Genomic DNA, 64,986 nt, shown 5'->3' on the forward strand with positions numbered 1-64,986 from the left:
GAACCTGCTGGCGAAGGAGCTCTCTCTCCGCTGCCACCCTCGACGACTCCTCCCTGTAGCGCGTGCTCTCCACAGAAAGCCTGGCGATCTGTGCCTCCTAGCCACAGGTGAGCAGCTCCTGGGCCTCACTCCCCTTGCGAGTCTAAAGGAGCTCACCTCGGGCCTGGTCGAGCTCGCCCTGGAGCTTCTGAACGAGGGCCCTCTGATTACGAGTGTCGCTGGAGCGAATGTTTGTCTGGAGGGCCATGGCGAGAATGGCGGTGTTCATCTCCCCCCACCTTGCAACCTCCTCGTGGCAGATTGCCCTTCGGCTCTTCCACCCAGCCACGATGTAGTCATTGACACCCTCCCAATTCCCTACTGGGAACTGCGGGTAGGAAAATGGGCGGGAAGGACCAAAAGGAATAACCCTTGCCTCGGGAGCTCGCCCTCCTCGAGGCCACCCTCTCTAGCACCTCCTTCAGACGGGGCCGATAGAACTTCAGGCGGTGGAGAAACAAAGTCTGGCTCAGCAGACTCGAACTCAGTGCCCCTAGAAGCGGGAGTTCAGTCAGGACACGACCTCTTCGCCTTACGCTTCTGGTTGTTGGAGAGAAGGCGACGCGCGTCAACACTAGACATGATGGATGCCAAAAAACCACAAGGTATTAGTCCAGTAAAAGAGAAAATATGTGTATACACACATGATATATTTTTACAAGGCACTACGTGACCTAAAAGGCAACCAACCCGAGCTTAGGCCAGCCTGCGTGAGCTTCTCCTCGGTCAAGTAATCTGAACAGAGAAGGCCTACGGCAGCCCAGGATAGCAATGTTTTCCGAGTTTCAGAGTCCAACTCAACCCCGGGGTCCTGGATGGTGCCACTCCAAGAATCTGGGAAGGGCCACCCCTCGGGGTTACAGACCACAAAATAGTCCTGCTTCCAGGCGGGAACCCTGTTCGGCTGGTCGTGTAGAAGCTTAAAGCCGCGGCGGGGAGAAAAGTAATAAGAATGCCTTTCCGGAGGTGCTCCGGGAGTAGCATTCTTAATACAGAGAATGGAAGAAAAGATATCGAGATCAAGGGGGAGGCAATACTCATAGCACAGGGAAATGGTCCCAACCATATTCCGAATGGCGTTCGGATGGAACTGGTCAATGGTGTTGTTAAAATGATTCAACACCTTCACTATTAGGGGGTGCAGGGGAAGACGCAGGCCAGTTTCGAGCTGTTCCTAGAAAATTACTATATCATTGGGACCATGTTCCCAAGGAAAGTTACTAGAGGGGAGACCGTAGATAAGGTCCCCAGGAAGGTGAAAATGGCGAACTAGAGATCTGAGTCTCCCCATCGTCATAGAGGAGGGACCGAAGGTGTTGGGCTCTCTGCCCCGAGAAGTAGAAGCCACATCGCTAGAGGCCTCTCGAGCCTTCGGAGCCTACTCCCAAGCTCCCCCCGAGCTCGAGGGGGTGTCGTCGTCCTGGTCACCGTCCCGGGGATAAACGTGGTACGGATACCCATACATGATTGACAGAATGATTGACGCACCAGAAAGATGAAACAGTGTGAACAGAAGAGCTCAAGCTGACTAGATGGATGCGCGACCTCAGAATCCGAAGACAGCAAGTTAGCGTGAAAGAAAATGAGGCCTAGGGGCCCTCCTATTTATAGCCACTGTGCCCCTAGACCAACAACCAAGATTGAGGCAGATCTGGCGATTCACAGTCAAGCTGACCGCACGTCTTCTGAAACCAAAATGTGACTGGCTACACGTCTCCCATGATTGAGGTAATGATGGATGCACGACATCTAGAGTTAAGAGCCGCTTCGGCGTGTTTCTCGGCATTTGAAACGTCAGAAATCTCCTGACTTCTACACACGCATTTAATGCGAGCAGTCAATAAAGTTTGGACTTCGGTCAAATTCACCTGTCTCACTTCATGAACTCCTCACGCTAAGGTAGCACTCTTAGCTCGAGGAGTGGGGTGCAATTAATGGAGGATGATTTGACCCGACACTTGAGACAATGACACGTGGACCTGACTCAGCACGAGCAAACAGATCAGCACAGCAGCCTGACTGTGACTAAGTAACGAGCCTGCAGGATAGCTCGCTACGTCATAGCTCGCTGTAGGGGGAGCTCGAGCTCCCCCGAGCTACCGAAAGGGAATACTCCAAGACTATCCCAACCCGCGAGCTAGGGTAACCAGCTCGCTCCAACACTTAGGTAGAAAGACTACCCCAAAGGCAATCCCAATGAGGGTCATGTCGAAGTACCCTTGGGAGCTCGCTACGAAGTAACTCGTGACAAGATAGCTCGCTACAAGGAAGCTCGCGACTAAGCAACGCGATGCTCTCAAGGAAGCTTCTATCTGACAAGACCGTACCCGTCAGACTGCGCCACTTCTCTCGACTGACGGCGCAGTCCCTGTCCATTCAGCAGACTGTACCCACGTCTCTCGACAGATGGTGGCATGCCTGTCCTCCCAAGATGTGTCACTCATACAATTAGGTAGTACCCTGCAGCGGTCACCTGCGCAGCCTTGGCAGGTAACGGCGGCGACAGAAGCCCAGTGGCGGTTACGCCCAATTTGACAAGAATGCCTATATAAGAGCTCCCTAATTGAAGGGAATCTCTCTCTAGAACATCAGATATCCTATCTGAAACTTACTTGCTCCCGAGCTAATCTTGAGAACTCAGTGATCTAGCGCGACCTACACTCTTAGCCTCTTTACACTCTTTGCTTTCTCCCCCAACGTTCTAACTTAAGCTTCGGAGTATTCCCGCTGGGCAAATCCCCCGGGAATCCTTCATCTTCTTCCTCTTAGGTGCCGCCCGTTGCCAGTTAGGAGCCAGTCAGCAGCCAGCTAGGAGTGCCCGGCTCGTGCCGCATCATCTATGAATCATCCACACTTCCTTGAAGTAAATGTTTGAAGTAGGGTATTTAGTGGCAGAAAACATGCAAGTAACATCATAAAATACCTTTAAGAACTTGTGAATCTTATCCACCTTTCCCCATTCTTCTTCTGAAAGCATAAACATTTTAAAAATATTATCCCTTTGCCCCCAATGTTGTAAAACTTGCTTATAATAAATGGCATGTTCAAGCATCAAATAAGTTGAATTCCATCTCACACACATATCTAACCTCAATCTTCTAGTTGTGTTTAAGTGAAAACTTTTTTCAGCAAGTTCATAAAATCCATGCTTCCGGGCAGCTGATTTCTTTATAATTTTCACACCATCCCGAATCTTAGAAACATCATCAACAATATTCAAACCATCTTGCACAATAAGATTCAAAATATGGCTACAACAACGAACTTTGAAAAAATCACCACTACACACCAAAGATTTATGTATTGAAGATCTCAATTTTAAAGAGTTAGCCATCACATCATTGTAACTAGCATTATCTAATGTGATGCTAAAAATTTTTTGATCAATATTCCATTCGCTTAAGCACATGGCCACCTCATCTACTAAAGATAGTCCATCAAAAGGAGGTGCCAAAGCTTTAAAGTGAATAATTCTTTTCTGTAACTTTCAATTGTTGTTAATCCAATGAGCAATTATACACATGAATTCATCATCACTTTTCACACCCTCTCTCTCTTTCACATAACTAGGCATGATATCTCTTTTAGCAGTATGCCTACTCACATTTTTAAATTCAGGATTTATAGATTGAATAAAGAATCTAAAACCAGGTTCTTCAATAGTAGTAAAAGGGTGTTTTCCACATATAAGAAAATTTGATAATGCCCTACGAGACTCTTGTTGATCAAACTTGTAGTTTTTCAAAGAATTACTCCCATTAGTGTTTGATTGAGTAGTTACTTTGTATTGTCTAATATCCTAAATTCTACGTCTAGGGCAACGCTCTAAATGACGCTTCAAGTGAGTAGTTCCCTTACTTGACTTACCTTGTAATATTTTCAAGCAGTGCTTACATCGTGACTTCTCCGAATTAATCTTTTTCATTTCTTCCCACACCTTAGATGTCAATCTTTTCTTAGTGGAAGTCTGGTCAAACTCTTGATAGTCATCATCAACTATATCTACTCCAGCAGCCGCATTTTCACTTGCCATTAACATGATAATAATTATTAAATATGAAATAACCTACATAATGAATTCTAGTTTTATCAATAAGACAAGCATATATTAAATAAAAAACTAAAAGAAAAATAATCATTTGTTTACATTAAAAAAGAATATAATTTCTGAATCTGCAAAAAAAAAAAAACCAATTGCATATTATCCAATATAAATTCTGAATTCAATAATCAATATAAATCAGAATTTATTTACATTAAAAAAGAATATAAATTCAATATAAATTCTGAATTCAATAATCAATATAAATCAGAATTTATTTACATTAAAAAAGAATATAAATTCAGTATAAACTCTAAATTCAATAATCAACATAAATCAGAATTTATTTACATTAAAAAGAATATAAATTCAGTATAAATTCTAAATTCAATAATCAATATAAATCAAAATTTATTTACATTAAAAAAGAATATAAATTCTAAATTCAATAGTCAATATAAATCAGAATTTATTTACATTAAAAAAGAATATAAATTCTAATTTCAATAAACAATATAAATCAGAATTTATTTACATAAAAAAAATAATATAAATTCTGAATTCAATAATCAATATAAATCAGAATTTATTTACATTAAAAAATAATATAAATTCAGTATAAATTCTAAATTCAATAATCAATATAAATCAGAATTTATTTACATTAAAAAAGAATATAAATTCAGTATAAATTCTAAATTCAATAATCAATATAAATCAAAATTTATTTACATTAAAAAAAAATAATATAAATTCTGAATTCAATAATCAATATAAATCAGAATTTATTTACATTAAAAAAGAATATAAATTCTGAATTCAATAATCAATATAAATCAGAATTTATTTACATTAAAAAAGAATATAAATTCAGTATAAACTCTAAATTCAATAATCAACATAAATCAGAATTTATTTACATTAAAAAAGAATATAAATTCAGTATAAATTCTAAATTCAATAATCAATATAAATCAAAATTTATTTACATTAAAAAAGAATATAAATTCTGAATTCAATAGTCAATATAAATCAGAATTTATTTACATTAAAAAAGAATATAAATTCAATATAAATTCTGATTTCAATAAACAATATAAATCAGAATTTATTTACATTAAAAAAAATAATATAAATTCTGAATTCAATAATCAATATAAATCAGAATTTATTTACATTAAAAAAGAATATAAATTCTAAATTCAATAATCAATATAAATCAGAATTTATTTACATTAAAAAAGAATATAAATTCAGTATAAATTCTAAATTCAATAATCAATATAAATCAAAATTTATTTACATTAAAAAAAGAATATAAATTCTGAATTCAATGATCAATATAAATCAGAATTTATTTACATTAAAAAATGAATATAAATTCTGAATTCAATAATCAATATAAATCAGAATTTATTTAAAACATGTAGTGCATTAATTGTAGTTATTCCAATAAATGACAGTTGATGGATTTCTCATCTGTAGATGTTTACTTGTTAAATTTGTCATCAATTTCATAGTTGCAAAATTCAGTCATTTTTATACTTACCAATACTTGTTTCTTACTAGCTCAAGAAGCCTTGCCATTGTGTGCTTAAATGAATTCGAGACAAAGCCAATCATCAATAAGGAGGCTTATACTTATATTAGATTTTTTTTCCTATTTTTCCCATTATTCTAAAGGAGAGAAGACCAACATTAACTAGTAAACTTTTATTTCAAGACAAACAATAGCATTCAAGCAAGATGATAGCATTTGGCTATTATTTGTAATACTAAACATTGTAAACAGTAATAGAGCAATAACATTGTAAACAGTAAGACAAACAATAGCATAAAATGGTAAAGAGTAAACACTAAACATTGTAATAGAATAAAATGGTAAAGAGGACTCACCGCCGCCGTCGGTGATTGTATTCGTCGGAGAGTTCGCGGTGAGTCGGTGACTGTGGTCTGTGAGCTGTGAGCCTGACCTGCGATTTTGACAATGATCAGTTCACATCTGAGAGAGAGAGAGAGAGCTCACCGCCGCCGCCGCCGGAGTTGTTGCAATGGTGAATGTTCGTCGCCTCGCCGATTGTGGCTGCTTGAGAGTGTGAGGATGAGAACTGTGAAGTGTGGAGGATGTGGAGATTGGAGAAGAAGGGTTTGGCGGGAAAAAAGAAGGGAAAAAGGCAAAGAGGTGAAAAAAAGAGGGGTACTCGACTAGGGTTTTTAATTAGGTTTAATTATAGGTCGGGCTTGGGCCGGGCTATTTTGGCAAATCCCGAGCCCGGCTCAAATTTATTGCGGGCCGGGCTTTCTGGCACGAGGTTAAGCCCACGGGCCCATATGTTCAAGCCCGTCCAGGGGCCGGGCCAGCCCATCGGGCCACCCGGCCCATGAACAGGTCTAGATCCCACGTGCAAGCACCTATTTCTAGTAATTAAATATAGTAATCCATTACTAATTAATTATTAATTAATAACTAATTACTAATTAACTAACTAATAATAATTATTATTAATTAATTACAATAATTAATAGTGTAATAACATGCACCCATTTCTAGTAATTAATTAATAATTTATAATTATTTATTAATTAATAATTACTGATTATTATAGTAATTTAATAAATATATAATTAGTGATTATAATTAATAATTACTGTTATTATAAATATTGTTAATAAATAGATATTTACTTAAATTTTACTTTAATTACTAATTACTGTAATAATAATTACTGATTATTATAGTAATTTAATAAATATATAATTAGTGATTATAATTAATAATTATTGTTATTATAAATATTATTAATAAATAGATATTTACTTAAATCTTACTTTAAATTAAAATTATAAATACTGTTAATAAATATAGTAATTACTGTTATATTCGAAATAATTAAAAATGTTATTAAAAGTATATTTATTGATTATTTAATAAAATATTATAATTGCTGACTATTACTAATAAATACTATTAATTTAATTTAATTTTGGTAATTATTAATTTAATGAACATTGTTAATAAATCCTATTCATAAATTTAATAATTATTGTTATATTAAAAATAACTGAATAATATTATTAAAACTATCATTAATGATTATTTAATTAAATAGTATAATTACTTACTATTATTGATAAATGTTGTTAATAACGTTCTAACAACCGACGGTTCGACCATTACTGTTATTATAAATATTGTTAATAAATAGATATTTACTTAAATTTTACTTTAATTACTAATTACTGTAATAATAATTACTGATTATTATAGTAATTTAATAAATATATAATTAGTGATTATAATTAATAATTATTGTTATTATAAATATTATTAATAAATAGATATTTACTTAAATCTTACTTTAAATTAAAATTATAAATACTGTTAATAAATATAGTAATTACTGTTATATTCGAAATAATTAAAAATGTTATTAAAAGTATATTTATTGATTATTTAATAAAATATTATAATTGCTGACTATTACTAATAAATACTATTAATTTAATTTAATTTTGGTAATTATTAATTTAATGAACATTGTTAATAAATCCTATTCATAAATTTAATAATTATTGTTATATTAAAAATAACTGAATAATATTATTAAAACTATCATTAATGATTATTTAATTAAATAGTATAATTACTTACTATTATTGATAAATGTTGTTAATAACGTTCTAACAACCGACGGTTCGACCATTACTGTTATTATAAATATTGTTAATAAATAGATATTTACTTAAATTTTACTTTAATTACTAATTACTGTAATAATAATTACTGATTATTATAGTAATTTAATAAATATATAATTAGTGATTATAATTAATAATTATTGTTATTATAAATATTATTAATAAATAGATATTTACTTAAATCTTACTTTAAATTAAAATTATAAATACTGTTAATAAATATAGTAATTACTGTTATATTCGAAATAATTAAAAATGTTATTAAAAGTATATTTATTGATTATTTAATAAAATATTATAATTGCTGACTATTACTAATAAATACTATTAATTTAATTTAATTTTGGTAATTATTAATTTAATGAACATTGTTAATAAATCCTATTCATAAATTTAATAATTATTGTTATATTAAAAATAACTGAATAATATTATTAAAACTATCATTAATGATTATTTAATTAAATAGTATAATTACTTACTATTATTGATAAATGTTGTTAATAACGTTCTAACAACCGACGGTTCGACCGTTCAGTTCGAACAAATGGCCCGTTCTGACAACAAAAATTACAAGTAAAAAATTACGGAACCATTCTAGCCACTGGTTTTTGGGTCAACGGTTCGATCATCCGGTTTGAACAGACAGTCTATTCTGACAACAAAAATTATAGGCAAAAAATTGTGTGTGATGTCCATTGAGCAGTATCGTACATGTTATGCCATTCGAAAGTGTGACTCATACGACCCAAAAATGAAATCATTCTAGCCACCGATTTTTGGGTCGACGATTCAACCGTTCGGTTAGAACAGACAACCCGTTCTAACAATAAAAATTAAAAAAATAAAAAATAACCAAAAACCATTGAACGAGTCAATTGGTTGATGGCTCAACCATTTAGGTCAATGGGTCATTGACCGGTTCAATGGTTTTTGGCCAGGGACCAGGATTGGGGTTAAAAGGGAATTGGTTGTTTGGATGGTTTCCAATTAAAAAATAAAATAAAATAAACGACCCATTTTGACAACAAAAATTACATGCAAAATATTGAGTGTGTGAGGTCCATTAAGCATTACCATACGTGTTATGTCATTGGAGCGTGTGACATACAACCTGAAAACGGAACCATTATGGCCACCAGTTTTCGAGTCAATGGTTCGACTACTTAGTTTAATGAGTCATTGACCGATTCAACGATTTTTGGCTGCTAAAGACTGGATCAATAGGTCAATAGATCGACGGTTTCATTCTAACCCCTGCAAAGCAGGGCCCCTCCACTAGTTCATCTTATTAAAATATATATTTTAATTATATATGGGTTGCGGCTGGGTTAAAGGTAATTTTATCACAAAAAATAATTAATAAACATAAATGGTCATGCAAAGAGTTCAGCTTTTTATTGGGAACATCTCTGCCCCACAGCACATTCTTTCCATCTATTGGGAACATCTCCGAATGATAGTATCAGTCTTGATAATGTCATCATCGGGAGATATTCCTAATACATGGCAGAGATGTGTTGTGAGGCGTTGCGGGGCGGAGATGTGATCTCGTGGAACGTTGTAAGCACGAACTTGCCTTGACCGAAACCAAGTCACGATGAATTAAAGAAAAATTCAAAAAGTCATGATCAGTTCCGATGAAGCCGGATCTGCCGTAGACTTAACGCAAGAAACCCAATGAATGAACGCCACCTATTCTTTGCATAAGTGGTGGTGTTCCCATGTATAAGTTAACACAACCCACAGTTACTCTAATACCAATATAGCCCATTATTTATTATATAGTCCATAATTTATTTTTCAATTTATATACCCCGGGTCCTCTGATTCAGTTCTCGCAGGTCCCTCAACTCCCACCACCTGCAAAGGAGAGGAGATCATCTCATGCAGAGGGCAGTCGGGTTGCGCTACACCAGGCAGCTCGTCACCAAGTAGCTCTCTACCAGGGAGCTCGTCACCAGGTAGCTCTCCACCAAGGAGCTCATCACCAGGTAGCTCTCCACCAGGGAGCTCGTCACCAGGTAGCTCACCACCAGGGAGCTCGTCACCAATTAGCTCACCACCAGGGAGCTCGTCACCAAGTAGCTCACCACCAGGGAGCTCGTCACCAGGTAACTCACCACCAGGGAGTTCGCCACCAAGTAGCTCATCACCAGGTAGTTCGCCACTAGGGAGCTCCATCATCCTCTGAGCCACAGGCCACCTGGGAGCAGGTCAAATGACGAGGTACTTAGCCAAAAAATTGGTACATCACAAAAAAAAAAAAAATTGGTACGTAACCAGAAACAGTTACATCATATTTGATTAAACCGGTGAGGGTAGGTCTCAAGTAGATCGATATTTGTACCATAAACTCTTCCAAAGTGATTGGTATCCTTTAATTTCTTGTAATTTGAGAAATCAATGTCCTATTGATTTATGTTCTCTTTTAGTTCAGTAACTTTCCTTTGCATGCAGACTTGCCTCGATCATATTGCTGCCCCTAGAGTCTATAAGTGCAAGGTACCGTCAAAGCTTCCTTCGTTGATGGATTCAATCGAACCCATTAGGTGATTAAGAAACTTGGACCCATTTATTTGTCGCTGGATTTGATTCTTTTACTTTGTAATCTTTCCATGTGAGACGAAATTTCATGGTCGATACTTGTTTAAGCAAAACTACATACACTCGATGCAGGTGTCATCTATTGTAAAGGTATCATGAGTTCCATTTATTTCAACTAAACACATCCAGTTAGGGCTTCACCACTTGACACATTTGTATGATTTCATTAGTATCAGACCCCCATAGACTTTTAATGGCCCCGGTGTCACGGGGTAGTCGTTGGAATCCCGTGCGGCACTCGAATGCGATGAATAAGCCTAAACAACAAGCAACAACACAAGAAAAAGCGACAAAAATGGCACACGAATTAACAAAAGGCTACTTGTATTGCATTAATAGATGGCAAGCATAAGTACACAGTTCAGTGTCGAGGGGATCTCATACTTAACATTTACATGCTTATGACTCACTCGACTATCTACCTCCCCTCAAAGAGTATGTTAAACTTTTGGGGGAGTGACAATAAGAAACATTAAAAAGATGAAAAATCATACTACAGTATTACAATAATGCCATTGGCAATCCCCCATACAAAAGTACATGCATAGCCCACCCAGGACACACACTTGGACACTGGAGTGGCTGCTGTAGGCACGATGGATGGCACTTGATGGCACGGCAAAAAGAACACTTGTTACACCGGGGTCCCTAGTTCCAGGGTTTCGTAGATTTTCGGGTCTAAAGTCTCTTAGGTTTAGGGATTAACTTGTATAGAACTTTTTCACCAGCAAGTCTGATACACAAAGCTTTCTTCTTCACCAAAGAGCCCAACATGCAGAGCTTCATCAACAGCAGGCCCTCACAGACCTTTAATGCTCTGAGGTCCCTAGGTCTAGAGCTTCGTAGACTTTTGAGTCCAAAGTCTCTTGAATTTAGTGATTAATTTGCATAGAACTTTTTTACCAAAGAGTCACAACATACGAAGCTTCATTAACAGCAGGCCTTCACAGACCTTCGATAGTTTGAGGTCCATAGGAGCAAAGCTTTGTTGTCATCTTTTATACCTCCTCTAACAAAGAACTTGCCTCAAAAAGGAAGGTTAGCAAAGCATGAGTACCCGACCTTAAAGGGGTGATCTCTCCACTTTCATTGCAGAACTGCCAACACAATTTATGCTTGTGGCTGATGGAGTTTTGATAAATCCTTATTGTCAACACAGAGTTGAGTAGGAGGAGCTCGTTGGACCTCTCCAACCAAAAGGAGTTGTCATAGATCATGCAATGCTAGTCTTCTATTTCTTTTAAGAGACGTCTGGTCTTCTAGAAGATCATATAGAATGATCACTCATTTAAAATGAAAGGGATAAGATTGTTCTTGACTTCTTTAAGGGAGCTTGTTGCAAAGATTTCTACACACATAAGTGGATGTCTATGACCAAACTACCCATGGTAACAAGGTTCTTGAAAAGGTCTACTATCTTAACATGTTGTCGTTTGTCCAAGAGGTTGGTTCCTCGTCATCATGTGGAGAAGAGTACCTTGCTTATAAAAATAGAGTTAAATATGCTACAACTAAGAAACAGAAAGAGGTAGAAATTGGCAGATCTAGTTATTGAAGTGATGCATATGAATTGAACAAGTCATTTTTCAGCAACCAAAGGATTCAAATCACAATTGACATGACTTTCACTGACAACAAGAAACCCCACATTGATGTAATGTCTTATACCTTTAAGAAAGAGCGACATGAAATATAGGAGCAATAAAGAAGGTGGAGCAATGCTTTTCCTTAACCTCCAAAGACAATACTTTAGTAAAAAGTAGTAGGAAGATAATGAAGCACCTATAGTGGAAAAGCTCAACATGGCAAGGTGAAACAATTGAAAATAACCAACAAGCAAGAAATGCAAGTCAATGTTAAGTGACAACACAACTTGTAGAAGCATTCATTGCTCTTTATAATAATATATTTAATTATGTAAAACTCAAAGAAGTGGTCTTTCTCTTATAAATGAAATAACTTCTACATTGTAGTCAAATAATGTTGGAAATGGACTTGATATTTCCTTCTGTCTTCTAAGAGAGAAATTCCGATGTTTGACATTTATTTTGTCGTTCACAGTTTAAGCTCATGTGGGCCATGAGTGTTACAATGCAAAAGACTTTCTTTTTTTTTATGTTTCGCCATTCACAGTTTATGTTCATGTCGGCCAAGAGCATTACAATGCAAAAGACTAAGAGTAGTACCTCTTAAAATACTTTCCATTAATTGGCCTAAGATGTAGATCATCTGGTGTGACAAGGAGATAAGCACCATTAGTGTAGACTTCTTCCACCACATGAGGCCCATCCAATTTAGGATCAAATTTCCTTCCTGAATGGTGTAAGAGAACAATAAGACAAAATCTCCTTTCTGAAAGGAGTGAAGATGAACCTTCTTGTTGAATGCACGAGCCAAACGAGCTTGGTAACACTATTCTTTGTTGAACTTCTAACATCTTCTCGTCTAGCGCTTCGATCTCAGTTAGTCGTAGCTTTACATTCTCATCTTCTGTAATCCCCTCTTGGATAGCCATCCTTAGGGAGTTCATTTGTCTCTCTAGGGGGAATACAACTTCTACACCATATATTAAAGCAAAAGGAGTTGCATTTGTAGAGTTGTGGTAAGATGTTCGATACGCCCATAAGGCCTCCTCCAAGTTGGCAAATAGTGTGGGTGAGTGTAAAGTTCATGAGGGGTTTTTTGTTGAAAATAAAAAATTCACGGGGATAATTGGCAAGGCCAAGGGTAGAGGTGTAAATCGGGCTGAGCTGGTCCATGGACCGAGCCTTAGGCCAGGTTAGGCCGTATATTGGGCCATGCCATGGGAGGTACGTCTTAAAAAATTGAAAAAGAAATAAAAATTTTAAAATAAATTAACAAAATAGACAAAAAAAATTGTAAAATTTTATTTTATATGAATATTGATGTATACAATTGTTTATATATGTAATAATAAAATGAAATAGTATAATAAAATTGAAAATAAAATTATATATTATAATATTTATAAATATATATGGGTCATGTCGTCGCGTATTGGCAATGCTTGCTCGATTGTTTCGTACCGTTCTGACCCATGGGCTTGAAAACCCAAGCCTAGCATGGCCCGTGTGCCATTGTGCTGGGCCATGAATGGCACGGCCCAATTTACAGCTTTACCCAAGGGTAATAAGTTGTAATTTACCCTAAAAATAATAAAGGAGAGGTCAGACCAACCTTTTCTATGACCAGACCTGCTCCTCGTATAGCGCTCTCACACCCATCCTCATAGTGTGTCCTAGCCACACACGGTGGGATGTAGCTATGAGGTCGATGTGAGGAGCAGATCCCACTTCACCTTTTCTATTTACGATGTGGCAACTAGTTTAGCCATGTCATGGTACGTGCAATTCGCCTATGGATGACCTCAAACCTCGTCCGGATTTGATAGAAAAGCTTACATCTAGGCCCCACATGCACATCTCAGCGTGCATTGGGAACATATCTCCCGCATTTGGAGTGATCTTTTTGAAACGCAGATGTGAATCTGTACTTCATATAGTTTGCCCCAAAAACGCCCCACATGCACATCTCAGCATGCATCGAAAACATTTATCATTGGAAGATGTTCCAAATATATGGTTGGAATGTGTTGGGGTGTTTTTGGGTTACACCCTATATGGGGCGCAGATGTGAATTCTTGATGAGTTCACGTCTATGCCCCACAGAGCCCGCCCCAAAAAGCCCCTCATGCACGTCTCAGCGGCATTGGGAACATCTACCATACGGGTGTTAGAAGTTCAATCAGATTCCGGCCAATCCGCGCTAACCAATTTGATTGACCTCAGAGCGCGTCCCCAACTGTGTATTGGAAACATCTCCCAATGACAAATACGGGAGATGTTCCCAATGCACGCTGAGATGTGCATGTGGGGCGTTCTCCGTGGGGCGCAGATGTGAACGCTAAGACCGTAAAGAATTAGCAACGCCGAATTTACTCCTGTCTTCTGTTTTGTCTGTGGCAAGAAGAATTGAACATTCAAACGATAAGCTTGGTATCCAAGCATAATAAGCCAGATTTTGTTTTACCCAAAACAGCACCCTGATCGACTTTGATCAGTATAAATGAACATAACAGGGTAGAAGACCTTCCATATTGATCTGATCCGAGAAATGGAACAAGTTAAGCTATTTGGAGCTTTTCCAAGCCCATTCGTTTACAGAGTAATCTGGGCTCTGAAGCTCAAGGGTGTACAATTTGAGTACATGGAAGAGGATCTCTCCAACAAGAGTGCTTTGCTCTTGGAGTACAACCCAGTTCACAAGAAGGTTCCTGTTCTTGTTCATGGTGGAGTTCCAATTGCAGAGTCCATCGTTATCCTCGAATACATCGAGGAGACATGGCCGAATGATCATCCGCTGCTGCCACAAGATCCTTATGGGAGAGCCCAAGCTCGGTTCTGGATTAAATATCTGGAAGACAAGGTAAATTATCTCTTAGTTTCTTCTTCTACGACACACATAGACCACCAGATGTTTGATTTTAAATATACGTTGAAATGATCCTCTGTTTGCCATCTAATACTCTGATGTTTTGGTCATGTAGCAAGCAACCTTCTTTGCAGTGTTTTGGTCTGTTGGGGAAGAACAGGAGAAGGCACTCAAAGAGGCCCCAGAAGTGTTGAAAACCATTGAGGAGCGTGCTCTTGGAGAGAAGAAGTTCTTCGGTGGAGAGACAGTTGGAATGGTGGATATAGCATTCGGGTGGCTTGCTCACTGGATCGGACCGATGGAAGAGCTCACAGGCGTGAAGTTGGTGGAAGCCCATGCGTTCCCTCGCCTGCATGCATGGATGGAGAATTTCAAGGAGGTCCCAGAAATCAGAGACAACCTTCCTGATCGCCATAGAATGTTGGCCTATTTGAAGCGTAGAATGGAGATGATTGCCACGATGGCTAAATCGCTGTAATGAGAAAAAAGTCAGAAACTAAACGTAGATTGTTGTTTGGTCTTTTGTGGTTGGAGTACTCATGGCTCCCCTCTCTTGGGATTCTCTGTTCTCGCTTGGGCTTGAGATAGTTTCTTTGTTTAATGTTCAAGAACGACAATAAAGAGGAGTTTCTTTCTCTATATTTTCTTGCAATATTTTAGCTTCTATATATTTTCCTTTCCTTCATTCAATTTTTTTTCCAAAGTTACAGTTTAAAGAACTGATAAAGGAGAGTTTCAAGGGGACTCTTATTTATTCTTTACATAGAAGTTCCAAAATTTTTTCCAAAGTTGCAGACTTGTTCTTTGCAGTTGTTGCATTAGATATGTATACAGTATAGTCGAAGGTTGATTCTAGGGGTGTCAATGGACCGGTTTTGGGTTGGACTCCGTCTAAATCAAAATCCATTTGGACTAATTGGACGGACCAATAAGATATATTGAATTTGGACAGACTGAACGGACCAATATAACATATTAGATTGGACCTGGTCCGTTTATAATGAATTTATATTGGATTGAGCCAATATCTGGTCCATTGATAGAAGATAAGAACACAGGTGTCAATGGACCAAGTTTGAGTTGAAACCAATCTAAATTAACAGGAATTTGAACAAATTGGACAGCCTTTGGACCGGTCCAAAATGGTCCAAAATATTCATTGGACTGGATTGGACCAGGTCCATTTGTAATGGACTCACATTGGACTGGACCGGATTAGACCAAATCCAGTCCAATTGACACCCCTAGTTGATTCATCGTTGGTCAAGTTTTCTTCCTCTCAACTGCTCATTTGTGTGTTTTTATTAATTTTCATGCTAATAACAATAATTCTCATTTTTCAATTATATCAAGTATTTGAAATCATTGATACTCTTTTTTTTTTTTTTTTTATACGCTCCCCCTAAATATTTCGGCAAAGGTGTATCAGTACTTAAAACTGTGCGTTTATAACTTTTTTAGTTTTTTTTTAAAGATTGATTTTTATATGTATTTTTATTAAAAAAGAGACTTCCAAAAACACTTGTAAATAAATGTTTTTAAATCAAAAAGATATAATACATTATACCTGATACATAATACAGGGTGTATCATATCAATACTTCGAAGCTTTTATATATATATATATATATATATGATACCTTGAGGCATGTTTATCATAAATTTTGTTTAATAAGACAAATATATTTTAATTTTTTCTGTAAATTCATCTTTTTTATATTATTACTTAATGTATGACAGAATCACATATTAAACTAGAAACGTAAACCAAGGAGTATTGGGAGAAATGTCAAGTTGTTGTTTTTTTATCAACTCCGGTTTAAAGAAACAGTCCAGTAACTAAGATAGATATGCACCACCAAATAACCATATACCCTACCTCCAAAAGAAAATTCCTTTTTGGTTTCATTCTTGTAGGGCCATTAGATCTGCATCTTGAAGTTGATTTATGTATAATAATGAATCAATCATCAAAAATCGTTTGTATTTAAATTTTGACCATTGGATGAGAGCGTTGTGTCACATTCAAATGTTTTAGGTAGCAATGCCAATACCAAACATAATACTGCTCAAAACACTTAATCCACATAATACTAATCAAATAAGTTTCATGTCAAAGGTTAAGGATAGTGGGACGAGGCGATTTCAGTAATGTAGCCCTATGAATCACCCATAAAAGAAAAAAAAGTGCACGCTATGTTCTGAATTTATTTCCATTTCTAGTATTTTTGTGTTTCATTGTATGTTCTAAGTAGACCTGTTTATGGGCCGGGTCAAGTTTGGGCTGATTGTTCTCTCTTTATAGACAGAAAATGAATAGACCTGAACTTGTGCCCGGCCCTATATAAAACCCAATGCCCAATCTGGAAAGATATTTTATATTTATTATTTATATATTACATATTATATAATATATATAATTTTTCGCTAGTAATATTATTATTACATAATATCATATAATATATATTATATTTTTTATTATTTATATACTATTATCAAGTCATTCTCGGGTTCGGGACAGGCTTATTTTGGAAAGTCCGAACCTGACTCAAGAAATAATCAAACCCAATGTTTAGAGCCTGAGCCCACTGGCGTAAAAGTTTGTCCACCTGGCTAGGCCAACCCGTCAGGCTTCTTAGTAATTGTAAGGAGGTTGTAATTTCGGATGAGATAGCAAAACACTTTAATGTGTAATGTCCAGCTCGTCCTTGATGATTACTACACTTCATCAATTTGCCATATTGCCACCCTCAAGTAATCCATTCTTCATCTTAGTAAATATATAAAAGCGTCAACTTGTTCAACCACTAAAATATTTGATTCCATTGGCTTGCACATACATGTAATTGAATCCTATAACGTACCTATCCCCAACTTGAGATGCGGATTCGAGTCTTGCTAACGGTTTCCACCTATTTTGAAAGAGTGAGTTATGTGTTGCTGAAAAGATATAAAGAATAACGAGAACAAGAACAAGAAAGACAAAATGAATCAATGAAAACAATAATATAAGTTCTGATGCATAAAATTTTCTCTCTAAAGGGTGTCACAAATGTTGTTGCACATGGCAACTGGCAACTTCTCACCACTAGTAGAATGTTGGAAGCTTGGCAGCATTTGGTTTGAATTTATCATTATTATCATCATTCAAGCTTTGCCTCAACTACATGTGGTTGGTTATGATGTTGTCCAATTTGAGGTCACCGAACACATAGCAAATGTCCTACAAACTGGATGAGGCGAGGTGGAAGGACAAGGCTATGCATCGAGGCCTGCAAACAAATAAGAATCAAAGGCCCAAGGATGTGATCCCCAAGAAAGCACTCCGATGCTCAAGTCAATGAAAAGGGTAAAGAGGTTAGTTAGGCTGAGTTGCAGAGAGACGAGCTAGTCCGAGCCAAGAGCAAAGAGAATTTAAGGCTAGAGATTTGAAGATCCTTTACCATCAGGGATAGATGCCTTTAGATAGACAAGCATTTGTGTTGTAGTCAGACAAGCTCTTCACGAGGTTATCAGGATGAGGCTGCCCACCAAGGTTCTCAAGAGGCTCCACCCTCCTCGCAGGAGCGTTTATCTCTAGAAGCGGAGCCTATCCTTGTCCATGCGGGACTCCACTTCCCTACGAAGCGGAAGTGCTCTGGTTGAAGCTTGGGCAAATCGGATCAACAGACCACCGAGACGGTTCGGAAACATTTTACCATTGATCATATAACCCAACGATCGCATCATCTTGTCTTCCCGAGCTTACACGCATGCAAAGTGCAGCAACAAATCTAAGCCATTAATCAAATATGATCTCAGCCATTGATTGCCTCTATATAAGGAGAAGGGGATAAGCCATTTACTTTGCCACTTTGAGAGTGAGCAAGCTTGGGAGTTCAGCTAGTACTCGGTAGTGCTCAGTCTTGATCTGGTGCTTCAGGTGTTCTGCACCCTTCACTTTGGTAAGATGTCTTCTTCTTCTTCCCCTTCTTTTTCTTCTTGCTCTAGCAATTCTTTTAGTAGTGAGACCAAGTCAAGGCCTCAGCTAGAGGTTGTCATGCTTACAATCTCAAAGACTAACGCCAACATGCCTGAAGGAGTGGAAGGGACCGAGTCATGGAAGCCAAGGTCCCTCAAGGGACCGACGTGGAAGATATTGACGAGGCCGAAGTGGAGATTATGTCCAAGGAGTTAAGCGCTCCTCCAAGGTTCGGTGATTATTTCGCCAATGCCCCATGTAGCCTGACGCCCAGAGATATGGTTCAAATCAGGGAGGCGTATTGCATTCCCAAAGGGTACGAATTTAGGTGTCCTCATATAAGTGAGTGGTTGACCTTGGCTCGGCCTGGCGAGCTCTATGTATATGAGCATAGTCTAATAGCTAGGCTAGGTTTCCACTTGATCCGGGCATTGTGACCATGCTAAAGTGGCACCATGTCCGTCCTGTTCAGTTGATGTCGAACTCCTTTCAATACCTTATCAGATTCCTCTACTATTATACTACTCGGGACATACACATCACTCTGCCCACGTTCAAGTATTTTTTTCACCTGAATAGCACCAAAAGGGCTACTACTATTTCTCGGCTCGGCCAAACACCAAAGTGCTCGTTGGAGCCCCCTCCTCAGTCAAACACTAGAATGAGGGTTTCTTTTTTGTACGTCTTCAAGGAGGTTGGACATTTCCTACTGATCAGTCCCAAAGACTAAAGAGAAAGCCTCGACTGAGGTCGAGCTATCTAGGGAAGAGTGGGCGGCCATAAGGTAGATAGAAAGGGTGCACATCCAAGAGTACACCTCATCCACGATGTTGGTCAGAGTTGCCTAATGGAGCCCCCGACTGGTTTGTTCTAACTTAGTGTAAGTTCTTTCTTTCTTTTGGGCTTCAAGTGGTTGATGTTCTTTTTGCTCTTGCAAATATAGTCAATTAGTCATGGTCAATGCTGAAGAGGAGAGGGTGAGGCGTATGCAGGTCACGGCCTAGAGGAGAGCAGCGGCTCAGTCATCAGGTATGGGTTCACAACAATGGTGCTTTAGTGAGATCGACTCGAAGGAGGTGCCTCCTTAATGCTTATGTCTGCAATTGACTCCTCGGGGGAGTCTCGAAGGTCAAGCCTTGCTTACCAACGTAGAGAAAGAGGTTGGAATCTACCAACCGAACTGGAGTGTCTGTTTATGGGGTACTTTGGAGACAGAGGGCATGCCCGAGCAATTGGCATAAGGAATTCTGCTATCGGAGATCCAAAGGGAGGCTTGTGGCCACACAAGTGGCATCTTGTAGAGCTCAACCATTCGTGAGACAATGGCGGTACAACTTCCTTCCCATCCTTTCTCTTTCCCCCTTTTTTTTTTGCTAAACTCTTTACCACTGTGCAGGCTATTTGAAGGGTTGAGAGATCCATCCCATGGACGCCCAAAGATTGCGGAATAAGGGGAGATTTTAAAAAATTTTTCTCTCTCTTCAACTGGGAATCGCATTCCTAATTTCGAAAATCATATTTTCAAAGATCATTCTTGAACCATAAACTGAACCAGATCTGAACCAAAAGGAGTAGGAGAGGATTATACCTGATACGGAGAGGATTATACTTGATACGGAGGATTATACCAGATCTGAACCATAAGGAACGTCTTTCATGCCATCAATCTCCTCAGAAGTCTTGGGAGACATCTTCTTGGAGAGAGTGACTCCGTGCCTGAAAGGAACATTTCCTTTCTTGGAGTTTTCCATGCTGTATCTCTTGACTATTTTGTCAATGTAAGCAGATTGAGATAATCCTATTATCCGCTTTGATCTATCTCTATAGAGTCGAAGACCCAGTATATAGGAGGCTTCTCCAAGATCTTTCATGGAGAATTGCTATGATAGCCATACTTTCACCGTAGTTAACATTCCTGCATCATTCCCAATGAGTAAAATGTCATCTACATACAGAACCAAGAAGGTAACCTTATCTCCACTGTACTTCCTGTAGACACAGGGTTCATCCGAATTCTGCTCGAAGTCAAACGATTTGACAGCAGAGTTAAAACGAATGTTCCAACTTCTAGAAGCTTGCTTAAGTTCATAAATGGATCTGTTAAGTTTACATACCATGTTTTCCTGTCCTGCAACAATGAAGCCTTGCTGCTGCTGCATATAGATATCTTCAGTAAGATCTCCATTCAGGAATCCAGTTTTGACATCCATTTGCCAAATCTCATAATCATGATATGCTGCTACAGCTAGCAGGATCCTAATGGATTTAAGCATGGCCACAGGCGAAAAAGATTCCTCATAATCGATGCCCTCTTTCTGAGTGTACCCTTTCACCACCAAACGAGCTTTGAAGGTCTCAACCTTACCATCGGGGCCCTTCTTCCTCTTGTAAATCCATTTGCAACCGATTGCTTTTACCCCGAAGGGCAGATCTACTAGAGTCCAGACTCCATTGGTCTCCATTGAGTCCATCTCTACTCTCATGGCCTCCACCCACTTCTGTGAATCTATGTCCAACATAGCTTCCGCATAAGTCACGGGATCCTCCTCACTAGTCAAGGTTTCCACCAGGTAACTATCCTAGTCATAACCATAACGGACTGGTGGCCTAGATACCCGAGTGGATCTTCTAGGTTGGTTACTACCTGGAACTTGTGGGACATTTCCCACTACTTCTGAGCTCTCCTCATCAAGAACAACTTCCTGACGATGGGTGTCCACGATATAATCGGTTTCCAAGAATTGTGCATTTCGATTGCAGAACACTTTCTGCTCACTTGGGTCATAGAATAGATAACCTACAGAGCCTTTTGGGTAGCCTACAAATAGGCAACGGCTGATCTTGAATTCCAATTTGTCTGCACTCGTTCTTTTAACGTGTGCTGGACAACCCCAAATCTTCAAGTGTCTGACACTTGGTTTCTTTCCGGTCCAAAGTTCATATGGAGTATTCGGAACCGATTTGGTTGAAACCCGATTCAGCACATAAATCGCAGTCTCTAATGCGTAACCCCAAAAGGATGTGGGTAACTCTTAGTGTATGAGAAGCGACCGGACCATATCCAATAAGGTCCTATTCCTCCTCTCTGAAACACTGTTAAGTTGTGGTGTAGCAGGAGGAGTTAATTGTGATACTATCCCATTGTCCTTTAAGTAGTCCCTGAATTCGTCAGAGAGATACTCGCCACCTTGATCTGATCGAAGGGCCTTAATTTCTCTCCCTAACTGTTTCTCGACCTCTTGTCTAAATTCTTTGAACTTTTCAAAGGATTCAGACTTGTGTCTCATTACGTACACGTAACCATATCGTCAAAAATCATCTGTGAAGGTGATGAAATACACGTGTTGATTTCGTGTCCTAACACTCAGGGGACCACATATATCTTCTTCACCCACATTTTTCGCCTACATGGACTCCCTGAATTCATCGTCAGCGATCGGGACCCGATCTTCACAAGCACATTCTGGAAGGAGCTCTTTAGATTACAAGGCACGACCCTCGCCTTCTCCTCAGCCTACCATCCTCAGTCAGACGGCCAAACAGAGGTGGTGAGCCGGACAATTGTGATGTACCTTCACTGCTTTGTGGGGAACCAGCCGCGCCGTTGGGTGGAGTACCTCCCATGGGCTGAATACTGCTACAATACATCCTATCACACCTCCCTTGGAATGACTCCCTTCAGAGTTGTGTATGGTCGAGATCCTCCACGCCTTTTGTCCTATGAGTCAGGCTCAACGCGGCTCGAAGAAGTAGACCGCAGCCTCCAAGCCCGTGATGCCCTCCTGGCCGAAGTCTCCTTGCGCCTACAGCAGGCACAGGCACGTATGAAACACGCCTACGATCAGCAGCACCGCGAAGTCACCTTCGAACCAGGGCAGTACGTTTGGCTGAAACTCCGACCATACAGGCAGTTGTCCCTCAGGCGTCGGAGAGCTGGCCCCCAAATTCTACGGGCCCTTCAAGATTCTAAAGAAGATAGGGAAGGTAGCTTATCAACTCGAGCTCCTGGAGCACAGCAGGATTCACGACATCTTCCATGTATCCCTCTTAAAGCTTTATGTTGGCACCCCTCCCGACCATGTGCCTCTCCTACCTCCCTTGCAGGAGGGCAGACCTATCCTCCAGCCCCGTGCCCTCATCTGGTCCCGCATCCATTAAGGCACCTTCGAGGTTTTAGTCGAATGGGAGGGACTACCCCCAGCAGAGGCGACCTGGATTCCCTAGACCGACCTCCACAACGCTTATCCAGACCTCGAGCTTGAGGACAAGCTCGTAGTCCAGGAGGGGAGTGATGTTATGAGCACCCGCACCACACGGCAACAGTTGAGGCAGCAGCGCGCACACGACAGGCACCGCACGGCAGCGGCACCATGAGTCACACGCACGCACCGCGCGGCAGCGGCACCACGCGCCGCGCACTGCGCGGTAGTGGCACCACACGCGCCGCGCGGCGGCGGCAACCATGAGCCGCGCGCATGCGCACCACCAGTAGTAGCAGAGCGAGGCCCACACGACAGCACATAGGGTGGACCCACCCTTATCCGGACATGACAAGAGAACGCGCCTTATCCCTTATCCCTTATCCCATTCTCCCTTATCTTATCCCCTATTCTTAGAAGGAATTGTAGTACCATTAAAAGTAAGTAGTCTAATTAGAAGTAGGAGTTTGAGTCCGTTTAGGACTAACCTAGCCGAATCCAACAAGGAACCCTCTTGTAATCTCCTATTTAAGGAGATGCTATTATTGAATGAGGATATCGAATATTCAGTCAAGAAAGAGAGTGAAGGAGAGTTCGGTGATCTCTCGGACAAATCACCCCTGAGATAGTCAAGATAGGACCTGTATGCAAGGCCAAGGCCAAGGAAAAATCTGAGGTTCCTGCGGTGGAGCGACCCGTGACGCGATCCTACGCTCGGGCCCATAACACAGTTAGCATAGTTTGGGCCCTTCAACTTGTTGTCATCAAGCAGTTTTGCAAATGATACATTTGCCATTTTCTGATAAAAGAGCAAACATCAGTCCACAACCTAATTTGATTCATGTTCATTTCATAGATATGGATTTTAATCTACGTTCCATTTTCATTTATTCGTCTCTGAGATTTCCCTCCTTTCTCAGTGACGGAGACTACGGGTTGTCTCTGGAAATGTGGGAAATCACATAGGGTGCATGGAGCCAACTGTTTCAGCTGCATAACCCCACCACCTTTCTGTGAAGGATCATATCCACTCATCATATGAGTTTTCCCTTTGGCCTATGTCAGACAAGGTTCAGAGCTGTTTTCAGATAAACCTTTCTGTCCAGTCAGTGCTTACCCATCATATTCGTGAACGCCAAGGTACCGTGAGAGAGTTCCCATTTTTTGGTGAAGCCTCTCCCACATCGGTCTATGACGCCCCTATCATCTTATGAAACACTCAGACAAGCCCAACAGCAAATGGATAACCCATTTTCTGGTGCGTTTCCTCATTACTGAATGACCCATCCTCATGCTAATGATGGAAGGCCTTTAGAGAGTTCATCATATGAATCTCCCTATCACATGCACTCATATTAGTCGGAGGGAACAGTTAATTACGCCCTATTTCTTATTTTAGGTCAAACCAAAGTGGCTCCCACTGACTTTCATAAAGCTAGATTTTGGTGGGCCTAAATCGGCTAGGGTTCCGCATGTAACCTCTTGATGAGGTGTGGGGCCCACCACTGAGGGAGGTCATCCAATGACCAAAAGGGACACCATGGCAATGATGTGCATTCAGCCATGGTGTGCGCAAGAGCCACTGTCGATGGAGCATGGGCCAAGTACTTATGGCCCATTTACGTAGCACATCACACATCCATACATCACATGCAGGGACAAATTGATCCAATCAATTAACCATCTGTAAAGCCCATTTGAAACCCATTTTAAATCCATAATATTAACCATTAATATTATCTAGGTATATGGGCCGAATGGTTCAGCCCATATAGCTTTAAATGTTAAGTGGGCTTTTAGCAATTTTAACCTCTTAAAACTGGGCCTTTACAGGTTGGGCCGAACTAACCATTTCATTAAACACCAATCCTTAGGCCCATTAGTGGGAAAATTAGGGCTGACTTTCAGCCTTGATTAAACCCTAGATTCGGTTCAAACTATTTTGAACCAATCTTGGTTCGAATGGGTCTAGGGTTTGATCTTTAATCAAATCTTTAATTCAAGAAAATAATCTGAAATTAAATACTGATAAAAGAAAAACAAGAATCAGTCAATGAGGGCTGTTCGCACAATCTATCCTGCAAAACAGAGGTTAGATCACAGAATGTAGTTTCACAAACTGCAAATCGCAGATAGGGATTCTCCCATCTGTGAAATCTCCTTTTCTGCGCCGCCATCTTCGATCCAAAATAAAATAAATAGAAATCCTATTTCTATTAATAATTACATCAGATCGAATACCTATACATTGAGTCTAGAAAATAAAAAAAAAATTATTTACAGACCAAAAAAAAATCAAGAACTGCAGAATCGCAGGTTGCCTGCGCAAACCAAGAATTCGATCTCCTCTTGTACGAACAGCCCATAAATCAAGAAAATCATAAAAAAAAATTCTAAATAATAATCAAATTTATGTAAAAATAATTTCAGATTATTCGCCCATTAAGTTTGGGAACAAATTTCCCAAAACATATATCTGCGCAAATCGGGTAGAACACCTTCTGCCCATTTGCGCAGGTTCAGATCTAAAACAAACTGGTTCAAGATTTGAACCATGGCTCTAATACCACTGAAGGGTTGAGAAATCCATCCCATGGACGCCCAAAGATTGCGAAATAAGGGGCGAATTTCAAAAATTTTTCTCTCCCTTCAACTGGGAATCGCATTCCCTATTTAGAAAATCATATTTTCAAGGATCATTCTTGAACCATAAACTGAACCAGACTTGAACCAAAAGGAGTAGGAGAGGATTATACCTGATACGGAGAAGTAATATCTCCCAACGAAGGTGTTCACGCCCAAGGAAGGATCCAAAGACTGCTCCCACTGAAGATGGCATAGTGCAGGATAGAGCAGAATCAGCAGTGTTCTTCTCCAAGAACTCTGTCATTCGCAAGAATCAGCATGATGGTTCGTGAGCACAGCTTCCTTTCAATCCTTTCTCAAAGAACTGATGTCAAGATCCAATCTTCACTTCTCCCACAATTAGAGATCGAACTGGCAAACAGGGCGGCAAGAACAGGGAGGCGGCAAGAGAGTATTCGCAGGGTGCAGAATTCTCTCTTCTTGTTTTCAGCACTAAAGGAAATCTGATGTGTGTCTCAATTAGGCTGTCGCCCCCTTCTTTTTGTTAACCTAGAAATATCAGCTCCTAATCTCATTAGGAGCTGCTTATCCAAATCATATTTGGATCAGCCTTCTCTTCAGGTGATAAGGATAAACCATTATCTTATCTGCAGATTAGATTAGCTTTCTCCTAATCTCATTAGGAGGTTTCTAGATCTGAATCACATTCAGATTTGGACTCTCTTAGTGGATAAGATCAAGACCCTATCCTATCTGCTAATCCATCTCAGAATTTGCCCCATAATTAACTAATTAAATAGCCCAGTTCGAAATGGGCTTTAGGCCCATTATGCTTATGTGCTCACTTAACCTTCCTAACTGCTGCCCAGTTGGGCTTCCTTGTGTGGCGTGGGACCCAAGCATTGATTTCACATCAGCCACATGGGTTCGGCCCAGCCTTTGTTACAAGGCCTGGCCGAATACACTGTTATGGACAGTGCACCCCCTGAAACCCATCAAATGGGCTCTATGGGCCCAACACTTACCCTAAGTGGTCCTTGGGCCAAGCCACCTTGTAACACCCAGGGACTGTGGGCAGATGCAAGATTAGCCCATCAGGTATTATCCTCAATGGTCTTACACTTAACCTCTCAACCCATAATGATCATACACTACCCGACAAGAGAGGACCTCTCCCTCGGCTGCAAGGAACAGTGTTGCACTCTTTACTTATATGGATCCCGGGAATTAAAACCTTCTTGCAAACATTTTAGAAACCATAGTATATATACTTTTATATCTTATATAAAATATATTTTGCAAAACAAATCTCAACGATTGAAATCGGCTGCCGGCAGTCTTGGTTTCCATCAGTGAGAGTGCATCCCCGATCATTACCTTTGTCCAACAAAGGGGCTGATCCCGTCACTATGATCACCCACTCAGATGAATTCTCAGACAGTCCCAACATACCCAGGTTTTGACCCCCGCTAAGGATCTCACTGATTGGTATATCAAAGACAGCCCAATCCGACACCTAGTGCAGTATCATAATCGAGTCTAGGGGTCGGGTGTAACTTTCCAGTTTTGCCCATCAATCTCCAAGGTCCAAGGCAATACTGAAAATCTGGTCCAATTCAAAGATTCAATTAATCCTACACTGTATGTGCCTAGGGTCTCACCCTAGTAGCTGAGACAAGCCACCCCAACTGACTTGGTGGCAGGCACCACAGTGTCAACCTTGTCAGGATAGATCTCCCCAGATCAACCCACTGGCTGTGAACATTCTAAACTAACACGAGTCTCATTAAGTGTCCAGTTTAAGGGTATTACACAGAAAACATACCAAGGGAACATGAATCAAATATGCACTTTTATTCATTTACAATAAACTCATAAAGTACATCATTCTGATTGAAGCTAAGGGCATACAAAACTGTCTAACAATTTGCACGGTTACAACTCTGGTGGACCGGATGCACAGCCTCCGCAAGCTGGCCGAGGATAGGGTGATAAAGAATGTCCATTTGAAGGCCGAGTTGTAGAGCTAAAGAAGGCTAGAACGGACAAGGATGGAAGCCTGAAGAAAATGAAGAGTTGCTTGCACAATCTGAAAGAGGCCCAAGACAAGGCAAGGAAAGTGACCGAGGAGGCTGAGGTGAAGCTTGCCTAGGGGAAGGAAGAGGTGATCGTCGAGTATAAGGAATCCGAGGAGATCATATCAAACTTGATAACTATGCCACAGTCTCGGTAGACCGAGTTCGCTCGATGTAAGCGGAGGGTCCTATGCCTATTCTCTAAGGTGGCCCCTGTGGTGGAGGGGTTCGAACCAGCTCGTCTCTCTACGACTCAGCCCAATTGACCTCTTTACCCTTTTCCTTGGGCTTCTAATTATTCTTTGTTTGCATACCTCGATGTATAGCCTCATCCTTCCACCTTAGCCTTGTCTAGTTGGTGAGACATCTGTTGCGTGTTTGATGACCTCAAATCGTATAGCATTAGGTTACATGAATCTTGTTTCTGTTTAATGTCGTATTGATTGTTAAATTATGAATTTAAATCATTTTTTACTACTTTGACCCATGTTCTTTTTGGTTTATCCTTTCAACTTGCAACTGATCACTTCTTATAGATGCCATGGTTTGAATCCGTGCCTTTGGTGTACCCCTTCAACTTGCAACGGATCACTTCTTATATGTGCCATGGTTTGGATCCATGCCTCCTCATAAAACACAACTTTATGACTTAATAAAGCCAATAACCTAATAAATAATATGAGAAAATATGTTCTTCAATAAAGGCAATAGTTAAAGATGGTCATTTAGCATGCCTCCAAATATGGAGTCATAAGATCAAATCCACATGTACCTTGCTGTCCTCACCCCTTAATCCCTGTATATGGGCATCAAATCCATAGCTCCTAACACAGCCATCAAGTGCAAATAACTCCGATGTGCAAAAATGGGCTATTAAAGCCATATTTGGTTTGCTGCAGGGCTTGATCATTCTTTCAATTTTTACTCATTTTGGGTAAACATATACAAGAATGAATAAGATGAGAGCATTTTGTTACAAAATTCTTGACATGGGTATCATTCTTCTTAGAAAATGCTTGATCTTATGACAGATCAGAGATGCCACCTGTAAAATTTGGATTCATCCATTTATCATTTATACATCATCCAAAAGCAAATAAGTCTGTTTTTTGCAAAATTTCAATGGATAGAAGTTTTTGGATTAGATGTGGTTAAATAACAGGATAAAAATAAGAGTAAATTACAGATTAAATACTATATTGTACTTTAGGGGTAGTGGTAATTATCCTCCTGAGCCTTCATTTGCCACGGCAAAGGACACCTAAGAGAGTCTAACAAAGACCCCTCTCTACTAAGTTGAATGATGAAATTAATTTATCAAAATGCCCACTCAAGAAACTTATATTATAAAATAGAAATTGCAACAAAAACCCAAAAAAAAAACTCCTATGAAATTCTGGAATTACATCAAATACAATATACAATTAGTAGTAAACCAGTAACAACTAACAAAATGCAAACAGCGAGGGTGTGGGAGGGTTTTTGTTGTAAATAAAAAGATCACGGGGATAATTCATAATTGCCAAGGGTAGTAAAATATAATTTACCCTAAAAATAATAAAAGGAAGGTCAGACCAACCTTTTCTACTTACAACGTGGCAATTAATTTAGCCACGTCATACCACGTCCGACTCGCCTGTGGATGACTTCAGAGGCTCAGACCACGCCCGGATTTGATAGACTCAAAAGTTGTCAAAGTCGACGTCGGTGGTCAAGCAAATTGGCTGCGTTTGGGTCGAAATCGGATTGAAGAAGCTTCAATACCCGTAGACTGTAGAGGATTAGCAACGCTGAAATTACCTATGTCTTCTGTTTTGTCTGTGGCAATAAAACAGAACAAGTGGCCCTCTAAATTCTACGAAGAGTTGAACATTCAAACGATAATATTGGCATCCAAGCAAGTTAGCCAGACTCTTTGGACCCAAAACAGAAGCCCGATCGGTTTTGATCAGTATAAATGAACATAACAGGGTAGAAGACCTTCCATATCGATCTGATCCAAGAAATGGAACAAGTGAAGCTATTTGGAGCTTTTCCAAGCGCATATGTTTACAGAGTAATCTGGGCTTTGCTCTTGGAGGACCTCTCCAAAACAGGAGCTCAAGGGTGTACAATTTGAGTACATGGAAGAGGACCTCTCCAACAAGAGTGCTTTGCTCTTGGAGTACAACCCAGTTCACAAGAAGGTTCCTGTTCTTGTACATGGTGGAGTTCCAATTGCAGAGTCCATCGTTATCCTCGAATACATCGAGGAGACATGGCCGAATGATCATCCGCTGCTGCCACAAGATCCTTATGAGAGAGCCCAAGCTCGGTTCTGGATTAAATATCTGGAAGGCAAGGTAATTTATTTCTCACTTCTTGCACAGACTGACACACGTAGACCACCAGGTGTTTGATTTAAAAACGTTGAGATGATCCTCTGTTTGCGTTCTTATTTTCTGATATTTTTGGTCATGTAGCAAGCAACCTTCTTTGCAGCGTTTTGGACTGTTGGGGAAGAACAGGAGAAGGCACTCTCAGAGACGCCGGAAACGTTGAAAACCATTGAAGAGCGTGCTCTTGGAGAGAAGAAGTTCTTCGGTGGAGACAGAATTGGAATGGTGGATATAGCATTCGGGTGGCTTGCTCACTGGATTGGACCGATGGAAGAGCTCTCAGGCGTGAAGTTGGTGGAAGCCCATGCGTTCCCTCGCCTGTATGCATGGATGGAGAATTTCAAGGAGGTCCCAGAGATCAGAGACAACCTTCCTGATCGCCATAGAATGTTGGCCTATTTGAAGCGTAGAATGGAGATGTTTGCCATGATGGCTAAATCGCTGTAATGAGAAAAAGGTCATAAACTAAGTATGTTGTTGATTGGTCTTTTGTAGTTGGATTATTCATGGCTTGCATTCTCTTGGGATTCTCTGTTCTTACCAGGGCTTGAGATATATAGTTTCGATGTTTATGTTCAGGAACGACAATAAAGAGGAGTTTTCTGTCTATATTTTGTTGCAATATCGTAGCTTGTATTCTGCTTCATTTTCTGAACGAGCAAAATCTTGGTTCTGAGTCTCTGAGTCAAAGAAGTGTAATTATATATGCAGAATTTCAACAGGACATATTTATTTCTTTACATGATCTGTTCTACGGTTGTTTTAGATGTGTGTAGAGTAGTCGAAGGAACAATATCTAAATATCTAATGGCTCGCATTTGTACATGATAAAATGATGTTTTCAACCCACGGTGAACTGGCCGGTTAGACCAGTTGACCCATCATTCGGCCAATTATATTTGGTACATTTCACCCTTGAAGTTCTCACTTGAGGAAAAAAAAAAAAACATTAATTCGGTTAGTAGGTTGATGTAGCGCGATCCGGTTATTCCTAGCTGGCGGTGGTCTGGCTCCTAACTGGCGAAGGACAGCACCTGAGATGGAGAAGACATTGAAGAATTCCCGGGGAGTTTGCCCGACGGGAACACTCCGACGATCAAGTTAGAACTCTGTGAGAGAATTGCAGAGAATACAAGGAGAGCTAAGAGTGCAGATAGCGCAAATCAAAATTACCTCTTCTCTCTGGGGGTTGGAATTCTTATATAATGGTATCCTGTCAAATCTGACATAACCGTTTCTGATTCTCTGCCGCAGCCGTTACTTGCTAGGGCTGCGCAGGTCACTGTTGTAGAGTACGGCTCTGTCAAGCGGGGGACACCTCTCAGGTTTGGCAGGCACGACGCCACCTAGCGAGAGACGTGGGTGCAGGGCTCCAGGTTTGGCAGGTACGGTTGTCAGGGGAGATCTCCCTGTGATACGCCGAGCTGTCTTCCTGCGAGCTACCTTGCACCGAGCTACCCTACGCCGAGCTGGAGGTGCCACACTAAGGTTATTCCACCCGAGGTGACCTACTTAAGCCTGTCGGAACAAATTTATTAGGAGGCTCCCGAGCTCACCCCGAAGTCCCTTGAGCTCGGGAGATCCCTGCCTTGCAATACCCTGGCTTGGGATGCCTGTGGAAGAATCTTAGCTCGGGGTGTTCCCTTCTTAAGGAGGAGCTCGTGGCTCCTTACTGTGGTGGAGCTCGGGGGCTCCTTTACTTGGGAGGAGCTCGGGGGCTCCTTTACTTGGGAGGAGCTCGGGATAATCGGAGTGTCACCTGGGGCCGAGCTGTCACGCTGGACTTTGGCGGACTAGTCGTGCTGAGCTATCACTTATGCTGAGTCACGCCCACATGTCCCTCTATGATGAGGTCGGGACAAATCACCCTCCATCATAGGTCATTAGTCATTAGTCATATTTATTTTATTTTTCTTTTTTTTTTGCATTTTATCTATTTTCGTTATTAGTTAGTAATAATAATTTTCATTTATCAAATACGTGCTAAACTTTTTTGCTAATTTTCTATAATTTTTTAGGGTTCGACTATAATACCAGAAAGATATCAAAAAAACTTACGACCAATCAATTGGTATCATAAAAAAAGGGTAACAATCACATGGTGTTCATCACAAACAGGGTGCTTTGATTGGTCAAAGCTCTTCCATTACCACCAAAGTTCAAAATATCAATACGCCCGATACGTAGATATGAGCGTATTGGGCGAACCAATATAGCTTTTGATGTTTTTTTTATTTTTTTTTTTCGCAACCGATTCAGGGGGGGCAGTTTAGGGCTCCTCCATCCCCCGAACCGGTCAGACCCCCAATACACCAACTATAGGGACATATCGGAGAGATCCCGGAATGATACGTGTCGATACTTTGAACCTTAGTTACCATGTCTTTCCGGTGTCATAGATTTTCCTTCTTTTTATAATTGTATTTATTTTTGTTTTCATACCCATTTGACTGCCACCAGAGTCCGAGACAAAGAAATTTCAATTTGTATACTATTATTAAAACACGAAGGATAGATGATAGGGAAAAAAACAGAGATGATGCATGAAATGATTGAGTGATGGCTGATTTAGGCTCTCCGGATTTTTTTCACCAAACATAGCTTATATGCTGTCTTTATGAGCCCACCTTGGAAAGGCAGAAGTAGTCAGCCCTCCTAAAGAGATCACATTTCCTGCAACCCCCGTTGCAGGACAAACCCGAGACCCCCCAGTGATTATTGAACATACCAATGTTTGGTGAAAAAGACAAAATATCACACACCTGCAAACTGCAACGAAGGTCACAGGAAACTCGACCTCCCTCCCTCCTAAACAGGCACCGAGTCTTTTTTTTTTTTTATATTTGACCCTAGCTATCCTAGTCCTTTCAACTTGTAACAATTCTCAATCTATTTTCTGTCATTTTATCAATTAGATGCGCTCATGTGGCTTCATTTCTGACCACTCATCCATATGAACATTCACATATCTACCACACTCATTTTTTCTTTTTGACATGTTTCTTCTTCTCAACACTCTAATTCCATACAACATTGATCCCATTACAATTGATTTTATAAAATTTTCAGTTTAGCTAAATTAGTATTTACATATCACACAAGACTCTGAATGCATGCCTCCATTTTTCTCATCCTTCTCTAATTTTATGAATCACATCAACCTGAATCTTTCCTTTGCAATGAATTTAAACCAAGGCAGAGAAAGAGATTACAGCGAGTTATTTACTCCTAATTATTATAAAACCTCTTGTTTCTAATGCAATTATCTATAAACTTAATTTTGTATTTAATCATCTGTTAGTTCCATCAATTAATACTGTATCATCAGCAAACAACAAGCACCATGGAACCTCCTCTTGAATATCTTGAATATATTTAATCATTCATCTTGTCTAGTTAATAAATCTTGAAAATATTATCGCATTAGAAGCATTTGCAGTTTACACTGCCCAAATCCAGGTAGAAGTCTCAAGGAACAAGAAGGTTCAACTGAACTGATATTGAAGAATTCAACAATTATGACATGATAGTACAGCTTTCTTGATCCCATTTTTCCTGTATCATTCACTCGTTATCAAGCATGGGGATCTTCCCTATAAATTATCTCAACACTCGCTTTAATTCAACATAGGTTTTCACCCATCAATTGCAACCGCTCAAAAAAAATTGGCTAAATCAAGGTGTATTCTTATCAGAATACAAGAATTATCAATGGTATTTCTATTAACCACAAAGCCACCAACAGGTGAACAGCCAATACTCATTGTGGATATCACACTATGAATAAGAAATCAAAGGGATAAGGCAACAAGAAAAGTCATACTTAACCAAGCAATGTCTCCCAAAAAATAAAAGGAAATCAATCAAATCAAAAAAATAAATCTATAGTTGTAACAAAAGAAATCCATAGAGGCACGTATTGTCCAATGGCCATAGATATGATGTAATAAAAAAAAACTAAATATTTAGCATGCATTGGAAAATACTTTGACTCTGCATCAAATTTAAATAACTTACTGTTAACTCCAAATCTGAATTTTCATGAATTTCTATACAAGAAATTCCTCAAAAAAAAATCGATGTTAGCTTCAAAGAGAAGTAAATTCACATCAAACTCTGCATCCATTTGAAATAACTTACCGGTAACTCCATATCTGAATTTTCATGAATCTCTATACTAGAAGTTCCTTAAAGATTCAATCCTTCTTCAACCATCATCAAACTGTCCTTAAATTCCTTCTCTACCAGAATCTAGAGTTTAGGTCTGCCACTATTCACCTTATCCATACAGCTGCTTATGTCACCTATATGAACAATGATTTTAGCAGATTCCTTGGTCAATCAGTATGTGTTTTCTATTCTTCGATAGCCCTTGTCTGCTTTGAAGAAGAGAAGGGAGAAAAGAAAGGAGAAATAGAGGTAGACAGAGAGAGTAGAAGGAACAACTGAGTTGGCTAATCATGCCCAACTCAACTTTATTGTTTGTATGAATTACAAGTGATGTGTGAAAAGTGCCCTTTTTACACAATAACACCACACCTTATATTTCTACAATAAGCAAACATTATAAAAGAAGAGCGAAAATGAAACTACAAAAATGAAAAGCTTATTAAAAATTCAACCCAATTTAATGCAACATTAAAAGCCTCACTAAATTGTTCTCCATTGCATGTGCCATTGCTTTCAAAAGTAAAGAAACTAGCACCAGTGTTCAGGCTACTGTCAGGATGGTGGTTCAACAGTAGGAAAAGCTATACATGAAAAGAGGAACAGAGCCTGGTGACTGAGCTCGATTCATTAATATGTGCAACCATCAGTCCTACAACATAGCAATAAATTAATGTTAGTTGAAGTAATTTGATTTGTATCATGTTATAAAATCAAGGGTGGCAGAGGGAACTAAAATTCATTGACAATATCCCCCAATATGCCTAGTTTTGTGTGTTTTTGGCACTAGCCTCAGACAGCAAAGCTGCAAGTTCTCCCTTCCGATATAGTTTCAAAGTATCTGTGCAGTACAAGAAAACATCAAGGATCAAATGGAGGTCTGAAATAATATTTCGAAAATAAAGTAAGGTTGTATAGCTTTGCCATTTCAGCTCTTTATCTTGACCAAGTAAAGAAAGCCAAATTCCATTCTGAGTTTACTTGTGCAAGTTTCAAGCAAAAGTCAATGAATTTTTTAAATTAATATTTTGAGTTCTATCTACGAACTTTGTCATACATCATTAAATATGCAAACACACATACCTGTACAACCACCTATGTGCCTGCCACCTGTTAAGAAAGAAACTGAGAACCTCAGAGATTACTCTAAAGGAAAATCAAAATGATAATGAGAGAACTTATTGATGCCTTATTTCACAACAAAAGTAAATCCCAGGCCGTAGGAAGTAGGATAAGTTAGTTTAGTTGACTACATTCTCCTTCTTGTTCTCTTATGGAAGTGGTCCCCATCATTTTCCCACTATAAAGACAAGTAACTAATTGAAAATTTGTATCTTGTATATTTAATGTATTGTCATCTAAGAAACCCTTGCAGACATTTCCCACACGCATTTGCTTTGCAGCAGTCCTTTCAAGCCTTGTAACTAGCACAATATTATGGTTAATAATCTAATAATTACAAAATGTATTTGCAAACAAACACAAAATGGATAAATAGAAGCCACATATAGTATAGAACTTTGTCTTCTAGTACTTGAAATTCAAAAAAAAAAAACCCACAACCCATTGTTGGCAAGACTGAGAACTGTACTAACATTGACTTACAAGTATATTGAGGGCATTTGTATATATTCCTACAACCTGTTCATGTCAGCAGTGTACAAATGGTGTCAACACACATCTGGATGATCACTCTATAAAGACCATTGCCCAATGCTGGTCCTATCTATTTTGGCATCTTGGGAAGGGTGGACTGGATATGGTCCGAACTTTTGGCCTTTTTTTGCACAAAGTGGCTGCTGTCAGACTTGAACCTCAATTCTCATGCTTGCTGGCCCGAGATTTTACCATTATACCAAGCCAAAGCCATTTGGTTGATTATCCTAAATTTCTATATGGTTTCATCTTTAGGTAATTCTGGATCAGTTCTGAATCCTAATATAAGTAGTCTGATTTTTCTAGAATTTCTTCTTCAAAAATCAGAAAGATTAAGTTTATGTGTTATCAGCCAACAAATAAAATTTTGAAATAAGAGATAATATGATTGAGAAAAAGTATGAGAAATTCCAGTTGTTTATACAAGGAAACATTAATAAGAGATAAGATGGAAACACGATAGAGAAAAACCCATGATGGGAAAAGAGTTTTGAACCCAAAAAAAAAATACTATAGATGTGTTCCCTCAATTTTTTTAATTGACATAAAATTACATTGAAATTTCAAAGAAAAATGTGATTTTAAGCTAGGTTAAAACTCGGTACAAAACTGAAACTTAAATCCCTGTTTTTGGATGACATGGATATATGGAACCTTTTTAATGCTTAGGATTAGTTGGGTTCAAATAGTATGAGTAATAAGTCGAACAAATATAGGCTCAAAGTGCATACTCAAATTTATGAAATTGATTATACTAAAATATTTTCTACAATCATGAATTCTATACAAATGTTACCTAGTAGTCATGAACCATTCCTAGATTCTTTGACAGTTTGATGTAAAGAATGCATTTCTACGTTGAGATTTCATGGTGCTAGTCACTGATAATATTCATTGATGAAACTAACAAAGGATTAATGCAAAATTAGGTTACAAGAGGTTTTAAAATAAGTACGACCAAAATAGTGTTAGACAATTTTGTATGCCCTTAGCTTCAATCCGATTTGATGTACTTTTGACATTTAGTGTAAATAAATAAAGTGCATGTTTGATTCATGTTGTTTGGTATAATTCTGTGTAAGACCCTAAAACTGGACACTTATAGAGACTCGTGTTAGTTTTAAATGTTCACAACCATTGGATAAGTCTGGGGAGATTTATCCTGCCAAGGCTGATACTAGTGTGCCACCAAGTGTTGGGATGGCCTGTCTCGGCCACCAGGGTAAGACCCAAGGCACATGCAGTATGCGATTACTCGAATCCTTGAACCGGACCAGATTTTCGGTGTTGCCCTAGACCTTGGAGACAGATGGGCAAAACTGGAAAGTTACACCTGACCCCTAGACTCGATTATGACACTTCACTAGGTGTCGGATCGGGCTGTCTTTGATATGCCAATCAATGAGATCCTTAGCGGGGATCAAAACCTGGATATGTTGGGACAGTCTGAGAATTCATCTGAGTGGGTGATCATAGTGACAGGATCAGCCCTTTTGTCGGACAAAGGTAATGATCGGGAATGCACTCTCTCTGATGGAAACCAAACTGCCGGCAGTTGATTTCAATCGTTGGAATTTTGTTTTGCAAAATTAATATATATATATGTATATGTACGGTTTCAAAATGTTTGCAAATGGTTTTAATTCCCGGGATCCATGTGAGTAGAGAGTGCGGCACTGTTCCTTGCAGCCGAGGGAGAGGTCCTCTCTTGTCGGGTAGTGCTTGATCATTAAGGGCTGAGAGGTTAAGTGTAAGACCATTTAAAATAGTACCTGATGGGCTAATCTTGCACCTGCCCACAGTCCCTGGGTTTTTATAAGATGGCTTGGCCCAGGGACCACTTAATGTAAGTGTTGGGCCCATAGGGTCCATGTGATGGGCTCAAGGGTTTACTGAGCTTTTTAGTGAATTCGGCTGGGCCTTGTAATAAAGGCTGGGCCGAACCCATGTGGCTGGTGTGTAGATCAATGCTTGGGTCCCACGCCATACAAAGAAGCCCAACTGGGCAGCAGATTGGAAACTAGTTAAGCACTGAACACTTAAATGGGCCAAAAGCCCATTTCGAGCTGGGCTGATATGATCACCCATCTATGGAGTGTATCTGGGATTAAAGTTAGAAAAGGATTGGGCCTTTTAACCTTATCCACTCTGGGAGACCAAATTCAAATCAGATTTGAATCTGGTAACCTCCTGATAAGATCAGGAGTAAGCTAACTTAATCTGCAGATACGCTCCATATCCAAATACTGATTTGGATTGGGATAACTCCTAATTAGGAGGTTTCTTAATCAAGAAGAAAGGAGGAGAAACCCTAAGAGAGATCAATATCAGATTTCGAACAGGGGTTTTGTGCAAGCAAGAAAGCATCCTGCGAATAGAGATTGGATCTCATACAGACTCCAGAAAGAAGAGAAGCTATTCAGCCATCTTCGTCCCAGGAGTTCTCTAGCCGCCGCCATTCTTCCTTACAAGATTTGATCTTTGAAGAAGAAAGAAATCAAGAAATTGTTTCTTGACATCAGCTTTGCAGAAAAGACTGAAAAGATCTGGTGCTCAGAGTTTCCAGAGGATTCTTGCGAAGGATCCAGTGTGTAGGACGCACTCTGCTAGTTCCGTTCCACATGCAGTTGTGTCATCTTCAGCAGGAGCGGATCTTGGTGTCCTCTTTGGGCATGAACACCAAGTTTGGGAGATACTGCTTCTCTGGATCAGGTATAATTCCTTCATTTCCTTTTGGTTCAGATCTGGTTCGATTACGGTTCAAGTAGGATCCTTGAATATTGTATTATAAATTTAGGGAATATGATTCCCAGTTGGAAGAAGGTAGGAAAATTTTTGAAATTCGCCCACCCATTCCGCAACCTTCATGGCGTCCATTAGATGGATCCTACCATTCTTTCAAATAGAATATACACAATGTAAATTTAATAATAATGGGAGTGCAAATCAAGGTACACTTGGGATCGGAGACCACAAGATAACTCAATGTAACCTCCTCCTCCATTACTTTGGTTCAATAATCCGTAAAAAAGGATAGATTGAGGAATATGTTGCTCATAGAATTAGAGCAAGATGGGCAAGGCGAAGTGGAGGGGTGCATTTGGAGTCTTACGTGATAGGTGAATACCACTTCGGCTAAAAGAAAAGTTCTATAAAACAGCTGTAAGGCCAGCAATGTTGTATGGAACAGAGTGTTGGGCAGTCAAGAAACAAGTCCAAAAAATGAGTGTGGCAATTGTGCAAATGCTTAGATGGATGAGTGGTAAAAATCAGTAGGTATTTGGTGTTGTGGTCATTTCCTGAAGAAACACTGCTATGTCAGCATCATGTAGGTGTTTTGAATTTACCCCACCAAAATCTTATTTGGTTGGGTTGCTTCAAGTAAAACTCGTTGTACTTTTTTTCCTCAAGTTTTGTGAAAGTGATTTTTGGTGAAAAGTGAAAACAACATTTTGAGGTTTCTTGCTCCTAAGGGCGTTTCACCTCTATTATCCTATGTTGCACCTAATGGCACCTAGGTGACTTAAACAAAACTAAATAATTGTGCACTAGGTTCTACGCACAACCCAACAATTTTTTCAATTTCGAAGACACTCAGGTACAAACGTTGCCTCAAGAAAAGACTGGTACCCAAAACTGCCTAGAAAAGATAGGGTCAAAAACAAAGCCATATGAAGGAACCTAGGAGTAGCTCCAATAGGTGATAAAATGAGAGAAAGTAGACTGAGATGGTTCGGACACTTGCATAGAGGACCATCTACAGCACCTTCAGAAGAAGTTATTTGTTACAAGTTGAAGGGGCTAGAAGTAGGGGTGTTGGGTCGGGTTGATGGTCAACCCAAGCCCAACCTTAAAGGTGCAAACCTCGGGCTTGAGCCTGCCCAACTGGATGTCTAACCTGAATTTATTAATCCAAGCCCAACCTGAGTTTAACCTAACTCAACTTGGGCCACTCTTACTCGGGCTTGGGCAGGTTGGTTGGGTTTGAAAGAATTTATGATTATATTTTTGTATAGCCATCTTTTATTAGACTGTGGCCCAATTTCATAGTAGAATTTATTGAAAATATGTACAAATTTCATTTACAAATGCACACATACATATTAATACATATGTACATATATATAATTAGAAAAAATATATTTTTATATTAAAAAAATGCATGTGTGGATGTGTACTTGCTTGGGTTGGGTTGGGCCAGGCTCAAGTTGGGCTCAAGCTACTTGATGTGTCAACACAGGTTTTGAAAGTTGTGACACTGTCCAACAGGTTTATATCAGGCCCAAATTTTCTGGCCCAAACCCAGTCTCCATCCCAACAACTCAAGCCCAACCCGTGTAAAAACTGAGGTTGGGTTGGGTCAGGCTCAATTTGGGCCCACCCAAGTTGCAGCCCTAGCTAAAAGAGCTAGGGAAAATCAAAAAGGACTTGGGTGGAAGTAGTAACAAATGATTTAAGTGCTCATAGTTTAACAATGGATATGGCATTGAACAAAATGGAATGGCAAACAAGATTCACATAGCCAATCATAGGTGAGGATTCAGCTTATTTGGTTAAAAACTGAAATTTTAAAAACCAAACTTAAAAATGAAATTCAGACCTAAACCGAATTATAGAAAACCAAAATAACCAAAACCAAAATTTCGGTTCGGTTTTTTGTTATTTTGGTTAAAATCGAATTTCAATAATATATATACGATATTATATATACTATAACATATAAAATATATTATATATTAATATATAAATATATTATACATAGCAAACTTTGGTTAATTCAGTTTTTTTGGTTAACCTTATTTCTAATTCTAAAAACTGAAACCGAAACCAAAGCATTCAAAAACCGAATTAACCAAAACCCAAAAAAAACGAAACCGAAATTTTCAGTTCAGCTTTTCAGTTTTAACCGAATAATGCTCACCCATACAATCCCATATAGTTGGGACAAGGCTTAGATGATGGTGATGATGATAGTGTCAATATAAAATCATCTCTCTCATTTGAGAGAGGAGAGGCAGGCGTATGATTTGAAGCCCTAGTTTTCTATTCTCTCCTTTAGTTTTCCCCCTTCTTTCCTCCCTTCTCTCACAATACTCACAACAACATACATAACATTCTTTTATTACAATTAATAAAAGTTCCATTTTTAATAATCCCAAGAAAAGATTCTTCTCCAATAGATTAATGTCCACGGGCCCAAACCACTTGAGAAGGGCAAAACTATTATTAACTTTGTTTGCCTTCCTATCATCTAGGTTACTCTCATCAACATGACAATATCTAGATCATGATCTTCGATGGTAATCCTATTTGTATATATATTTCTGTTAATTTCCAACTTTAATAAAACTTGGGATGCTTTCTAGGCTTTCCCACCCCCACCCCTCAAGACCAACAAATGAAGTGTACCAATTATCTTCCAATTAGTGGATTAACAATCCACGTCAACAAAATCACATAATATTTCCCCAATAGCAAAGAATATAGCCTTGCACCAGGCATGAAAAGGAACTACAAAGATCCAGCAATTTGCACTGGTTAACCATTCTTGTTTGGTAAAAGAATTTCTGCTTAGCTAATTGAGATATGTTAGCTAACCATGTATTTTTAGTTTAAATGAGCATTTGGATGCATATATAGCATGTTTAGTTTATATGTGTATATAGATACATGGATATATGCATATATGTATGCGTATGTCAATGAACCATAGAGAAGCCATTTTATGATATTCAATAGAAATAAGTATTAAGCATTTCTAAGGGTATTTTGTTCAGTGAGATTAATTTACAGAAGGGTAATCAATAAGAATTCCAAAGTTCTACTTACCAACAAAAACATTTGGAACAGTATGTTGTCCAGTGAGCCTTCCAAGCATCTTCTGCAGCTGTGGTCCTTGAGCACCTGAAAGAGAACAGAGGTCCTCAATTATATGATGCAGTGTTTTAAAAGTGCAAGGGCCAATTTGTGCCTGAGGCGCAAAGCACAAGGCGAGACGTGCACCTTTTTAAGCAAGGCGCAAAACTACAAAGAAAAAAAAAAGCTAAAAAAATCAGAAAATTCAAAAAAAAATACCAAAAAAATAAAAATGCAAAAAATAATGTTAATAAAAGATATAAACTTAAATTTTAAAATAAATGTTTTAAAAAACCTATTATCAAAAATTAAAATACATAAACATAACATATAAAGCGTATTCAAATGAAAATTTAAAAATAAAAGCAAACATATAAAGCATTTTCAAGCATGTAAAACCCACAATCTCTTTTTTTCCTTAATTGCATTGCTTCAAGTAGCTAATATGATGTAAAACATATTGCATTCTTGATTCTATGAGTCGCCTTTGTACCATGTCCCTTGAGGAAAGCCCGAACAAGTCTATGTTAGACTCAAAAAAAAAAAGCAAAAAACGCAAAATTTTAAAAAGGCACACGCCTGGGCTGAGGCGCAAGGCACATCAGGCGTGCACCTTTTGAAAGGGGTGTGCCTAGGACCCGGGCGAGGCGCATACCCCAAAATGCGCCTCGCCTGTGCACCTAGGCACGCATTTTAAATCACTGATATGATTTAAATCACTGATATGATGATAGGCATGATTAGCATTATTTTAATTAAGGTTCTTTATAATATAGGTTAAAGCAGTGTTAATTCAACATGTGTAGTCTTTAGAAAAATGAGGAGACATGCATTGACTTCAAGCACATTAATTCATAAGAAACAAACCCCCTTTTAGCAATGGATATATACACTACAGTGATAAGGAACTGCATTTTCTGAAGAACTTGGTGCATCAGACACCTTTTATAGTCACATCTCAGAAACATAGCCATATTCTCATCTAGACAAATATAAAGCCATGCTGTTGCTATGGAACTGAAGGCAACTAACTGCTTCAAGGTACAAAACTGGTATGAGTTTGAAGGTGCTTTAATAGAGGATTTCCACAAAAAGAATAAGAGTCACACTATCCAATATACCTTGATATTGGAATCTCACCAACCTAGAGGATGGAGATGATAAAGACTCATTATCAAGGAGAAGATTTACTTCTCAACTACAACAAAGTTCCTGAGCTCAAACATCAAAATATACATTCATCTCTAAAAGGAAAAGAAAGAGGTGCAATACCTATTTTAGGAGAAGGCATTGTTTACAATCTAGGCAACAATAGTCAATGGAGATTCTGAATTGACCCTTGGTGTGGAAACAGATCTCTAGCTGACCAGTATCCAAGTCTATTTAATATAGCCTCCAACAAGGAAGATTCAGTTGCTGATTGCTTTTCTGGTTCTGGAGAGTCAGGAGTTTGGTCTCCCAAATTCAGAAGAAACCTCTTTGAACGGGAGATTTATCCGGAAGCTTCTTCACTCTGTCAGATCCAATCCTTTCACCTGAATTCCAGCACTGTTAACAGCAGAATTTGGAAGTGCAAGCAAAGGCAAATTCTCTGCTAGATCCATGATCCACCACCCATTCTCTAAATCTAATGTCCCAAATCCCTTTAAATGCTGTATGGGTTTACAAGGTGCCATCTGAAGTGGCCTTTCTGGTCTGGAAAATTACTTTAAGCAAATGCTTAACTAAAGAAAAGCTAATCAGGAGGGGTATTTTTATTGCATCTAACTTCCCACTCTGCAATGTGTATTTGGAGACCGCAGATCATCTTTTTTCTGCACTGCCCCCCTTAGCAGACAGGTCTGGGCTCATCTTCTTAGCATTCTCCAGATGAATTGGGCCTTCCCTTAGACAACTTCTCAATTGTTAGAGAGCTGGCACACTGGGGGCCTTACTAGAAATGGAAAGATCATTTGGCTTATGATAACTGCTGCTGCCTTATGGACTACTTGGATGGAGAAGAATTGCAGAATCCTTGGATCAGGTATGATTTGAATTCTGGTAACCTTATAAAGTTTTGGGAGCAAACTTGGGTTGGGGATTCCCCTTTGATGGACCTGTTTCCATATTTGCATGCCCTGTCTGATCTGAAGAATGAACCCATCTCTTCTTTCATTGTGCCTTCAGACTCCTCTTCTGGGTTTGGGTGGAACCTGGGCTTGAAAATGACTGTTAGGGACAGAACTTGAATGTACCTTGAACTTGTTAACCATTCTTGAAAATGTTTCCTTAGATCCCTTTAAGGAAAATGTAAAATTTGGACCCCATCCTCCTCCGGTACCTTCTCTTGTGCCTCTTTCTTTGAAACCTTATCTCAGCCTCTTGCCTCTAGTGGTCAGTCTTTTCCTACTAAAGAGGTTTGGAGCAAGCCCATTCCTCCTTGGGTTGGTAGTTTTTATTGGGGGACATTCTTCAAAGAAGGAGACTCAATTCTTGTTTATCCCCACATAGGTGTATTCTCTGCAAAGTTGATGGGGAAACTGGTCATCACCTATTGATTTATTGCCCGTTTGCTATAACTATTCGGGAATGGGTATTCTCCCTCTTTGGGTGTAGTTGGACCCCCCCCCTGCTGGCAATTGAAAATAGGGAGGATTATGTGGAGATGTATTAGGGCAGCAGTTTGTTGGTCTTTATGGGAAGAAAGAAATTTATGAATTTTCTCAAAAAGGGAGAGAATCATTGAGAACTTAATGGAATTGATTCACTTAAGGGTGGCACACTGGCTGAAATCCCTGGACCTATTTTCAGATTTCTCCTTGGATGACTTGCTGAGAAAGTGGAAGGAGATAGCTAACTCTGCCAAGGTTAAAAGGGTTTCTAATCCCTCTTGGACCTTTCCTCCCACTGGGTTCATAAAACTGAATTTTGATGGCAGCAGCTTAAGAAACACAGGGCTGTCTGGTATTGGGGAAGTTTTCAGGAATGAGGAAGGACTTATTCTAGCCATGTTTTCTAACCCTATTAGGGACGGTGACTCTCTTAGGGCTGAGATCCTTGCAGCCCTGGAAGGTGCCCAAAGAGCAAGGGAGTTGAACATCAGAAGACTGGTTATTGAAGGTGACTCGGAGGTGGTGGTAAGATGGATAAAGAAAGACAGCTCTGGTATATGGAATTACAGCAATGAAAAGAAAATACTTAAGTGGCTGACTAGGGACATTGAGGTGAAATATAGTTGGGTAAAGAGAACTGCTAATTCACTTGCCGATGGGCTAGCCAAGCAAGGGGTGAATAGGGGTTCCTTTTTTTGGGCTCATTTCTAATTTTACTTCTTTTGTTTTTATGTTGGTGGGGCAGTTAAGACAGTTTACCTCCCCCTCTATTGTAATTAAAGCTTTATAGTCTTAATAAAATTTGCCATTATTGATAAATAAAAAAAAAAGAAGTTACCCAATACATAACTTCAAAAATCTTTTCTTGGGCTAAAGCTTCCAATCTGACTAGAGTAACTCCTTTGTAATTAGTATACTATTGAAATTTTGTATATGCTCATATTGTACAGTCATTCACTGTAAAGGGAGTTTCTCCCATTTTCTTCGTTAATGCAGTTATACTTTGCCTTTTCTCAAAAATATAATAATAATAATAATAATAATAATAGTAACAACAGATACATAACGATGGCAACTTTGAATGGATCCAGCCTGAGGATCTGAACCCAACGCTGTAAATTCTTTAAGTTGGGGGTACCTGACTTGCACCCTTTTCAGGAATGGCAGAGAAGCTAAAAAGAAAATTACTTTGTCCAAACTCTCATGCTAATCCTTCAACGCTTGGGTATTTTAAACTGAGGGAGAATAATGCAGCACATAGAATAGCCCCTATTTTTGTGCTCAAGGAAAACACTTCACGGGTCAACCTTGAGGCAAACACCTGAAAGTATAAAGCACATTTCTCACACCTTCAGATGCTTGGTCTATTTTTTTGTATATGTATATGTTTGTATTTTTGTGATTGTATCTATGTTTTAACACTTCTGGAGCCATTTGGAGGTATTATTTAACATTCAGAGCTTCCTGATAGTTATTAAATGATCTGTAAGAATGCAATAGCTTTCTCAAAATCCCCTACTACTTTCAAATCCTTTGTTTATATTATCATTTATTCATCTGTATGCTTTTTATACATGAAAATATACTCCTATTGTTGCATTTTTCCATACTCTCACTCATGCTAATTTGTGGAACTCCATGAAATTTGAAAAAAAAAATACACTCTGACCTAATTTTTAGGGCATTTCATAATAAATGGTTATTTAACACATATAGGACAAGCAAGAGAACTAATAGACAGGCTTGGATTAATTCCAAGCTCCGACCTTAGTTAAATCCAGGAGATGGTGATGTTGCCATTTGCCAAATTCAGGTTTCGGATATCTTTAAAAAGCATTAATCATGATTTGAGCCTTGGAGTTCCTTTAGATTAACTTCTGAAGTTAAAGTTCTGAACTTTAAAGTTTAAACCTTAAATTTGTGCAGACTAGGCCCTTGTTTCTAATAATAACAAAGTCATACTAGCCAGAATAGATCGTTTATATCCTGATGGTAATTTATTGGTCTCAAATCAAACAAACAATACTAGCAGAGGCGAGAAACTCGCTTAAGACAAAATCGAACCATTAAGAAGAAGCAAGAAAACATGTACCCAGTTCGTCCAATTCGATAACAAGCGGTTGCACGCCAAGTCGTTTGAACAATGACTTTACCTCCGAAGCATACCTTCCAAAACCAAACAACCGAGTTATTGATCAAAAAGAAAAACAATTGAATTCGTAATTCGCCCAATGAAAAAAAAAAGAACTTCTTAAATTCAGAAGCAACCAATCCACCTTAAAATGCATTAAAATCACCATAAGATAAATTAAATAGATCAACAAACAACAACAATCACAGGAAAAGAACAGCAACAGATATGAGAGGTTCAATTGAGCTCACGAGCACCAGGTCTTAGAGTATATAACGACGAGATTTTCCGACACCGTTTTCTTAATGCTCCCCTCCAACCGCGACCCAAATGAAGAAGCCATGAACCGAACGACGCCATCACCGCCATTTCTTCTGTCATGAATACAAAAACATCTACCGTTGTGGCCTCCGTTGCTGTAGCTCTGGAAGCCGAGAGAATGAAAAGAGGAGCTTCTGAGAGAAGGAGGGAAATTGCGAGGCAAGCTAAGTGAGCATCCGCTAAGTCCCGTTAGATGCGAAGCCTCTGCCATTGTTGTTGCTTGCCTCTTTGCAGCCTCATGCAGCTTTGTTTTGCCTTTTGCGACTATTTCCTCTGTTTTTGGTCTTATAATTAGCTTTGGTCTTCACGTTTTCGGGTTTTACAACCAACTTCTCTGTTTAGTGTTTTTTATTTGGCTTAGAAGTTTTAAGATCAAGTTCTCGAACGTGGTCTTTCCGAAAAAACTGGATTCTTTACATTCACGTTTTTGGATCCAGGACCCTGGACTGGACTCAGCTCTATCCTTTCCGGAATCCGGATCCCCCATGGAATTGATAGGTATCCGTTTACCCGGATACCAATATGCTAGATAAGGGGCGCTCACGGTTCGGGGCAATATTTTGAAATTGAACCGATCCTTCGATTTTTACAATATTGGGAACCGAAACCGAACCAACCAGTAACCGGTTGATCGGTTTGATTCTTGATTTTTAGTTTTTTTACATTTATAATATATTAGTTTTTTATATTCATAATATATATCTATTTATATTCATATATATGCCAATTCGGTTTTTTGGCTTTATTTACTGGAAACATAACAAAATTACTAGAAGTTACCAACAATTATTAGTAGATATAACAAATTACCAGCAACCGGGAAATAATAGAAATTACTAGAAATTGTCTGTAATTGGCATAAATTATCTGTAATTATAAGTTATTAATTATTAGTAAATTATAAAAAAATTACCATAAATTACTTGAAGTGATCAAAAGTTATTAGAAATTGTCAGAAATTATCAAACAATATCAGAAATTATTGGTAATTACCATAAATTATTTGTCAATTGTAGTAGTTGTTAATTTATTTTTTTTCTTTAATTATTTATTGATAAATTATCAGTAATTATTGAAAATTACCAGAAATTATCTATAAATTATTCATATTATCAGTAATTACTAGAAATTAAGGCCCTGTTTGGTTCGTAGGAATAGGGGTCTGGAATCAAAATAGGAATGGACTAATCTGATTCCAACTGTTTGGTTGGGCGGAATTGGAATCCCATTCTCATTCCTTCTGGAATGGCATTCTCCCATTTGAGGGAACGGTCATTCCTTGCCCTTTCCTCTGGGAATGAAATCCCATTTCTGCTTATTCTAATTCTCATTCCCATTCTTGTCTAGAAGAAACAGACTATGAGAATAGACCATTCCAAGTCCGATTTCGACTATGAACCAAATGGACCCTAAGTGTAACTATCTAAAATTACCAGAAATTACCAGTATCAATTTACCAGGAAAATAACAAATTATTAGAAATTACCAACAAGTATTAGTAAATATAACAATTTATCAGCAATTTTAATTTACTGGAAAAATAACAGAAATTACTATAAATTGTCTATGATGGTAGCTTGATACAGAGATGTTTCAAATTCATCTTTTATCTAATAGCAATATATTATATTTGGCACCCCCAGTGCTAACCCCTTCACCGCTAGTGTTGTCAAATGGATCGGGTCATGGTAGACGTGGTTCTACCCCCCAGGCCTCCAAAATCAAATTGATTATTAATCAAGATCATCAAACCTATTATTCTTGACATCTATAATTATATCATCCAACAACTTGGAACTTCATTTTTCATAATATAATCTTAATAAAAATGATTTATAATAAGTAAACTAATGAAGGGGTGATTTGGTCCTTCAGTGATATCATGACATGTGCCACTCTAGAACCCTCACATGATATCTCAGCGCCATGTAGGCATTGACTTCGGAGGCACTTCGGACACACTACACCTGTCTTAAATACCTCGACCTCACCTTGGCAGGCCAACCTCGTGATGCCCCAAAAAAGGTCAAGTCAACATAAGAGGCGACTTGCTTCCGTCGACCTGACTGAAACCTAGTTGGTGACCTACACAACATGACGGGTGAACTCCTCTGCAAGTGGGTTATCACCTCCGACTCCTCTGGGATCATGTTGCCTCATCGAAAAAACTAACTCCCGCCCTGCCCACTTTGGATGCAACTAAATAAACTCTATTGCTTTACGCAGAAGCCGACTCCAAGTGTGAAACCACCTCCGAGAGAGGCGGGCCGGAGATCTTGGACGTGCTACATAAAGCCCACAATATCCTGTGCCTATATAAAGGCACCCCATTGATCAGATCATGTATGTGCAATTTAGAATTCAGAGCTCTCTTGCATTCTCGCTTTCTAAAGTATCCAGATGCTCTTCGCTAACTTAAGCATTGGAGTGCTCATCCCAGGTAAACTCTGATATTGTTTCCTTGTAGCTCGACCAGGCAACCTCACTAGCATGGTATCCAAGTTGTCCTCCAACAGGGAGCTACCAGATTGTGCAACATCATAAACTATGTATATGTTAATAAAACAAGTCTTCTTAACCAAAATTAGAAGAAAATTAGGAGATCTTTATATATTATAAATTATATAATTCGTTTGGAATAGCAAAAATTGATCTTATCCCATTTATAATCAAGATACAAAACTCAAAATCATAATCAATATAATCCGTCAATGAATTCGGTTCCAGCAGGTTGACCCAACTCTAGGGGTGCAACTTGGGTGGGCCCAGCCTGAGCCCGAACCGGCCCAACCTGGAATTTTACATGGGTTAGGCTTGGATTTTTGGTCCTCGGGCTAGGCTCAGGCCCAAGAAGTCGAGCGTTTTATTTTTCGGGTCAGGCTCAGGCCTAGCCCTTAGGTAGCCCGAACTCAGCCCAAGCCCGGCCCAATTATATACATTTATACACATATGTGTATATATGTAAATGTTGCATATATATTTACATATATACATACATATTTGTACATATAACATTTGTATAGATATTTTGCATACATATTTACATACATACATAAATATATGAATATATATTTGCATAAATACATTTATATATGTGTACTTTTAGAGTAAGTTCATTGACCAACCCGAGCCCGGCCCAGGCCCGAACTCAACCCGAGTGCATCAAATTACAGGGCGGGCTGGGCTCGGGTTGGAAAAATCGAGCTTAACCTCGGGCTTAGGCTGGGCCTGGGTTGACCATAAACCCGGCCCATCCCGCCCAACTTGCACCCCTACCCAACTCATTGACAATTTTACTAGGACCTACTAAATTAACAACAAACCGACTCATTTAATAAAATGGATTGCAAAACAAGATTCCTGTAACCAACCTCATATAATTGGGACAGGGCATGGATGATGATGAAAAATAGACTTACTTATTTGTTAAATTAACATGTTTGAACATTATAATATGATAATATTATAAGTACACATGACAAAAATAAGTATGAGACTTGAGATGTTTTTATAGTATACTATTATAATCGGTTTGAGTCTTGATCATGTTTGGTTGGAGTGCAAATTTTATATAGTGCAAATGATTTTTTGCACAAATTCTTATTTAATTTTTTGGGAAAAATCCACTTTAGAACCCTGAACTTTGGGGGTAGTGTCAAATTAGAACCTGAACTTTTAAACGTGTTACTGCAATACCTAAACTTTCAAAAAGTGTCAAGTTGGTCTATGTCGTTAACCAATTGTCAATTATCTAATCATGTAATGATATGTGCAACTTAAAATTTTTGAAAATATCAAAACTATCATTTAAAAGAAGACATTGTTCATTGTCTTTTACCTTGAGACTGAACTGGTTGAGGTATTTAAGATCCTAGACTAAAGAAGATACCATTCACTATCTTCTACCTTTAGAAGGTAGACCCACCACTAACTAGAAAGGGAAGGAGGGAGGGGGAAATGGTAACACCTCTAACTAGAATAGGAAGGTGGGAGGGGGAAATGGGGATGGACTATGGTGACACCGTTGGGTTGGGAATGGAGATTACCTGCTTGGTGGGATAAGGGTGGGAATAGGGATTGATAGTGATACCCAATTGGGGACAGAGACGGGTATGGGGAGTGAATTCCTTGCCCAACCCCTACCCCGATTATATAAAATATATTTAAAATATTTGTATATTTAAAAAACTATTATTTTAAGCAAATATATATTTTTTAAATAATTTTAATTTAAAAACTTTGGAGATTTGGGTCCTCGATTGGAAATATGTCTTTGTAAGGGGATTGGGGATGGCGGGTCATTTTTATCCTTGGTGCCTGGTGGGGATTCGGGTCGGGGATGGGAAATATGATCCCAACCTGAAGCTGCCCCGTTGCCATTCCTATCTAAAGATGTTATTAAAAAAATAAAAAAGGTGAGATAAGTTACCATGTTTCCTTGCAATAAGATCACTGGTTATTCACTGCATTCACTTGCCAAAAGTAATAACCAATGAATTAGATTAAGTAGGTGCATTCACTACATGAGGCCTTGATTAGGGTTCAGATCCACTGAAAAAATTTAGAATTTATTTGATTCATAGTTTAAATTGTATTCAAAATCAAAATCTATCGGAAATGGAGTCGGTATGGTCTATTTTCATAATCTATTTGGTTTAGTCAAGAATAGAATAGAAATCGAAATCAGTTGAAATGAAATTTCATTCCAAAGAGAGGGAGGGGGAATAACCATTCCCTCAAATGGGGGAATGCCATTCCTAGTGAAACTAGGAATGGAAATGGAATTCCTATTCCATTCAGATTCCGATTCCAGACCCCTATTCCCACGAAGGCCTTAGTCTCCTAACGTGACCCAAATTGTAAATGTAGAGCATTTCTCATTTTAAGATTCCTTCTTTATTCACTTCTCTTAAGGGGTATTCTTTTTTTGGATTTTGAGAGGGGAGGAGTTGGTCAATGGGATTTTGGTTCCCATTGACCAAGAATCCCATATTCTTTTTTTTTCATATTTATAGTCCCCAGCAAAAGTTTATTTTCTAAGGTACCATTTACATTGGTAAGTGATACCTATTTCTTAAGTGGGTAAATAACTTTCTCACTTGGAGGGAAGATTGTCAACCCTTGAATAGGATAAAAATACTACTTTTAATAATAAATTTTTATAATTAAAATGGTCATTACCTTATTTACCTAGAAAATAAAAGAACATGGATAAATACATCCCTAAAAAAATTTACTTCAATAGTTACGTACAATTTACTCGAATGAATAATTTACCAAAAAGCGAACGAAGCTTAAAACAAATCTGGAGATAAGGCGGGGGAAGGTGAGATTCGATCTTAAGAAGAACTACATGTGCTAATTTTATCAGCACCTTCAAGCAAGTTCTACGCATTTGGCAGTATGTGCTCTCTCCACTTGACACCTTTAGGTTACACATACAGCCATGCCTCCAACACTCTTATTGTTGCATGAAATCCACTTGGATTAATGTGTCACGTATGGAGAGCCCCGTCGACAGAACAGATTATCCAACTTTTTCTCGTTAGGAAGAGGTGAGCAAAAATAGATTAAAAATAGTAAATATATATATATATATATATAAACAATTGTATATATATATTAATATTTATATGGAATAAAATTATAAGATTTATTTTTAAATTTCTCGTCTATTTTATTAATGTATTTTAATTTTTCATTAATTTTTAAAGTTTAAAAAACCGTACCACTCATTGCCTGGCCCGCTTGGATTCGGACTGTAGCCACTGTCAGGCTTCCTCCATTTTGTGGAATTCCGGATCAGGCAGGCACAGCCCATCAAAACCCAGCACGGATACAGCGCGCTATAGTGCGGGCAGCCCGCAAACCACTAGGGTTACATAACAATGGTTGGACTGAACCAGTATTATATTATGTGCGAATCATTAGTCCGAACCGGGCAGGTCGAAAACATTGACATAAAGCGGCTGCTCCCTCACTTGTCAGCTTCTGAATTAAGTATAACCAGACTAAGCAAAAGCCAATAGCCCTTGATAACCACATAGGAATACTATCACTACAATACATCGCTTACAATTGATTAGTTGCAACTTGCAAGACCGGTTCGTTTTTAGCCCTATTACAATTCTGTTAGACCTTGAAACATCAATTTGCCTACATTGGAAAAAGACTCGAAAAACATTTGAAATATTTAATAAAGCTTCCAAATGATGGGAATTCTTGTATAAAATAACAATTAAATTAAAATTGATAAAATAAGATAGAATGATAACCTCTCTAATTGATTTTTCCCTTTTTTTTTGGTATGCTTCAACAAAGTTTTAAAAACAGGACAGGATATGGAACTATTATAGGGACCAGTTCTCTGATTGAACGGTTCAATCGTTTGGTTCGAATGGATGGCCCATTCTAATTATAAATAAATAAATAAATAAACAAAATACAGCCAAAAACCATTGTCTGACTCAATGGTTTGACCGCCTAAATCCGATCAAATCAACATTTTTGGCCAAGAAAACTGTTTTAAGATGAAATGGAACTAATTCCTGAGTCAACCGGTCCAGTGTGGTTTCAAAATCAGGTGCTTCAATGTAAAAAGGGTGGAAAGTGCTTATGTTATATTTTTGTTTTTTGTTTTTTGTTTTTTTCTTTTTCTTGAAACCATTCACATCAAAGCAAATTAGAAGAATGGAGACCGGAATGGAAAACAAAGGGCATAAATATACGATATTTTCAGTTGGAAAAAATTTTCATTAGTTTTTTAGAGGAATGCAGTCTAATGGGAATAAGAAAAACCTATTTACAACCAGGAAAAAATAAATGTGTAATTATGAGAAGGTTGTCGTGTGCTTATTCCTTTATCTCGGGGTCAAGGGCAACGTCATCTTCCCCTTAACTCTGATCCATAAATTTCCGTGAATTTCTATTGATCATTAATAAGAATGAGAATGGTAATCGTCCCATTCGTTGGTTTTTGTGCTGAAAATCTGATTTTTATTTTCAAAATTATCCTTACTATTTATTATATTATTTATATGTTTTACTCCTATAACACAGCTTGTTAATTTATTTTTTTTTTAAATCAACAATAAGGGGTGATTGTAAAGGTGTAAATCGGGCTATGTCGCCCACAGCACAGTCGACACGATTTTGTGCTGGCCCATCCTGGCATGGCACAACCTGCGGCATGGCCCAGCACAACCCGTATATATATATATAATTTTATTTTTAATTTTATTATTGCATATATAAACAATTGTATACATCAAAATTCATATAAAGTAAAACTTTAAAATCTTTTTAAATTTATGTTAAAATTTTTATTATTTTTTCAAAAATTTTAAAAACACGGGCACGGCCCAAGGCTCGGACCGCGGCACGGCACAACACAGGCTCGTGCGGCTCAGGACGTGCCAGGACAACCCCCCAAAATATCCCAGGGAGGGAAGCATGGCCTGACTCGGCCCATGGGCCAACATAGCACGACTTGCACTTTGCACGGACCGCACGCAGGTCATGCTGTGTTGGTTGAGCATGGCTCGATTTACACCTTTAGGTGATTGATTGGAAAAATATGTGAACAAAAATAATGTAAGTTTTTAGACACTTGGAACTAATGGAGTTCCAAGTGTTTTTGCTCTTCATTTTCGATCATATTCATGCGGGTTGTGCTGTATCAGCCGAGCATGGCCCGATTTACACCTCTAGGTGATTGATTGGAAAAATATGTGAACAAAAATAATGTAAGTTTTTAGACACTTGGAACTGATGGAGTTCCACTTGTTTTTGCTCTTCATTTTCAATCATATTCAATCTTTTGCCTTTCATAATCAAGAAATTTCAACAGCAATATATATCAAAATCATACTCAATATCATATTTATCACAATTACAAAGTTCTATTATCTCTTTCACTCTTTTAAGTAATGAAAATGCAATAGGAGTTTTGGTTTCACATAATGCTTTAGTTTAAAATTGAGTTTGTTTGATAATTATTTTTTTTTAATTAATTTTAAGCAGTTAGGGTTTTGGTTTAATAAGTTTCAATCACTTTTCATCTTTGGGTTTAATTAAGTGTTTAATCTTGTGTCTTTAACGGTCTTACATTTGCCCAAATCAAGTTTGTGTTTGTAATTTATAACCATTTTTTTGGTGTTTTGTAATTTGTTAGTTCTCACACACCCAATTCACTTAACCATCAGCGAAAGACACCCTAAAAATACCAAAACTTAGTGCTTGTTCTACATGAAGATCCAAGTTAGTTGCTTTCAACATCTTGCACTGAAAAGTTTACTAGGCTCTTTAATTGAACTAAATCTATTCCACACCATTCCAACTAGGATCAGTCCTTAGATTTTAATTTATGATTGGCATGAAGCATTACGGTTGGTTCTACAGCCCTCTAAGCCAGTGTGTTAATGCTGCAATATGGAGCTTTTTGCGTATTTATATAAACACATATTACATTATATGTCAAATGGAATCATTGATCATGTTTAAGTCAGTTTTGTTTTCTTAACATTACCACTCACACTCAATTAGGATGAAGTAATTGAAGTATGATTTCATTTTGGGACAATCAAACAGATTGACACTAACACAAGCAATAAAGAATCAAGCAAGTGGCTACACCCAATTTAGTTAAGATTTAACTCTGATTGTTGTATCATTCATTAGTTCAAATATCTCGTGCATTGCATGGGCCATTATACTAGTATATTAAAATGTAAATAAATAGAGTAAAAAGCTAAGAATAGTAAGATCCATTGTCACTGATTGAAAGCATGCATGCTTTCCTATCTATCTATTCATGTTGCGTGACAGGTGAGAGATGATTCATTCATATTTTGCTAAAATAATAAGGGATGTGTGCCAAGTATTTGGGTTGAAAAGGTGGCAACAAGAGAAATCTATTCCACCTATTAGATCAAAAAAGAAATAAAGAAAATCCATTCCCACCTCCACCAATCGGATCAATTTCAGCCTCAGGATGGGGTAGGTACATTTGGGGACACTTAATTGCATAATTAAATAAGCTGATGAAAGGTGTTTCCGCTATAGCTGCTTGAGTTTGTGTTTATTTTATTAATTCCACCTATGCGTGGTGATGATGTGCGATCCGGCCGATTTTACCTGTCAACGACCTTGCTTCTGAATTGAGTAACTGGGGACCTGAAACGGGGGAGATGAAGAAGCTTCGGGGAGAACCCGGTGTAGAGGCTCCGAAGCTCAAATTAGAATCCTTCAAAGGCAAGATAAACCAGATAGCGCAAAGTTTGCATACCTTGTTCTTGGGGGGTAGAGAGCCTTTTATAACCACCTCGCGCACTCACTTCCAGGCTTCTGTCAGATTGGGCCTGACTATCTCTGAGCTCCTACCAGTTTGAATGTCATCCCTTCTGGCCGGGCAGAACCACCACTACTCCTTTTGTCGGAGCCGTTTCTGCGGCTAGTGACGACGGTGGCAGGTGGCGGTGGCAGGAGGCCGTTTGAAATGCGGCTGTCAAGCGTCAAATCCCAAATCAGTCAGGTGCGCCGCCCTTGGAAACGGACATCCTTGGTGTCAGGTATGGTACGCTTGGTTAGTCTGGCGTTTCGGAGGCGAAGTGCCAGAGTAATGGGGGGGACAAAGTCTTGAGTTCGGTTTGGGGAGTGCTCCGAGCTTCCATGGGCCAGCTCGGGTCACGGCCTTGTGAGGTTTATGGCCCAGGAGAGAGCTCGGGTCCTTAGTAGCGAGCTCGGGCTCCTAGCAGGGAGCTCGGGTTCTTAGTAGGGAGCTCGGGCTCCTAGTAGGGAGCTCGTGCTCCTTTTTCTTTAGGTGCTTGTGTTTTGGGCGCTCTATTGCCCCGAGCAGTTCGCTTTTGCCACGCGTCGAGTGATGGCGAGGTCGGGCCAAATTACCCTTCATCAATTGCCCCCCACTCCCTGTGCCAAGGGTCTTGGCGCGGGGAGTTCCTAAGGCGGGAGGATTTTGGCCCATAATTTGAATTTTACTCAATTGGTGGCGCGCACTTTGCTTTGATTTTTCAAAAAGGCACGCGTTTGGGAGACGTGACGGTAGCCGTTTTCTCAAATTTCGGGAATCGTGCTACAGCCGCTTTTACTGTGGGGAGACGTGTGCTGACACCCTGTCAGTTTCAAAAAGGCATGCGCTGGTCACGTCTCGGCTTCGGAGGACGTGCGGTCAGTGCGATTGTGGGCCGTTGGATCGGCTTCGATCTGGATCGTCATTTTTCGGTTGCTGTGGATATAAATAGCGGGGGGGACCCCAGTCGCCGCTACTGTACCTCTCGAGCTCGCGTCTAAGTTTCAGTTCGCGTCCAGGCACTTCAGCTCGCGTCCCAGGTTCCTCTTGTTCGAGCTTTCGTGGTCTACTCCAGTCTTCTTCCCGGGTGAGTTCTTTTCCTGGAACCCGTCTTCTACCCACTGATGTCTAGCTCGGATGGCTCAAACAGTCCAAGCGGGTCTGATGCAGGTTCTACGAATCGTTTTGCATCCCCCGGTAGTTCTAGCGAGCCTGATGTAGATCTTGAGGAAGAGGTTGAACCCATAGGTCGAGGGGCCTCAGGTAGTTTTGCGTCCACCTCTCGTCGGGGTCGGGCTCTAGACCAGTTCGAACCTTCGACCATGACGCCTGAGGGACTCCAATCCCTCATAAACTTACTATAACTTGCCCGGGGAGTTCGCCTACTTTATCCCTATCGGTAGCTTTCCTTGGGAACACGGTCCTGATGAGATCGTGATATTCTGGGAGTAGCTCGCTGTGGGGCTGCGGCTGCCTTTCCATCCTCTTCTTGTCGAGGTCCTGAACCACTTCGGTGTGACGGTCGGCCAGTTTCACCCGAACTCTATTAGGAACTTAGTGGGGACGATCTCCCTATTCTGCGAGGAGAACTTTTCTTTAGACTTGGAGATTTTTTCTTCTATTTTAATGCTTAAAAAGCAAGCGGGTCCCCTTCCTGGGCGTAGACGGGCATACTACCTATCTTCTCGCCCTGGCTTCAAGCTCTTACATGAACTCCCTAATAAGGTCCCGGCATGGAAGCGGGACTATTTCGGGGTGCGAAGTGCGCTGGGGTGGCCGTTTCAGACCGGCTGGGGGATGGCCGCTCCCGACTCTGGCGTCACACTTGACAAAGAGACGGTGAATAGCCTCCGTCAATGGGCGCGGCTTGGGCTAAAGTGTCAACAGTATCTGACGGAGGCCAAGCTTATTGCTGCTGGCCTGAGTTCGGGTAGGTTCTTCCCCTAGCGATCCTGTCTTGCTCTTCTTTTGCTTGTTTTACTGATGCCGAACTCCTTTTCGCAAGTGCGATGGACTCTCGAGGGACCCGAGGTGGGCACTTGTTCTAGGGCATGAAGAGGAGAAAACGGATGGCTAAGCGAACTCGCGCCGAGCTACCCCAGGGTGCGGAGCCCGAGGTGCCGGACTATTCGGCGGAGGATCAGCCTATGGAGCCCAAGATGGTTCCTCCTATGTAGGAGCCGGCGGGGGCTCCTTACGCCGAAACTACTCACACGGGGGCTCCCGCTTACTCCGGGTCTGCCCAAACGCGAGCTGGACCATCAGGCTCGGGGGCCCCGGGGGACTTTAGGAGTGTGTTGTCGCCTACTCACGCTCTTCAGAGGAGTAAGGAGGCCATTTTACCCGAGGAAGTCGCGGCGTGGACCGATCTTCCTCCGCACCAAGTGGCCTGCTGTGCCGTTACCCATGCCATGGTGGTAAGTGATCTCCCTTTTTTAGAGTTCTTCGGCTTTTATTCTTCTATTTGTTCCTCTGATCACTTGTTTCCTTTCGATAGGTGAACTCCTCTATTCACGCTTTGGCGAACCAGGTGGAGAGGAGCTCAAGGCAGGCACGAGCTGCCGAGGAGGCTGCTCGTGCTGCTAAGGAGGCCGCTCGCCTCGCGCGGTCTAGGCAGGCGAGGTCTCAAAAAGATGCTGAGGCTGTGGGAGTGGTTGTGAAACATATGGCGGAATTGAAGCTGGACCTACAGCATCAGGTCGAGTATCTTCAGGAGGATATCAGGGAGAGGACTCAGATCTTCTCTCAAGGCATCGAAGATGCGAAGAAGAAAACTGTTAGTGATTATATTGCTTCGCCCGACTTCGATGATCTGATGGTGGACTCCTATAGGAGGGGTTTCAAACTAAGCCGGTGGATGATCCGGAATACGTACCCCGAGCTCGACATCAGCGCCATATCCACTTCGCGTATTACTCGGAGTCCGAGGGGGAGGCAGGGCCTTCGAGTATCGTCGAAGTGGCTTCTAATAACGAAGAAGTAGCCCCGGACTTGTAAAAAATGAAATGGCTCATCATTTTTTTTTGTACACCTCATTATCTGAAATGAAATGGCCTTTTTGCTCAAGTGTTGGTTGTCCTGTCTTCGAGCTGTGTTTTTTGCCGAACTGACTATTTCGGTCCTCTACTAGTTCGTTTTCTACCTCGGCTTCGGGGTACTTGGCGGTCTATAGGTAGTATCGCCTTAGGTTGACAATGTTCCATGCTCAGGGTACTCGTTTTCCCTCTAGGGTTTCAAGCTCGTATGCCCCCCCGATTGCTTTCTTTACTCTGTAGGGTCCTTCCCAATTTGGTCCAAGTCTCCCTACGCCGGGTTCGGGCACCATGACCTTACGGAGAACCAGGTCGCCGACGCGAAAGTTCCTCTTCTTTACCCTGGCGTTATAGTACCGAGCTACTTTTAGCTGGTAGGCCGCAGTTCGGATGTGCGCGAGGTCTTTCACCTCGTCCAGTAGGTCGAGGTTGGTGCATAACTCGCCTTAGTTTGTCTGTTCGTCATATGCTTCTAGTCGCAGCGTAGGTATTTTGATTTCCACCGGGATCACCGCCTCGGTGCCGTAAGTGAGGTTAAAGGGGATCTCTCCTGTGGCGGTTTTTTCCGTGGTTCGGTGAGCCCATAGAACACTTGGTAGTTCGTCTGCCCATAACCCTTTGGCTCGGTCTAGTTGTGCTTTCAGTCCGCGGAGGATGGCTCTGTTCATTACTTCTGTTTGGCCATTTGCCTGCGGGTGAGCGACCGACGTGAAGTCCTGACTAATTCCTATACTTTGGCACCATTCTTGGAACTTGATATCCTCGAACTGTTTGCCGTTGTCGGAGATCAGAACCCGAGGTAGCCTGAAGCGACATACTATGTTCTTCCAAAAGAATTTCTGTATGTTTCGTGCTGTAACTATTGCCAAGGGTTCAGCTTCTATCCACTTTGTAAAGTAATCTACTGCCACCACTAGGATTTTTCTCCCGCCTGTCGCTGGTGGGAATGGCCCCAGAAGGTCGATGCCCCATTGGGCGAAGGGTCATGGACTGGTGAAGTATTTGAGGTCGGCAGCGGGCTAATGGTGGATATTGGCATGCTTCTGACACTTGTCGCATTTTCTGACGAGCTCGATGGCCTCTGTCTTCATCGTTGGCCAGTAGTATCCTTGTCGTAGTGCTTTTTGGGCGAGGGCTCTACCCCCCAGGTGTCCGCCACACAAGCCTTCATGAGTGTCGCGGAGTACCAGCTCGGCTTCAGCTAAGCGCAAGCACCGTAGGTAGGGGAGCGTGTAGGATCGTCGGTACAACCGTTCATCTATCATGACGTATTTGGCTGTCTGGCGCTGCACCCTCTTGGTTGTGTTGTGATCTGCGGGGAGGGTTCCATCTAGCAGGAAGCTCGCGAGTGGGTCGATCCAGCTCGGCTCTGCTTCAGTGACGGGACCGACCTCTCCTGCCCCACTGAGAATGCTGGGCCGAGGTAAGTCCTCTATGTACACGGTTCTCATGGCGTTGTGACTCGTGCTGGCTAACCGGGACAGGGCGTCGGCCTTAGTGTTCTCTGACCTCGGGATTTGCCTGATGAAGTGTGACTGGAATTTGAGTAGAGCCTCCTTTACTTTTGCCAAGTATGCAATCATAGTGAGCTCGCGTGCTTCATATTCGCCCGTAACCTGGTTGACCACGAGCTGGAAATCACTGCAGATAACTACGTGCTTTGCTCCAACCTTGTGTGCTCGGTTCAGCCCGGCTATCAGTGCCTCGTACTCCACCTTGTTGTTGGACGCCACGAACTCAAAGCGCAATGCGTATTCCAACCTTGTCCCGCTCGGGCCGCGTAACACTATTCCAGCCCCGCTGCCTTGCTGGTTCGAGGAGCCATCTACGTGAAGGATCCAGGGCTCCTCATCCCAGTTCGCACTTGGTCTAACCAGGAGAGATGCTACGCTGGCTGCTACTCCACGGGGTTCGGACTCGATTGGCTTGGGAGCTCCGAGCTCGCCCGAACTGGGGACCTCGGGCTCGACCGGCTCAGGGGCTTCGGGGCTAAACGTGCATTCTGCGATAAAATCTGTCAAGGCTTGGACCTTAATGGCAGTTCTCGGCTTGTACTGGAGATCGTACTCGCTGAGTTCGATGGCCCACTTCGTCAGTCGACCGGAAACCTCAGGTTTGAGTAAAACTTGTCTCAGAGATTTGTCAGTCAGGACGATGATGGTGTGAGCCTGGAAGTACGGGCGGAGTTTCCGAGCTGCTATCACCAATGCATATGCTACATTTTCTATCTGCGGGTACCTTGTCTCTGCTCCCTGCAAAATTTTACTAACATAATATATGGGTCACTGGACCCGGTCTATTTCCCTTATTAGTACCGAACTGACCACCTCGTCACTTGCCGAGAGGTACAGTTCTAAGACCTCGCCCTCCTCGGGCCGAGCTAAGGTTGGCACACTGGCGAGATAACCTTTTAGCTTGTCAAACGCGAGCTGGCAGTCTTGGGTCCACTCGAACCCTTTGCCTTTGATTGCTTTGAAAAAAGGTAGGCAGCGGTCTGCTGACTTGGACATGAAGCGGCTTAGAGCGGCTACGCGGCGATTTAGACTCTGAATTTCTTTTACTTTCCGATGTGGTCTCATATCTAGGATGGATTTTATCTTGTCCGGGTTGGCCTCAATACCGGGCCGATTGACAATGTAGCCTAGGAATTTGACCGAGGTGACGCCAAAGACACATTTGTTGGGGTTCAATTTCATGCTAAACTGACGCAGGATTTGGAAGACAGAATCTAAGTCTTGTATTAATTCTTGTGAAAACTGTGTCTTAACGACCATGTCGTCTACATAGCACTCTATCTTGGTGCCAATCAGGGGTCGAAACAGCCTATTTACAAGTCTTTGGAAGGTCGCCCCGGCATTTTTTAATCCGAAGGGCATGACCTTGTAACAATACAGCCCGAACTCGGTTATGAAGCTGGTTTTTTCCTCATCGGACTGGTCCATCCGAATTTGGTTGTATCCTGAGTAGGCGTCCAGGAAGCTTAGCAACTCATGTCCCAAGGTCGCGTCCACTAGGCGGTCAATTCTGGGGAGGGGGAAGCAATCTTTCGGGCAAGCTCGGTTCAGGTCGGTGTAGTTGACGCGCATGCGCCACTTGCCGTTCGCCTTTTTCACCAGCACAGGATTGGCCAACCAGCTCGGGTAATGGACCTCCCTTACGAAGTCTGCTGCAAGGAGCTTCTCGACCTCCTCGTCAACCGCCTTCCAGCGCTTTGAGGCTAAGTTGCGTTTCTTCTGTCTAACGGGTCTGACTATAGGGTTAGTGTTGAGTTTGTGAGTTATAAGGCCAGGGTCAATACCGGGCATATCGGCCGCGGACCATGCAAAAATATCTAAATTTTGAAATAAAAAACTCACCAGTTCGGTCCGTAGGGGTTCTTCGATGGAAGCACCAATCTGGAGTGTGCGAGCTGGGTCCGTAGGTGAAGTCGGGATTGCGACTGTTTCTTCTGTGGGTGAAGCTCGTTCCTCGCCTTGCTCCGCAGGCCGCTCTAGATCGAGGTCGCCGGCTGTCTTGGTTTTTCCCTTCAGGGCGGCAACATAACACTTACGGGACTCGAGCTGGTCGTCCCACGCTACCCCCACACCGAAGTCCGAAGGGAACTTCATGGCCAAATAGTAGGTGGAGACCACCGCCCGTAGGATATGCGTGATCGGCCGCCCTATTATGGCATTGTATGGGGAGGGGGTCGCGACCACCAGGAAGTCATGGTTGAGCCTAACCGCGCAAGGCCATGTGCTGACTTCCACAGGTACTGTTATTTTCCCGAGGGGCCTGACTTCCTCTCCGCTGAAACCCACCAGGGGAGTGTTCACGGGCTTTAGTTCGCTCCTCCGTAGCTGTAGCTGGTCAAACGCTGATTTAAAGAGGATGTCTGCCGAGCTGCCCGAATCTACGAGTACGCGTCTGACCTCGAAGTCGCTGATCCTTAGTTTAATGACAAGGGCGTCTTCGTGGGGGTAGCGGACTCCTCGCGCGTCGTCCTCCGTGAAGAAGATTGGTTCTTCGGTCTTTGGTCTCTTTGGAGGGTTCCGCTCCTCGAGGGCCGCTTCGCGAACTGAAGTCCGAGCTACTGCCGAGGTACACCCTGCTACCACCGAACCTCCCACAATTACATGGATGGTTCCCCGAACTGGCCTCTCCACCGGAGGCTGTCACTGTAATGGTTCGGCAGGCCTGCTGCTAGATTCAGGGGCATCCTTTTTGTGCTCCACTGGCCGATCTGCCTTATTGTTATTATTGTTGTGCTGGACAAAGTTTCTCAAGTATCCGCGACGGATGAGCCCCTCTATCTCGTCCCGGAGATTATTGCACTGCTCGGTACTGTGACCATGATCTCTATGGAAACTACAGTACAAATTCTTATTTCTTTCATTCGGATTTCCCTTTAGGCGGGGAGGCCACTTCACGTATGGGGCGTCCTTGATCGTCATTAAGATCTTGGTCCGCATTGTGTTCAATGGCGTGTAATCCGTCCGAACTGCTAGGGGAGCTTGGAAAGACTGGTTCGGCTTCGGCTCTCGGGCCGAGTTTTTCCGATCGACTGGGTTAGAGGGCTCGCCTTCCCTCTTTCTTTTCTCGTTTCCGCCCTCGGTTTGTTGGTTGATTTCTTCCTCAGTCCTCATGAACTTGTCCGCGAGCTTGAGGAATTCGGCCACGGTTGCGGGCTGGTTAGCTACCATGTGCCATTTGAATTCTTTGTGCGTTACCCCTCTTTTTGCCGCCGCGAGCTACACCGCGGGGTCTAACCGCGGTATCTGCAAGCATGCTTCATTGAATCACTTGATGTAGCCCCGTATGGATTCTCCTTCCCTTTGGACTACTCCGAAGATGCTTTCCTCTGCTCTGGGGCACCGTTTGCTGGTGACAAAGTGTGCGGTGAAGACCTACACGAACTGAGCCCAGCACTTTATCGACCCGGGGGCCAGGTTCCTGTACCAAGTGCGGGCTACCCCCCGGAGGGTGGTGGTGAAGGCCACGCACATGCATGATTCGCTGGCCATGGCGAGGTGCATTTGGGATTGGAAAGTGTCAACGTGGTTGTTGGGGTCGAAGGACCCGTCATACTTGTCCAGAGGCGGGAGCTTGAAATCTCTGGGCAAGGGGACCGCCAGGAGTTCTGAGGCGAGGGGGGAGGGTACTGAGAGAATCGGGGTGACTCCTACCTCGTCCGAGCTCGTCTCTTTGCCTCTGAGCTCTGACAGGACACGGGTGGCGGTTCGGCGACTTCGCCGACGCCTTCGCTGTTGAGTGGGCCTTGTACCCGCACTGCTGGCCTCCGTGCTGCCGAGCTCGATGGGCCCAGAATGCTGGTAGTCCGCTGCTGCCAGTGCAATGAATCGGTTTCCCGTGAGTGGGAACTCGGGCTTGGAGCGCCGAGGTGCCGATCTCGCGGGCGAGGTGCCCGACCCGCCTGCGAACTGCGAGGCGAGGATGACTTTTTTCCCGCTTTGGCCTGGGGAAGAGGCTTGGCTATTAGGGGGGTTCTGGGGCCTAGAGGCCTTGCCTTGGTGAGGGCGTCCAACCTGCGGGGAGGCCTTGGCCGGCCTCGGAGTAGGGTGGCGAGGTGGAAGTTGTGGTTGGTTTAGTGGCAGTTGGGGGAACTGCTGTTGATAGTGATACTGGGAGATGTTGTGCAACACCTGGTGCTGGTGAAGCTGGTGTTGCTGAAACTGTTGCATTTGGGCTTGCATTGCCCGCATGCACTGCATCAGGTCGTCCAACCGGTTTTGGCTGGCTGCCAGGGGGATGGCAGTCGGTTCAGTAAAGGTTGTCTCAATAGGGGGAGGAAAGGGGATGCTTGTGGCAGGGAGGTTTATGGGCGCCACTGCTTGTGGTGCACTTAAACTAGGGATTCCATCCACCGAAAGGGGGATGGTGAACTGTC

The 64,986-nt window shown here is 40.7% G+C and overlaps 2 protein-coding genes and 1 pseudogene across 4 annotated transcripts; 2 read left to right on the forward strand and 1 right to left on the reverse strand.

Annotated features, from left to right (window-relative positions):
• Window positions 1–14,458: 14,458 nt before the first annotated feature.
• On the forward strand, window positions 14,459–15,478 carry LOC104587638 (glutathione transferase GST 23-like). The gene is made up of 2 exons (XM_010245331.3): window positions 14,459–14,833; window positions 14,955–15,478. Exons 1-2 carry the CDS (start codon window positions 14,522–14,524, stop codon window positions 15,315–15,317), a joined length of 675 nt encoding a protein of 224 aa, XP_010243633.1. The 5' UTR covers window positions 14,459–14,521; the 3' UTR covers window positions 15,318–15,478.
• A 13,920-nt stretch (window positions 15,479–29,398) lies between these two features.
• Window positions 29,399–30,778, forward strand: LOC104587639 (glutathione transferase GST 23-like; annotated as a pseudogene). Its single transcript, XR_016080434.1, has 2 exons — window positions 29,399–30,002; window positions 30,123–30,778. The product of XR_016080434.1 is annotated as a glutathione transferase GST 23-like (transcript).
• A 3,693-nt stretch (window positions 30,779–34,471) lies between these two features.
• On the reverse strand, window positions 34,472–47,040 carry LOC104587636 (monothiol glutaredoxin-S10-like). 2 transcript variants are annotated; one of them, XM_010245329.3, is made up of 6 exons: window positions 46,691–47,039; window positions 46,401–46,474; window positions 41,691–41,765; window positions 35,289–35,315; window positions 34,997–35,046; window positions 34,472–34,857 (listed from the first exon to the last, which is right to left on the reverse strand). In XM_010245329.3, the coding sequence occupies exons 1-6, from the start codon at window positions 46,969–46,971 to the stop codon at window positions 34,852–34,854; spliced, it is 513 nt and encodes a 170-aa protein (XP_010243631.1). In that variant the 5' UTR covers window positions 46,972–47,039; the 3' UTR covers window positions 34,472–34,851. The 2 variants fall into 2 exon arrangements, with proteins under 2 accessions (XP_010243631.1, XP_010243630.1); XM_010245328.3 differs by lacking the exon at window positions 34,472–34,857 and having other exon boundaries at window positions 34,970–35,046; window positions 46,691–47,040.
• Between the last annotated feature and the right edge of the window lie 17,946 nt (window positions 47,041–64,986).

This window comes from Nelumbo nucifera, chromosome 1 (assembly GCF_055504915.1).
Source record: "Nelumbo nucifera cultivar China Antique chromosome 1, China Antique-T2T, whole genome shotgun sequence".
Lineage (NCBI taxonomy): Eukaryota > Viridiplantae > Streptophyta > Magnoliopsida > Proteales > Nelumbonaceae > Nelumbo > Nelumbo nucifera.

What these genes read in the sequence shown, in the direction of transcription:
- LOC104587636 (XM_010245328.3), bottom strand. Translation starts at nt 46,971, where the DNA reads ATGGCAGAGGCTTCGCATCTAACGGGACTTAGCGGATGCTCACTTAGC. An exon ending in TACTCTAAGACCTGGTGCTC is followed by an intron (nt 46,475 to 46,690) that starts GTGAGCTCAATT and finishes TGGTTTTGGAAG; the next exon opens with GTATGCTTCGGAGGTAAAGT. An exon ending in GCACATAGGTGGTTGTACAG is followed by an intron (nt 35,047 to 35,288) that starts GTATGTGTGTTT and finishes TGTACTGCACAG; the next exon opens with ATACTTTGAAACTATATCGG.
- LOC104587638 (XM_010245331.3), top strand. Translation starts at nt 14,522, where the DNA reads ATGGAACAAGTTAAGCTATTTGGAGCTTTTCCAAGCCCATTCGTTTAC. An exon ending in TTAAATATCTGGAAGACAAG is followed by an intron (nt 14,834 to 14,954) that starts GTAAATTATCTC and finishes TTGGTCATGTAG; the next exon opens with CAAGCAACCTTCTTTGCAGT.